Below are 67586 nucleotides of genomic sequence, written 5' to 3' on the forward strand. Positions count from 1 at the left end.
TCTTTTTGATACAGGTAAATTCCATAAATTATCAGCATTACCTCTCTAATGTGAACACATCTTTGATGTTTCTGTTGAAGAAACTCTTTAACACATGCTGATAATATAGAATCCTTGTGTACTATTCCTGATAATTTCTATAAAACCTCATTCTGTCACCAGCAATATATATATTACTGAAGACTGTGTGTCCTTGCCTTGTCAGAAACTGCAGCCTTCACTTTCTTCTTTCACCCATAGTTTTATGTGTGCTGCAACAGCTAAGAGTAATTTTTGTTTCCAGATTCAGATAACTGCTCCCCCACACACACACCTTTATGGGTCAAGCTATTATTTCCTCATATTATGCTGCAGTCCCCTTTTATTTCTGCACTATTCTCTGTCCTTTAAATCCCTTGCTTAAAATCTCCTTGGTGATTTATTTCTCTCCTAAGCAGCCTCTGATTTTCACCTGGGCTTCCCTCCAGGGTAGTCTATTATCTCACTTTCCCCTTACATTCCTTCATTCTATGATTAGTATTTTTAAGTCTTTCTGTACAGAATAACAGGTGGACTAAATTTCCCAGATCTAATGTGTGATTACTCTAGGTGATTCTGTCTTTCCATGCAAGTGTGCAGGAAAGTGAAGAGAATAACCATCCAGGAAAACACCTGAAAAAGGCAATGACAGCAGTCAGTCACGTGCATGACACCTGGCACTCAGCAGCCACAGAGGGTTCAGGGCTGTAGTGTTCAATTTGTGAAGGGAGAAACGTGTCCTTTATGTCTCAGGTGTGACACAGTGGGAAATGAATGGTAACTTTGGTTCTCACAACATGGTGACAGCACAGTGCTGGTACTTCCCCATCAGTGGGCAGAAGAAACATGTGGCAATCCCAAGGTCACAGCAAGGAGGAGCTGTTTGGGCTCTGTCAAGGCTCCTTCAGATCACACAGCTCAGTGCTCAGCGTTCTGGGGGCACACAGGGAGGCAGAAGGTGCCTCCTGCACCCCAGTCCAAAGCTTCGGCACTCTCAGTGGCATCCAGGTACCTGGCACTCAGCATTCAGTCTATTCTGGGCACAGCACGGCCAGCTTAGCCATGTCCCACTGGGCACCCTGAGCCCAGACTGCTGAGGCAGAGCTGTGAGAGTCAGCAGGACTCCAAAACAATCAAGGCACAGCCAAGGATAGGCCTGTTGACACAGGGGTGCTCAGGTGCTGGGGGATTCAGAAGGGAAAATGGCTGAGTATGAGCTCCTGAGGGGGAAAGCAGGGAGGCTGCTCAGGATCAACAGTAAAACCTGTGGTAGTGGGGTTGGTCAGGTCAGCTTGTGTCACACAGCAGGTGGGAAACAGCAACCCTGGGACATCCTGGCCCTTAACAGCCAGTAAAGGCTCCACAGGTGCTGTGCCAGGGAGCAGACCTCAGCCTGACAGCTCAGTAATTCCTACCTGTCCTGCACTAGCTCCTGAGTGGGGCTACAACTACCGTGTCTTCCAAGTGGTCAACAGGCCCTTTACTCCTCCAGATGATCCTTTGCTCTAAGACCGAGTTTTTTTGTTCATCCTCAGGAGCTCCATTTACCCAAACCATGATTTCACACGTGCAGACATGAGAAGCATAGAGCTTTATCAAGGATTTAATCTACTTGTGGCAATTCTGGAACATCATATCACACATCTATGGTTTCTTGTATCTCTGTAAAATTATTTACTTATTGTGTCTTTTATTAATGCACAATGGATGTGCATTAGTGAATCAACCAAAGCAGAATTAAACTGCTTTCCTGACTACTTTTGCTTTATTAATCTGTGACATTTATTGATCTGTGACAGTAGTGTGTTTTAAACACATTCACAGAAATGGTGGATTTTTATTTTTATTTTTTTTTATCTTCATTCCCATCTATTAACTTTGTTATTTTGCACAGACCAGTACACAGGGTCCATGTATTTCTCTAACATGTATAAAATTTTTCTGCAGCCCCATGTTAGCCAATTTACTTTACTCAAGAGTACGATCTATTCAAGTGGAAATGGGAAGTTTATGCAATACTCTCTCTAGACTTCTCTGAATGTATTATTCTCTAAGCCACACTGGCTGGAGTGCCCCTTTATTTTAGAAGCTCTGCAGTCTTGCAACACTTGCACAAGGACCACTGCCAACCCAAGGTCCTGTGTCTGTGCAAGGCAATGAATTGTAGATTCTGTGAAAATGAGATTATTGAAGAACTCTGTATACATGTTACAAGAGAGGGGAAAAAAGAATAAAAATGTTTGGAGGAATGCTTCACTGAGGATCCCATATAACACTGGAAAACTCCCTGAATTGGTGATAGCAAGTAAAATATCTCAAAACCCATCCTCTATCACACCATGATGGGATGTACCATTCAGAAAACTTGTTCCAGTTTTGCCTGGCTCCTCTAAAGCCCTCAGGTCTGGTCAGGCCCTCAGTGAGGCTTCAAACAGAAAGTGTGAAACAATCTTTAGTTCCTCACAAGCCTCCTTACAGTTTTATGATGGCCATAGGTTACTGAGAATGGGAAAAAAACATCTACACCTAGTTTACATGCTCATTTATAGTTGGGCCAACTTGAAGTGAGCTTATAAGATGCTCCAGAGCATGGTTTAAATTTAATTGCACGTATCTCAACTGAGATACCTTTACCAGCCGACTGTCAGATTCCATATTATCACTGTGTGCTACCATAGCCCTGCTCAGTGTCTGAAAGGGCTGTATTGTGTGGTAGGCTAGAGCAGAGAGAACAAGGCTCATCCACTCTGACAGTCTACTCCAGTCTTTTATTCCTGTCCCATTGTGTGTCCATCACTCTGGTTTTTAGCTCTACATAGCCACTTTCTTCCTGTGACAAATATTCTTACTCCCGCCCTTACTTGATTAATCTTTTCACCAGCTGTACTTGTGTTTGCAGAGTACACGTTGCTATGCATTCATTTCACCACCTCCACACCTCACAGCATTGGCAACAATCACATTTGTTACAAGAAAATGCTGTTAACTCCTTGCATCCAAAGTCAAGAAAATGAAATGTCAGTAATATGAATTGTGACTAGACAGTGATTTCGCTCTAAGAGTGAGTGAACTCTGTTAGGAAAAGGAGACACAGCACCACATGGGAAGGCACATAAGAATAGACAACACTTGGCTTGACAGAGTCGTGGTTCCCTCTGTTTGCTCCATAGTTTGTGGGATTACAATTAGCAGCAACAAATTAATACACTTGCCCAACACACGCTGGCACAAAACGGGGAGGAGAGTGGGTGGTAGCACAGCAAGATGTTTGTGTGGTTAAATAACAAGTAACTAAGGCTCTAGTAAGTGCTCAAGAGTACATGCTGTAGCTCCTGGGTTTTGAAGGAATGACACCATTTGTTGCGTGCAGACAATTTCCTGCTTTGTATCAGCTTTGTGTCAGAAAGACAATACCCACCCAAGGACTTGGGAGGCTGAGCCAGGGCCCAGGAAAGGTGTTTTCATTCTTCCAGGCTGCATTGCCATGGCTGAGCACCATATTTTGAGTCATTTAATTAAGATTTGTCTATCAGATTCAGCAGGTGCAGCTTGCAGTGTCAGTGCCCAACATCTGTATGTCCCTATCCTGCTAACTCCCAAATGAAAATGTGCAATAGACTTAAAGAGAGTTTGTTTCTGTCTTTACTTTTACTTGAAACTATTTGAACAATTTTTTGTTCAGGCTTTTTTCTTTGATTAGGTTTTGTTTGTTGTTTTATATTTATCTCAAAGAGGGCACTGTTATAAAAAAGCTCCAAGGACAGCCTGCACCATTTTCCCAACTCCATAATTTTCTCCTTACAATTTTTCTTCAAAGGGTGAATAATATACTATTTAATGCATTGAAACCGCACTTTGCTAATGGAAACACTGCCTGGAGCTGCTTTGAAATGATATCCAAAGAAGCCCAGAGCACCGAGCACTCTGTGTGATGGGCACTGCGAGTGCCCTACTGTTGCCATGTCCTGGCAAGTCATTTTGACATTCATGGGAGTTACTCCCACTAAGATGCGAACCTTCTGCACTGGGTGTTTTGGGTCTCAGCAGGATATGTCTTCAAAACTGATTTGACTGCTTAATGCATTGCTTCAGAACTGGCAAAGAGTCCTTACAGAGAATGACCTTGTTCTCTGATGTCAGGCCAACTCCTTCAGATAGTCTGTGTTTGTCTCTTCTGGTTCCTCCCCAGCTCACTTTTCAATTTGAGCCTCTGCTTTCCTGCCCAAGAGCTATGCAGGCAGGTGCTGCTCACTTCTTATTTCTGTGTGCACCCTCATTTCAGCTCCATGACAAAGGTGCCTCTGCCCATGCTTGCTCTTTGTCTCCCCAGAGCTCGATTTTCCCACAACAGCACAGTATTCAGCTCTGATAAACCTTCAGTTCAGACTACTCCATACTTTATTTTCATATTCTAGTTTATCACTAACACTGCCAAAGGAAAAGCACTGGCAAGAGAACTCAGTGAAGCTTCATACTGAAAATGAAATGGTCATTCATTTATTATGTATTTTTTGGCAACAGTCTTTTTTTTAATAGTCATTTATGCTGGCCAGAGGAAGTGCGCGTACAATCTGCCAAGACGGGCGAGCTCCTGAGATCTTCCAGTAAGTCTTGCGCAGAGGGTACGTCCCTTGACGTCTGAGCTCCAGCAGTTTTGGGATCACTTGAAAATCTGATTTTATCTTTCCCTGGAGTAAGCCGCGAGCTCCCAAGACTATGGAAAACAGCTCCTGGCGATGACTGAGCTGGACGCACGTACACGGCTGCACGGACGCTGCTCTGGGCCCCGTGCCAGGCTCCGGCACCCGGCGGGGCCGTGCGGTGACCGCAGCCCGGGCAGCGCGGGCAGCAGCGCCCGAGCCCCGGGGCGGGCGCGGCTCCGGGGCTGCCGCAGCAGCGCCGCCGCCCGCGGACTACAGCTCCCGGCGTGCCGAGCGGAGCCCGCCCGCCCCGGCACTGCCCGGCTGGGCTGGGCTGGGCTGGGCTGGGCCGGGCCGGGCCGGGCCGGGCCGCCCGGGGTCGCTGGGAGCGGCGCGGGCAGGGGCGCGGCCGGTGGCGGAGGCGGGCGGGAGGAAGGTGAGTGTGTCAGTGTGTCCGTGTGTCCGTGTGTCCGCGTGTCCGTGTGTGCGTGCGGGGCCGGCGCCGCGCCGGGCAGGTGAGAGCCCCGCGGGCAGGAGGAGGAGGAGCCGCGGGAGGAGGAGCAGCAGCGGGAGCAGGCGGAGCGCTCCTGCCCGCCGGGGATGCGTGTGTGCCCGTGCGTGTCTGCGCCGCTCACCTCGGATCGCTCGGGTCACTCGGTGGCGGGGGGATCCAGCTACTCCCGGCGCCGGCGGGAATCGCTTATCCCGGCGCGGCCGGTTCTCGCTGAGGTCCCGAGAAGAGCGTGAGTGAGCGGCGGCTGTGAGCGATCACGTATGTGCTATAGACGCACATGTGTTTCCTACGCATGCAACACATTTGTCGGGCTGCAGGCTTCACCCCGTGACACCGGGCGGCCTCGAGGGGGATGGGGCCCAGGCGAAAGGGGTAATAACGAATTAATTGCAGATGAGAAGTAATATCCGTCTTTGAGTCATCGGTCTTTGAGGCATAATTTCATTCCAAAAGCTCTTAGATGAATGGTTAGATCTTATATAGGAAAGCACTGCTTTTCCCATAGGATTATCAGATTTCCACCGGAGAATACAGATCCTGGATTATCGAGCTACATGGGATTTGCGTGTTTCTTTCTAATTAGTCTGTGAATCTGAGTGTAAAATTCTTTATTTGGAAGGGGGGGGGGGGTGGGAGTTATATGCTTCTAAAAGAACAGACATACCTTTTCTCTGACATTTTATACAGTTGTTCTGGTTTTCCTATGCTCTGTGCATACTTACTGCCTTAATTGGATAGTGGTGTCAAAGGTTGATTAGATTCCTTAATAGATTTTGGGTCTGCAAGAGGATTGCAGTTTTAAGTGCGTGGTTAAAACAATCGTGTTTGCTGTCTCCTCTCAAACAGTTGAGAGGAGGGCTGATGTATCACATTTGCGTTCTCTTCCCTTTGGTTTATTAATGTATCATCGTGAGGTTGTCGGGTTCGGTTTTGTTGTTGTTGTTTTTTCCCCCCTCTGCTATTTCATTTGCAGACCGAAAAGAAATGAAAGTCAGAGAGGATTTGTTTAATCATTTAACAGCTGACACAAGCCGTGTCCCTAACAAAACGTTGGTGAAAAAGTGGTGAAGAAGATTTCTGGGATACAGCAGCGCCAGCACTGTGAAGCCGCTTCTGCAGGTCAGGGGCAGCATTTGCTGGAGGATGCCGTAGCCCAGGAGGTGAGGCTCGTGGGGACAAGGTCGATGGCTTGCATGGAGCTTCTCTACCTGGCCGAGGAGAGCAGACAGGTGCCCCTGGGCACCACTACTGGCTGGAGCCTGCCCCCCCATCCCTACGAGCAGCAGCAGTGTGAGGGCGGTGAGGTGGACGCCAGAGCAGCCGCTGCCGTGGCAGCCCTGCACTGTGAGCGGCACTGCAAGCCCTTGCAGAGGGGCCCTGTGGCTGAGCCACCCCTGGCACCCCGGCCCTCCTCCCTGGGCACCTCGCCCCAGGAGCACCCTGCCCCCTCCAGCACGTCCCAGCCCTGCCAGCCAGCCGAGAGCTTGCCCAGGGATGAGGATGGAGGGAAGAAGAAAGCCTGCTGCTGTGCCCAGGAACTCGAGACATCCTTCACTTATGTGGATGAAAATGTAAATCTGGAGCATGCAAGAAGTCCCCCCACTCCTACAGGTGGCCAGGATGCCCCTCTGCAGCAGCATTCCTGCAGGGAGCTGCCACCTGAATGGGCACATGATTCTCCTTCCTTGGTCTCTGAGGAGGATGATGCTGCCTCGGAGGCAGCAGCTGGGAAATCCGTTGACTATGGATTCATTAGTGCCATTTTGTTCCTGGTTAGTGGCATTTTGCTGGTGATAATTTCCTACGTGGTGCCCAGAGACGTGACTGTGGATCCCAACACTGTGGCTGCCCGGGAGATGGAGAGGCTGGAGAACGAGAGCGCGAGGATCGGCGCTCACTTGGACCGCTGTGTTATCGCAGGGCTGTGTCTCTTAACCCTGGGGGGTGTGGTGCTCTCCAGCCTGCTCATGATGTCCATGTGGAAAGGGGAGCTGTACCGGAGGAGCAGGTTTGCATCCTCCAAGGAGTCTGCAAAGCTGTATGGATCTTTCAATTTTAGAATGAAGTCTGGAGCAAATGATAATATGCTTGAGCTGTCGTTAGTTGAGGAAGATGTGCTTGCCATAGATAATTAGTGTGGTCATGATTTTTAAGGCAGCATTTCTACAGGAAAATATGTTTCATTAAAGAAAGCAGATGCAGCTAAAGATAGCTGGTGATGCAGTTTATTTGTCTGACAAGAATGGTGTTATCTTAAGCTCTATAATCAAATGTTTGCAATATATGAGTACTTGTTGTAAAGGGGAACTGTGCCAGATGAAATGCAAATGATATAAAATAATGAAAACCACTGAATAAAAAGAGACTTGTGATAAGTAGGTTCCTCAGATACTTATTTATCATAATATAAAACATTCCACTGGTGTCTTGCCTATATAATTTTTTTATTACTCCCATATAGAACAAGAATGACCTTGACACTTTCAAAGCTGTTAATTTTTGAAGCCTGCAAGATTATTAACATTCTACTTGACAGAGTATTAAGAAGCAGGACCAATAATCAAATGGTAGGGCTAATATTTCATTAAGAGATGCTTTTTATTCTTTAATTTTAAGCAGATCCCTTCTCTTCAATTAAGTGACAGCTATGGGAAGAAAGAGCACCACTTGGTCATGGCTGGCCACAAACCTCCCATATTTTCAAACAATTGTACAATTAGTGATTATTATTTAAAATATGAAATAAGAGGCAAAGGGCAGGAAACCATATGGCTCTTGGTGCTGGTAGGAGACAAAAGGCTCTTTCAGCTTGAGGTCAGTGGCTCCATTTCAGTTCAGATTAGCAATGATTGATAGTCATTAACTTCTGATAGCTATAGTGACCCTATAGTGATATAAAAGAAGTTTAGTTCCTGGTGGACAGATGTCTTTGTATGAAAACTGCCATAACATGAATTAACAGACCTCTTGTTTGGAGTCTCAAAAGACCCAAAGACTGAAAAAGCATGGGGATGCTGAGACTGAACACTGTTCTTTCAGTACACATGCCAGGAGAAATTCAAGCTCAGCTACAGAGTTTTGCTTATACTGAGGCTGTCTGCATCTTATAAGTCCTTTTTGAAACTTCAGCTTTATGTCACTAGGCTCTCAACCTTCTCATAACCAGCAAGGAAAGGTCAGGAAGGAGCTCTCTGAGACTCGTTCAATAAACCCCAATTTATTTGTAAAGAATAAATCATCAGGAAATGCAGAGGTTAAGTATCAGGCAGTTTACTAGCTGACAAGAAACTCAGCATAGGGGATGATCAATGGTACATGTTGCTATTAATCTCAGTTGTGTGGCACTGTAGCCAATTGCTTTTATTACCAGCCATTTTCTAGGGAGCATTGATAACATTGATGTGTTCCTGCAGTGCTGGGAAAACCAGTTCTTACTGAGCAATGGTTAATACATACATATATATATATATATATACACACACACATATATATATATGTGCATATGTCTTGTTAATATGTATGTCTGCTATATGTGTATGTGTCCCTGGCAAAGCCAAACATGGGTGAAGAGCTCTGTCTGTGCAGTCTCTGACTGCAGACTTACAAGAAATGTGCTTCATTATGACAGCCTTCTCAGTTGTGAGTTAACTCTAAAATATCAGGAATATGAATTATTTTTAAAATAATTCATTTTTTAAAATAACACCATTTTTTCCCACTGTGACACACAGGAGAAGAGTTCCTGTGTGTCACAGTGGGAAAAAGAAGATGGGAGGAGATTTCCTTTATGCCCCCTTTACCCAGTAATATGTGGCAGCACAAAGTCCAGAATAACAAGTGGATGGCAGAAACATGGGTGCCTCACAGAGAGACCGAACACTATTTTGCCACTTGGTTCTTTGTTCTGCTTCTCTGGTTTTTGTCAGGAGGCAAGTGCAGCACGCAGGTCTGACTCCATTAGTTCAGTCCCTTGTGCTTGCTGGCTGCAGGTGACCAAGGTCCTAAGGAGCTGCCCTGCTCCAGGTTCATGACTTTGGTCAGCAAATTCCATAGTGTGGTACCCAGGCTGTAATGCTGGCCCTGCAAAAGAGATCCTGCTTCACATGTTCTCTGCTCCAACTGCAGCTTGAGGTCAGTGTTACTGCATAATTAAATGAGCTGCCTTATTAGAGGGTGCTGCTGCCCAGTAAATGACTCTCAGTTTATGTCATGACACACAGTGTGTTCTCAGGCAGTAACTCAGCAGTGACCAGCATCTCCACAGTCATCTTTGAAGAACTTACATCCTTCTGGCTGTGTCATCAGAGATTCCTAATTGAATCTCTAGGATAATTACATGAAATGTCTTATATCTGGAAGCTACCTCAGCCTGTTGTGATCAGTACTAGAGAGGAAGGAACTAGCCTGAGAATCTGGATGCAGAGCAGGAAGGTTCCTCTTTTGCTGGCCTTGGCCAGTGGGTGAGGTGTGTGGACACAGGCTGCAGAACTTGACACTTGTCAAGGTGGGGAAGTGGGAACAGCACTTCCCCTCATCCTGCCCCTGAGGATGGGAAGGGGCTGGCCTTCCCTGGGAAAGCCATGCCAAGCAAGAGGGCAAATGTTGCTGAGCTGGGGTCAGCAAGGTGGTGTAGGGCAGGGACAGACATCTCGGGGGATAAAAACCCTTTCGCCTGCCTGGGCCCCATGTTCTTACCTACATGACAGAAGCTGTAAAAATGAGGCTGGTGGTTTTGAGAGCTATTATTTTTATTTTTTATTATACATATGCATTAAATTGGAGTACATTCCATTATTGCAGAAAGATGTCAGCTTAAGCTGTAGGGATCACAGATTTCTTGCAGGAACCATGACATGCCTTAATGCTGATTATTAGCACTAGAAAAAGAAACTGTCAGTATGTTATTGTCAAGTGAGAAGTTTTCTGACACTTTGTAAAATGCCTGTCACAGATCATGAACCTGCAATACTTTAATGAACCCTGAAATTTTCCCTGAGCATCTTAAGGAAATATTAGTCAACCTAATAATCTAAATGTACACTGCAGAAGTGTGAGGAGTAATAAAATTTAAACAACAGGACTAACAGAGTTTCTTTATTTTGGTGTAAGTGTGTGCTACAAAAGAGGTGAAGGAAGGCCTTCAGAGCACAGGAATTTAGCAGATAAAAATGCTCGGGACATTTCTCTGATCACTTTAGAAATTGCAGCATGATGTGAGTTAGCGGTGCAATATAAAACCTCTGGACTCTTAGGTTCTCGTACTGTGAAACCAAACACAGACAGAAACCAAAGCTCTTGCTGTCTGGTGGCTGATGGTGGAAATGAATGTATGAGCCCACTGGCCAGGCCTTCACAGCATTCACCTCACATGAGATGGTACCAAAGAGCGAGGCCAAGGGACGTTTATTGCCCCCTCATGCACCCTCGCCATTTGACTTCCCTTGCTTGAAATTTAAATGCTTTAAAGGTACAAATAGGAGAAGAATTGTTGCTGGTTTTTTCACTGCCTGGGCTAAAGTTGTCACTTGATTCATCGGAGAGCTTTCTCCTTTTTTGGGAAACTAAATTTTGGCATATACTGAGTGGGTTTTAGGTGCCCTCTAAACATCTGATTCTGAATATGGATTTCTGAGTACCCTAGAAACAGAACAGGATTTGTGCCCTTAGTCAGTTTATTTCTGACCAGCCCCAGCTGCCAAATATGACACTTTCCCAATTTCTACCTCATGACATGTCAGCTGGCTGGGCCCAAACCTGGTCTCTACCTTCCCACTGGGGGTGTGCGTGCTTCCCTGAGCTGAGGGAAGGGAGGCTGCCAGTGTCCGGCTCCCTGCTGCTCAGACAGCTCCTCCTGCTCCCCGTGTTCTCAGTTTGCTTTTCTCGGTCAGACGCTGTGGCTGGGCATTGGGAGCTGCATGGCCTCTGCTGGGGGTGCTCACCAGGACAGAGGCTGTCACTGCACCGGCCCAGCCCGCACGCTGTGGGTGCCCCGTGTGTCTCTCCCCAGCCTCGCCTGATCCGGCCAGCCTGAAGCCGGCCCCGTGGTAGAAATGCCTGAGACTCTCCTAGGAAGCTACCCTGGGTTGTTGCTGGGTTTTTATGTGTTTACAATTTTTTAGTCTTTGTAATTCTTTTCAAAATCTGTCTGCAATGAGTATAGAGTTTACTGACTAAGAAAGCAACTGGTTTAATTTTGTAAGACTGACTCACAATGGGGTGGAACATCACAGTCCATCATGAGCTGTTCAGTAGTGCTTTTGATGCCTTATTACAATCACAGCCGTGTTCTGTACAGAGACAAAAATAAAAGTCTGTGAATTAGAGCACTGTCATTGTGGGCCTCTTTGCTCTTTGCTGATTCCAGTGATCGGCTCTTCTCTCTCTGTGCCATGGGTGCAGCCCCCAGCCCTCAGTGGCATGGAGCCCATGTAGACAGCAGGGCCACCTGGCAGAGGCAGTGCTAGATTGAGCTGTGCCAGCACACCAAGCCCATCCCCAGCTCACCCCTCCATCATGTCCCTGCTGCTTTTCCTTCCCAGACAAAAGTGCCAAGCAACGCAGCTTCAAACCCTGCTGCACTCATGTTCCACCCAACGCCACACAACCAGAACAAAAAAGAAAAAAAGTGGGTGGGAGCAGCCATGGCTGTGTGAGCAGGCAGCTGGTGAGGTGCTGTGTCAGGCGGTGGGTGTTGAGCCCCTGCTCACCATCACCACATGCATGACCACTTCAGTATCACATCCTCACCTTGGCCCAGCTTGGCCATGGCCAGGGAAGGAGGGTAGAGAGTGCTGGGCCCAGCACCAGCCATGGTGACTGATGATGGATGGGCATGCATCTGCCAGAAAGCCCTGGAGGTGATGGGCAATGCAGGGAGAAGCAGGAGCTGTGTTCCGGAGGTCTGTGGCCTGGGCATTGCCCCCTCAGTGTCAGCTTCACCTCTCCCTCCAGAGTGGGCAGCAACCAGAGGGTGCTGGTGCGGGGCCAGCAGCGACTGGCACCCGCAGCTAAGCAGGACCTCCAGGGAGCTACAGTTTTCTCCTGGCATTTTTTGCTTCTCTCAGATCCCCAGTGTATGTCATTAAGCACCTTAAGTATCTTTGACAACCTGTACTCCCTTCCAAACACAATTCAAAGGTATGCCACACAGGTTATGCCTCGTCAGGTCACTTTTCAATCTGGTGACAGAATCAGACCTTTCTCTGCCACTGTGTGTGAATCACCGTGTGAGTAGGAGCACTGTTGTGGGCGTGGATCCAGGCTGGAGCAGGGACTGTCTACTCCTGTTACCTGTTACCACAGAACAGAGTACAACAGGGTTCCAATTTGTCATCCAGGTTTCAGGCTGTTACTGCTACAGGAGAAATAAAGTTGGCCCAGAAGGCCAAATTGGCTGCAGCAACTGCACTGATCCCAAATGCAGACTATGGTGTGCAACTGATGATTAGCAAGAGGTTAAGAGAGTAGATGTATTTATAGATATGACAATCCATCATCTTAAAGAACTGGGAGGCTCTCTAACTGAAAGAAAACACAAATTCATTTTTACTCTTTTTACAGATTTTACCATTTTAAATTTTGAAGGATTCATATACTAAATTCACAGCATTTTTTTCCCTGTGTTTATGAGTCTTGGCAAGGTCAAGAGTCCTATAGGCTGCAAGAAGGTGAGACTTCTTTGATTTTCTTATCAGTTTAAATTAAATTGTGGATATTATAAATCTGCATAAAACCAAACAAGACAAGAATCTCTTATTTGAAATGAACGTGCTTAATATTTGTTTGCTGCACCTCATGGGCATTTGGCCATTGTTTTGAATGAGGGCATTACAACCTAACACCTGTGGTTTTTGTTCCCCTGCACCCAGTATATAACCCATAGACCGCTGAAAGTTTTTCCATCTGCATCAAGAAATGAGATGCTGAGCAGCATGAAACATAATGTTCTCAAAAAGTCTCCTGCACACAGACACCAAAGAGATCCACCTGGAGAGCTGGAGAACCAAGGCTTCTTTAAGTGCCAGTCCAGCCCTGCAGAAAAGGCTAAATTAGTACAGAACCGCTAGAATAAATTAATCTGAAAAGGATTGCAAATTTTTTTCCCCAGAGGATGACATTTACATTTAATTTAAAGTACAAAATAATCTTTAAAAAAATCTCAAAAACTCAAACTAAATTTGCTAATATTTGGAGGTATTTGGGTAAGGTTTTGCACATTTAAGGGATTTGTATTTGGTTTTTTTAAGGCATAAAAAAATCAATAGGCTTCTGTTGAAAGAATAAAACAGATATCTTTACATCAGCATAAAAAGCTCCTCTTTTCCAATGATTGTTTCTGTTTTGACAGATGTGTATGCAGGGAAATTTAGCTATTGTTGAATAAAACATTTCCAGAAGCAAAATTGATTAAGTCCCTTTTGCAGAGGAAAAAAATCAATTCTTCCCATTAGAAGGATCTAAAAGATGTTGATCAGCTAGAAATGTAAATAAAGTTCTTTAATCACTGTTCTCTAACTGCAGTGTATCCATCTACATGGGATTGTCTTGTCTCTTTATAGCTTAAAATAAATTTGGTTGAACTCTAACATGATGTAGCTTCTGACAAAGTAGCCAGAGTAACTGTGTTTGAATGTTAATAATATCAAGTAGCTATCCTGACATTTTGGTATAGCTTTTCTCAAGGATTAGCTGTTCATGAAATGAATGTATATGTGATAACACTATATCTAGGCTGGGAACAAAAATGTATTCACTGAAAGGCAGAGCAGCAGAAAGTATGTGACTGTTCAGTTCCTATGTGTTCTGATTTCACGTAATAAAGACAGCACTTTAGAGATCTCCTCATTAGTAATTGTTGAGGGCTATTAAAGGTCATGGAGGGCTATTAACAGAAGGATGCCAAGTCCAGCTCTGTAAGTCCCTAAGCTTCTGATTGCTAAGAGCTGAGAGAATGTGCTGGTCTATGCTTGCCCTTCCCTTGGTTTTACATAAAGCTGTTTCTGCTGCAGGCTACTTTCTGAGCCTATTTTGTGACAGATGGACCTTTGATTTGATCCAGACTGACCCTGTGTTCTCAAAACTTCATGCTCTTCCTATAGGGGCAATACCAAGTAGTTGTTTGCCAGTGTGGCTTCCTAAAGAAGGAATCAATAGATCACGGCCTTAACTTTGTTTTTCCCTCCTTACAGGAATGGTAACCATGGCTGGAAGAGCTCTTGAGAGGTCATTTTCCAGTCTTCTGGAACTTTCACCCTCCATCAGCCCTCAAAGATGATTACTCATGACTGTGAAATGGCTGCTCAATTCTCTGAGCACTCTGGTGTGAATTTTATAAGGCTCACATGATTTTCAGATACATTATGTATCTATGCAGCCTCTTCTGCTCTCTACCAGCCTAAGTTCTTAAGATCTGAAGTCGGTGGATAGTCTGAATACTTTTAGATTTTTTTAATGAGGCAAAAAAAGGTTGAAGCACTTCAGCCTTCTCAATGTCATTTTCAATTGCGTCCTCTCTCACTACCCACCAAGCAGAAAACCTGTTCTTTCTTTGTCTTTTTTCTTCTTTCTGGTATAAATATAGAGCACTTCCTCATGACATTTTTTTCTCTTTTATGAGGATCTCACTTGCTTACCCCCCCAAAATAAATGAAAATTATTATTTATGTTCTAATTTCCCCAGTGGGGAAATTTCTTAAATTTTAGGTCACTGTTATGGTTAGCCAAATCCATGTTTAAAATTGTTATTTTTCTTTCATGTTTTCACATATGGTGTTTTGTTTCCTTAATTTTGGTTAAGAATTTGCTAAATTTTCCTAAATGTCTTTTCCCTTTAAACTTCTGCTCTGTGGGAGCATACTAAAAAGTGCTTTGAATTTAGCTGAAGTTTCTTATTCCTTGGGACCACTTCCCTGGAGGCAGAAATACTCTGTTCTAACAGCCCTGCATTGTGAGGGGTTTTTTTGTACAACTGAGCTCAGTGAAGAGCCTGGTGACTACAATCCCCACTCCTGCCCACCTCCATTCGTTCCCCACTCAGCCTCTCTTCAGTGTGGGCAGCAGTGGTCCAAGGTGGAGATTTTGTGTTAGTCCTGCTCTTTGAGCCAAGCTGTGTTTTTAAGGAAAATACTCCACGCTTGTCTGTGGGATCAAATTACAATGTATGGCTATTGAGATGGGAAATGTCTTCACTTAAACTTCACAGGATATTGAAACCAGTCTTAGCAAAGAGGTGAGTTAGAAGCAAAAATCAATATTGGACACTGCTGAAATGCCTCTGTTCAGCTGCTGTTTTAAATGCCTTGTACAGACCTTTCAAATCATGTTGCCAACAAATGGAGGAAATACAGCTTTTAAAAAGTCAGAGAATTATTAATAGTGTGCTTGACCTCCAGCTCTACACAGTCTACAAAAAAAGCATCATTTTTCATATGCTGCTGCCTTATGCCTAATTCTGCAAGCCCTGTTGGAAAGCAGTCGCTCATAGGAGAAGTGCATTCAGAGAGTGAGGGTCAAAGCTTTAGATCTGTGATGGACTGTGGGAGGGAAAGAGAGCAGGAACAGCTCATGGTCAAACCCCTGAACAAAACGGGAGGGTTGCAGGGACCCTACACCTCATACATCATTCACACACTAATGGTATTTCTCGTCCTGGTGTGTGAGAGAAGAAAATTAACTGTGCTGAGGTTAAGCATGCAACTTTCCAGCAGGGATAGAGAAGTATGGAGAGAAGCAAATGTCAGATGTCTTCATGAGAAAATGAATGCTCTAGCCACTATCCTGGTGTCTGAGGAGTGATTGGGGAACCAGCACCTCCAATTGTGCTCCCCAGCAGGCTAATCTGTAGTGCAGCACTTGCAGCACAAAGAAGCAGTCTGAACCTTTATTAACTTTAACCACTGTCTGAGTAACCTAAAGTGACAATCCATCTCTCTTATTGCTGTTATTAAGTCAGTTTTGGACAATGCCTTATGATCTGCAGAAAAAATGAAGAGGAGATATAATGCGGGCAGCAAGTTTCTAGGCAAAATTAGGCTGTCTGAGAAGGGGAGAAGAATGCTGCACGCTGCACTGAACAAATCTTTGCATTGATTTCTGGAACCAGAGCCTTTCTAGGAGCACCACAAATGCATGTATTTATTTAGTGCTTGGATTCAAAGAGCTGTCAATCTTCCTCTATCCAGATAACTCCAATTTGTGTTCAGGTCTGGGGTGCTCTAAGGTCATACATTATTTCTGCTTGTGCTGTTCTTGCTTTTCACTTTGATGCCAACTCTGCAGTTCTTGGTCAGCCCCACGCAGCCACGTGGGCCAACAGAACCACTCCTGCTTGGTGGCTGTGGGCAGTGGCCAGGTGACACATGGCACTGCTGCAGCTCCAGGAGTGCACGTGTGAGCCTTGGAAATGGAATACTTGTTCTGATAGAGAGTCTTAAATAATCATTTAAATATGCGTGGAGATCTCATTGATACATTGTCATCTGAGAGCTCAAATCTGATCTGTCTGTGGGCATGCTGTGTGTGTGCTCTGTGGCCCAACAAAGAACTGGTTCCTCCTCTTTGACTGTCCTACTGATTATCTGGCTCTGTGTCCAGTGCATAGCAATAGAACACAATTCTTTTGTATCTCCCCTTCAATTCAGATGGGATTAAGCCTGCATTTCAGCTGGGTGGCTGAGGTAGCCTGAGATAAAATTTGAGGCCAGTAGTAAGTTACTACTCCTGCACAGAGCAAGATGAAAGAAAAGCAGTTGTGAATTGGAGAGATAAACAGCTCCTGGAGATGCTCCACAGCACAGCAGTAATAGCTCAAGTCTATGGTTTAAAATCACTGTCTTAACTACAGTAAACAGAGCTGGTTTTAGTGGCTTTTTTTCAAGGTGAAGGCTAGAAGGCATGCCATGGAGGACAGATGTGGAAAATTTGTACCCTATTAAAGAATCCTTCACTGAAACTATCCCACTTTCCATTAGAAGTTCCAGGATACATAACAATAAACTTACATAAATATCTACAGTCACTCACACACAGGATGAACCAATGCATTGCAAGGTCTGTATCCAAACACTGCAGGAGTTGAGTTTGTCACAAAAATACCATCTTTTTTTACCTTGATCTCTTGTGGAAATCTTAAGTTAATTTCTATGTCCACACAGGATCACATGATGTTTACTGTCATTAATACAGGCAATGTTTGGTTTTCTTTTTGAAATAAGGTAGTTTACCATACAGTTACCTGTGCCTCTTACTATTTTACCTCAGTGAACAGAAGGGGGAAAAATAAGAAAAGTTTTTGCTGTTGTTGTTTTTTGGGTTTTGTTGTTGTTGTTGTTGGTGGTTTTAGTTTGGTTTTTTTTGTCAGGGAAAGTACGTGGAACTAAAAAGAAGAAAATGAAAGGGAGATGAAGGTCTTGTCAGCAAGCAGGTAGGAATATGGATTTCATAAAGTTAATAGCTACAGTCAATAATTATTGTGGAAATAGATTTCACAATTCACATTGACTTGATTGTAGTCAGCTTGGTCGATGCTGTTGTAATACAGGAGGCTGATCAAGACTGGGAATCAAAGAAAAAGAACCAAAATTCAAAGGCAAGCCCTTACAGATATTCATTCTTTATGCTAGTAAGCCAATTTATCAGCAGTAATAAAAAGTCCTGATTTTAAAAGCAATGACTAATTTTCATAAAATATGTCCTCTAGTTCCATCCAGTGTTTTCAAAGGTTCCTATCTCTTGTCTGTTTTAATGGAAGGTATAGTCAGATGCCAGGAGTTTTTACACTACACTGTATAAGACCAATTATGTTTGCAGTTACTTTTTAAAATTTAGTTGCTTTGGACAGACCTTATATTCTCTCTCACATCATTCTGTTTTCTTTCAGAATAAAAGTTGATTTTGCATTTAATTTCAGAACACTCAATATTTTTCAAGTTTCCCTAAAGGTACAAATCACATGAAAACCTTAGGTAGTGTCTTCATGAACTGCTGAACAAATCCAGCCATCTTGTGATGTGCCAAAAGGAGATCTTGTTTTTCTCTTTTTATACTTTTACTCCCCTCACACCTCTCCTAGCCTTGCAGTCCCTCTCTGCCTTGTGCATCAGCCCCCTTATAGACCAATGGTAGGCCCAGACTATTTGATTATTGTTAGCATTATTTTTATCACTTACTTCCATTTTATATGACCCATTTACTTTACTTTACAATATATTTCCCTTTCTCATCTTGTTTCAGGAGTAGTTAGAGACTCATGAGCACCTTGGGGAGAAACTGAGATGCTTCTGGGCGCTTGCTCCTGGGGGCCAGCTGTGTGTGCAGGGACAGAGCTGAGCAGTGCAGGCTGTCCCAGAGAGCACAGAGCTGCTGCAGGAGGGCACAGGGCCTGAGCACTGGCTGTGCCTCTCAGCACATCACACAGATGTTGGGGTCATGGGGTGGAGGTGTCTCCTGCATGCTCCATCCAGGCCAGGACAAAGGTGGCTCGAGTGGAGTGCAACTGTCTCTGTGTCCTTATGTCCTTGATCATCACAGCAATTGTCCTCACTGCTCTGCCAGCTCTGCTTGGATCCTCACCCCTCTCCTTGTTCAGCACCTCCTCTCCTGTTAAATTTATCTCTCTTGTATTACTCACTGTCTCTTTGCTGTCGTGAGCTGCATGCAAAAGCTGGGTTTATTGTTTGAGATAATGCATTCCTGCTATCTCAATGAAATAAGTGTATCCCATTTGTTTATTAGCTAATTAAACTGATCTCTAGAAAACCTTCAGAATGTCTTCTGTTCTTCTGCAGTGAAGCTAATTTATTTTTATAGTGCTGGCAGTAGGAAAATGGTCTATATGCCCTGCAGAAAAGTTTGAGATTCATATGTTTTTATCCCAACTGTTTCAAATTATAATCTGAAAGTCAGATTTGGATATTCAGGAAACTTTGATGCTGAATGATCTGCAGCAAAAGAAACATATGAGAAGTACAGGCATAGTCTGATCTTATCTCTGAAGCTGACAGATAAATAATTTGACAAAACAGATACTGCTTAGAAGTTAAAAAATAATTATTTTGCTCAGAAACCTGTCCCAGTGACTATTTGTTTCCTTTCAGCTGATCACTGGATGGCACTCAGTGTGCCAGGCTGCTTTCAGAATTTCATAAAAAGTGCTGGTAGAGAATAAGCCATTTCACAGAATTGTGGTAGAGGCTGGTGGACCTCTCTGAGCTCATCTGGTCCAGCCTTCAAAGCTCTCAAAGTCAGTGAGAGAAGATTGCCCATAGCTCATCCAGTTCGCTTTTGAATATTTCCATTAAAGGAAACCCCACAGCCTCTCTGGGAAGCATTTTGCCGTGTTTGACCACCTGCACAGTAAAAAATAAAAGTATGATAATTGTCAGAATTGTCTGTATTTCAGAATTCATTGTGTCTTGCCCTGTCAGTGCACAGCACCAAGAAGTCTCTGGCTTTGTCTTTTTTCCCCTGGCCCCACCTCAGGTTTTTCTACACTTTGGTAAGATCTCCCTGAGCCTTCTGTTCTCCAGGCTGAGAAGTTGGCTGTGATAAAACCAGAGCACTGAACATTAAAGCCACCACATATGGAGGAGCTCAGACCTTCCAGCAATTACAACTTGTAGCACCTTCTGCTGGGTTTAGAGAGCTCTGCCTCTAGACAGATGAAAAGGAAAACACTACTTCAAGACAGATGTCTCCTAAAGAAGAAAGGTATTCATCCTTAACCCAATCCACACTACAAGATGCTTTACTTTAGTAGGAGTTTCAGGTTTTTGCCTCTTCCCAACTAAAACAAAACATTTAGCTTAGCTTATGTCAGTTTGAAATCAAAATATATGAAATTAGAAGCTGGAGCCTTTTGCAGAAGAATGTGAAAATGAAATTTTATTATTTTGTGGATTTCTTCCTGTCTGTAGTTCACACAAAACTATTGAACTGCAATCTTTGACAATTTTATTTCTCATCACACTATTAAGCATCCCTATCTCAGTTCCTCAGCTATCTGGTGCATTTTGATCGCCTAATTTTTGTGTGGGTTTGATTTATGAGCACCAGAAATAAAATGTGGACACGGAGCATTTTAACTTTTTTTTCAGCTGAAGGTAGCAACTTTTAAATTAACAGAGTCAGATATCTGAGGTATATATCAGTTCTCCTTCCTATCAGCAAAGGCATTTCATTATTTTGCCCCTGGTTTAGGTCATAAATGATGTCATCCACTTTCTTATTTATTTTTTACAGTGCAGGAGGTTACTACATGTTAAAATCTCTTTCTCCTCTGCAAATTTTTTTTCTTTCTTACTTTTTGCCAGAGGAGATGTTCAAACACTTCCATAGTAATATGTGTTTTCTTGACTTACAATTTTTAAAAAATCAGTAAATAATAATAAAAAATTTCCTTCAACTGGATTGTTAGCATGAGCTGAAAATGCAAACAGCTTGTAATAACCACAGCACGTGATGAGGTTTCTTCTCTGGCCATGAATCAATGAGAGCTTTGCCAACAGCTGTGGCCCACAGTCTGTAAAATTCACCAAAAGGAAGAAGTATTTTTTCCATAGCTGTGAGAACAAATATAGCACTAATGAAATTGGAGGTTACAAGTGCAGTTGATCTTACTGATATGGAGGCCCAGCTTGTAGGACAGCGTCTCCACTGCAGTGGGAGCACTTTGTGTTTCCTGCCCCTCCAGCAAAGCCCCGAGGGATGCACTGTGCTAAGCAGCCCTTGAACACCAGCATGGAGCAAATGCTGCTTCCAGCAGATTTATGTCTCATTGTTAATTGAAGCTTTTCCAAAGATGTGGCTGCTGATTCTGCTTCTTTGTATTGTCTGGTGTCTAATAAGGTGTGAGCTGTCGCTGTGCTGTTCTCTCAGCTGGAGAACTTAGGAGGTTTCTGTCTCCAGTTGCTAGTGTTCATTGAATGTAAGGATATACACAGCATTTATCTGCTCCCCACCCTCCACCCCAGAAAAATTAGATTGGCTAGACTGGTTAATAGGATCAAAATGTATGGAAGGAAAGTTGCTAACAGAAAAGTACATTTGAACATATAGAGTAAGTGAAGGATCCTCATTTCCTTTTGTGGAAGGAGCCCTCTGAAAAGTCACTATCTATCACTAGAACAAACCTTTTTTTGAATTTTTTTATGGTTTTGTGCTTTGGTTATAGTCACAATTCTAACAATTCTGGGTTTTCAAAATATTTTAGTAACTATTCTTGGTTATGAATGTAATTGTAATATACAAGAACATAGTTTTTTATGTGCATTCCCCATTCTGATAGAATATTTGATTTGTTAATAAAACTTGTACAGAGAGAAAGTCTGTATTCCTATAGTAATTACTCATGAAAATTATATCAGTGCAGCCAGGAAGAAAGTAGAGATTAAACAAGGTCTAAAACAAAGGCACTTTGAAGACCAGGTTTCTTACATTAGTCCCTCCTGGGAAATTTATAGGCACATTAATTAATGCCTTTTGCTTCTAAGTTCTTTTCCACTGTAATTGTATATAGCCATGTACAAAGATGCAGAGAGGATCTCTGTATTATCTGTGCAGAACTAGGAAAGCAGGGTATACTGTTAACTGCAATTCAACAGAAAATGATACACTGGCCCTTACCAAGCAAAGGACAAAAGGAGGGTCATGACCTGGCATTTTCAAGCAGCACCAGGAAAGCAAAACCTTATCAGCAGAGCTCTATCAACTCAAGCCCTTTGTCATGACAGAGTGAAGACCTTTCCTCTGCATTGTTTAACCACAGGCAGACATACACAAACATACAGGATGTTCTTGTCCAGGTCTATCAATACTTACTGCAGACAGAAATTGATAGTAGAAGGTTACCAAATTTAGCTGATGAATTTACACCTGGACTGGCACTGGTAATTAAGCAAGCTGGAGTAAGTACCAAGTGAATACTTTACCAAGGCTTTTGCATCCCTGGAAGTTTTGAAATTAAGATAGATGGTTTTTTCTAAAATAATAGCATTAACAACTATAATAATTATTATAATCATAACAGATGGTCTGTGCACTGTATAATACAGGAGATCAGAGAGGTAATTACAGTCTCTTGTGACCTTAGATGCAGTAATTGATTGTAATTACTCTTCTTTGAAGCCTTAGCATGCCTTACTGGCCTGTTTCAGAGCCATGGGATTATCTCACTTAGGTCATGTACCATAACCACTTTGCTTCATATCCAGGTTTAGAGCAAATTTGGGGAAGAATCCCCCAAAGGAGCTCCGGTGGGAAAAGCAGATCCAATCAGCCCCTCCCCCCAACTGGTCTGGGAGGAAAAAATACCTCCTTGGAGAAAGGTGGAAAACCCAGTTTATTAAACAATAAAACCAAAACAATATCAAACAATGAGACCCCTTGCCACTCTAAAAGAGATGACAAACTGAGAAAACCCTGGGTTGAAGCTCAGCTCACTCAGTCTCTGATCAGTCCCTCAGTGCTGGAATTGTCGCAGGCCAGGCCCGGCCCGGTGGGCCTCAGCTGCAGCTGCCGGTGCTCTCCCGGGTGTTCAGTCCAGAGCAGTTTCAAGAGGTCCAAAGAAAAGGAAAAAAAAAACAGTCCAGGGAACTTCTTTGCCTCAGCTAGCTAACACTAACTAAAAAGCAAAAGAAGAGCTCTGTCCCACTGTCTGTTCGTCCACAGACAACACAGTCCAGGAGCAGGAATGTGGAGGAGGAGTGCAGCGTCTGAAAACAAACTGCGCGCTTCTTCCCTCCCCCCCTTCACTCTCTGGAACACTCTTAAAGGTGCAAAACTTATTATTCAACATAAACAGAATGAGACGATTGGGGATAAAAGCATCATATAGTCAGCCCAGGACACTTCAATCCTCAACACATACTGTTTTCCTTCCCTTTATAACCCTGCCTCACAGAGCAGCCTGTGGAAGGAGCCGCCTGTGCATCTTAGGTCCTGTGCACCAGCCAGATGAGCTACTGGGCACAAGGAGTGGAGTAAGGCCGTCCCTCTGCAGGGAGAAGCACAACACACATGCCCTTGTTCTGCAGAGGAACAGGGGCAGAGAGGCCATTCCCCGAGAAGCTGCCTCTGGATAACAGTTTCCCTGGGCTAACTTGGAGCCAGGACTCTGATGTATCACACTTTCTTGGACTGATGGCTAATGCGGCAAATCAGCCCTACATGAATAAAATGTCTGTCAGGCGAAACAGAGCCGTGTACATTCCCTCTGGAACGCCTGTGTGCCAAGAAAGGCAATCTGCTGGCACCCAGCATGCACACAGGGCTGTACAAAAGGCCAATTCTCTGCATGAGCAAGGCAGGAGAGATGCCATGTCCCATAAAACAAATTGCTTCTGTTCAAACCCCTGAGAACAGGCAGAAGCAGAGGTTGCTGTTGAGTGCTCTGTCTTGCACTCTTTTAGGTTAAATGATTGTTACAGAAAAGGCTGCCTCAGTATTTCTGTAAAGCAGCACCATGGAACATCAGTTTAGTAGGAACAGCTAGTCTACTTATTTACTTATATCAGAAACCTATTTACTTATATCAGAACCTAATTTGCTAATATCAGAACCTTATTTACTTATATCAGAAAGACCCTGCATTGTTAGATTTTGTTTTCTTCAAATGGGTGATCCAATTTTTACAAGGTCAAGTGGCCTTTGCCTCCTAGCATTCAATCTATTAGGAATGGACAGGAGGGAATTAGCCTAATGTCAGCTCAGAAAAATGTGCTTTTATACAGACATCTTTGTCAACAGAAGCATGACTTCTGTAGTGCCTCTGCTGCAGTTTCATACTAGTTATTTCTTAACTTCTTGGGGAGTGCAGAACTTGAACTGACAGATGCCTTTCATTTTATTAAGCATAACTAAAATATAACATTACTTACTTTCTTTCTCAGTTCACTTCAGTGATTAGCAATTTCTGCACCTCTTGAAGCAATGCAATAGAAATGAGAGCCACAGGAAGCAGAGAACTCCTTCCAACCTTCTTAATTCTTCTGCACAAGCATTAGCTTGCAAATGCCAAACACAAACTGGATGTTTTTTCCCTGTGCCTAGTGTGAAATGCAGAAAGGATGAACAGAAGCTCCTTGGATTAATCGCTTACTTGACAAAGAGATGATCCAGTCTCAATGCTACATTCCTCCAAGGACGTGCAGAGAGGCAGATGCTTATGCTGAACATCTCACAACTTTTTATGTGACTTGTCCTGCTGTAGCTCCTTTCTCCCATGTTGCAAGTGCTCCACACCTAAGCTGACACCCACAGCACAGCCCAAGCACTGCTGCAAGTAACAGTGATTTCTCAGCAAAAGATCATGAAGAGACACCAAAAGTGGCCTCTGAGACACCTTACTCTGAGCAGTAGGCTGATTCCTATGATTCCTACCCTTGTGCTTGAGTACCTTTGATTAATTTCCTTGGAGAAATGAAAAGTTGAAAGATACTGCTTAGAGTAGCCTGAGAGATAAATTAGGAGCTGGGGATGGAAATTAGTGCAAAGGAATTCTCAGTAGACTGCTAGTGAGTCATGGGTTGCAGATGTCTCTTAGATGAGGAGCAGTCCTGCAAGGCAATTACCAGGAGCCTCAGCACTTAAGCCATATGATATTAGATAAAAGACTTAAGGGAACTGTTTTTCACAGGCAGGAGGGAGAAACATAATCAAATTCTTTATTTGCACTCAAGTGCATCTAATGCTATACAACATCTATTTGTCCAGGGAATTAGTTTTACTTATTTACAATACCATACTGGCCAATTATATGACAAAGCCCTTCTAACCCTGCTATATTGTTTGTGAGATGCAAGTAGACAGAGAACCACAGAGAGCCAGAAGATCAACACTGCTAAAAGAAAAACAAAAATGCACACTCTTACTCCTGTGTGATGGAAGGAGGTGATGGTGGTAAGTAGAGAGTTAGATGTCAGAGTGTCTCCTATTAATTTTAATCAATTTAACTGGACTAACTCATACTGGATTGTTGGAGTTTGGATTTTTTACTGTCCCTAGTTAATTATAATCCAATCCTAGCACTATCACTGCAACAGAACTGACAAAAAAAAAAGTGCCAATAAAGTGTAAACAGACATGAAAAATTGAACTATATCTGTATTCATTACTCTTGCCTTTGTATGAGGTTAGGAAGAAATCAGGGAAGTAATGAACTGCAGTCTTGCACTTCACGTTGAACATTAAGAATGCAGCAAAATAGTGTTCTTGAAGTGCTACAAAAGGAAATCAGCTAATTATTATTAAGAAAACAGCGGTCCTGGCAGTGTGAGGGACAAAAAGAAAAAAAAAAAAGTAGTAAAAAGCAAAAAATGAATATCCCATGTGAGCAGTGTAATTTTCCCAACTTTTTTGTTTTCTGCACAGCTTATATTAAGGCACAGAATGCAGTTCATAATTTATGTGATGCACATATGTGCTCACACATTTCTGAAGGCTGCTCTTCAGCTTTTACAAATTACTTCTTACTTTAATAATACAGCAAACGTCTTGGATTTTTCACTAATCTCCTCAAAAATGTAGGATGGATCTCTTCAATACTTTTGCTGATGTTAGGTCCAGTCCCTTTTTAGTGATGTTCTCAGTTGTCTCACAAACCTTCTGTTGGAGGGGGTTTCCTGGTCCTTCCTATGATCCAAGCCAAAACAACTCATTTCATCAACTACTTTCATCAACACACTCAGGCAGTATCCTGTGTTTGAATCATATGAATGGATATCACACAAGAGTTTATGGTCCTTATCTTCAGGTTTTACTTTGGATATATTCTCCTCTGAGATACATTTCACTTCAGAAGCACATCTTTCTTCTGTCCCTACACTAATGCTGCTGTGAGAGAAAACAGCCTAATATTTGAAGTCATCCTTTGTCATAATTCATTATTACAAGGTCACTAAATATTTGCACTGCTGTAGAATGTGTTATCCTGAAATCAATTCCCAATTTCTTCTGAAAAGTCGGTGAAAAATATGTCAGAACCAAAGTTGTGTCGGTGTTGCTCCCTTCATCTTATACTTCAATCTGATCTCTTTCCTCCTTACTATTACTTGCGATTGATAGATCAGGTAGAGGTGTTCAGGGTGGATGCCTGGGTTATGTAGGATATATATATATAAATATTTCTCTGCAGCTCTGTTCTTGTGCTTCCTTTGCATTATTTTTCATTTTGATGTGTTTTAGTTGCGGCAAACGAAACAGGAAAAAGCTCAGACTGAGTGGCATTGATGTCATATTAAAAGGTATCAGCCAAACATATATTTCTCCTTGAAGATATTTTGAATAATTTTATTTAACAATGAGGTTTGAACATTTTACTTGATGCCTTATTTTTCAAAATTGATTAAATCTGCAATTAATCTACTGTAAAAATATTCATTAAATTACAAGTGAAAAAAAGAAGAAAAAGCAGACAACCCCTTCTTGTCTATATTCTGTTTGAGCCAATTCTCAATTCTATTTGAGTCAATCAGTAATCACTTTACCTTTTACCAATAAAAAGGTGCTGCTGCACCTTAAGAAAGAAAGATGTAAAAAATGCTCAAATATTGCACTGAGGGGTGTTACATTAAAGACAAAACCCCAAATAAAACCAGACAGAGACATTAGATACATAAGAAATTGCTTTCCAGATGCAGAAATTTATCTATTTCACAGACATTGCTCCCTCTAACGGAAAATTAATGTTAAAGTTGCAGGTAGAGCCTCCCTAATATAATCCATTTGTGGATATGGTTCGTACCATTTTCTGGAGAATTTCTGGTTCCACGTGGAAAAGTTACCAGGAGTTACACAGGGAATGAGAAGATGAATACTATAGCAGGGGAAAGAGCTTAGGTAGAGCAGGACTGGCTGGGCAATGGTTGAGAGAACAGAAATTATAGAAGTGGCATGAATAAGAAAGACAACTACAAATAGCACCCATGAGGAATGGCAGCCTAGTGAAGAGGGCAGAGAGGACATGAATGCCCACAGAAGGGTTTAAGAGCTAAGTTTCAGAGAGAACCAGGAGATTTAGGTGAAAGACAAAAGGAGTGCCACATGCTCAGTGCCAGTATTTTTTAGTTTCAGGGTACAGTAGCTCAACGATGCACCTACAGCCCTTTATTTTTTCTCCTGGGCTTTTCTTGGGCTTCAGGAAAGAACATTAACTGAGCAGATTTGGTTTTGCTTGTTACTCTAAATCTGTTTTTGCTGGGAAAGCTCTTAATGCATCACTGGATCTCACCTCTGATTCATCATTTCCAAACTGACCTCAGAGGAACCAGGGACAGAGACCCAGCTCAGGAGCTGAACTCTGGCATGAAACTAACAACAATTACCATTTGCTTCCCACAAAACTGGAAAAACAGAACCTCAGCTTTCTTCCATATTGCCTTGGCTGCCTTCCCTTCAATGGGGTATGTCTTCTCCAGGTTTTGTTGTGGGAACTGACAAGACAAAGCTCACAGCTGGGAAGATATTGGCTTTCAAGCTGATATTCCACCATTAATAAAAGGGTTAAGAAATGAAACTAGTATTTTAATTCACAGAGAAAGTGTGTTCCAAAGTCCTCTGAAATCAGTGGACTGAATCCCACCAACATCACCAAGTACTGGCTTAAGGCCTTAGTAAATACAGTATTTATAAAGGAATCTTTGTACATTTGTGGTGCAAGGAAAGATGTCTCAATAATTTAGAAACCACAACTGAGGAAGGGGTAGAGGCAAAGATTGAGGCAATGATTGCTAGTGGTGAAGGCTGAAAATATATGGATGTTAGATCAAAGTAGGTGTTGAAAGGAAGTTGAAAGATGTAAAAGTTAGATTGAAGTTGGTCTGGTATCACCTTCTGCTCATGTGTGGTGTTGTACTCTGATGTGCTTCTTACTCCTTGAAACACTATTGCCTTTGCAAATTTCTTTACCCGTAGCTGATATTGACTACTTCTTTTCTTGACTGCAGCTGCACTGTACACCCTGCTAAATTAACACCTTAGTTCATACAATCTGCTCAAGAGGAGCTCTCCCAGTCTTTTCAGTTCTTCGGTTCGGATGTACAAACACATCCAAACAAACTGGCACCACAGCCCCTGTGCAGAGAAGCAACAGAAGTGGAGAGGTGAGCTGAGAGTACAGTGAGTGATGGGCTGTAACATCTCCCAGACCTGAGAGCTCTTAGATTCAGGTTAATAAGGATGTCTCTGCTCGTTGTGGAAGTGTCTTGGTACACTGGCCCTTTCCATGAGGGACCAGACACTGCTGCTCCCAGCACCTTATGCGAAGCTTAGTCAAGAGGGTTGGAAGAGATGTTCAGAATTTGGCCTAATCCACTACAGCATTTGAGTATATTTTCTACTTAAATTAACCTGCATAAAATGGGTTTGCATGACAGCTTGTCAAACTAGCTCACCTCTTGCAAATCAGATCTGTTATTTTCCTATGGCCTGGTCTCCTCTCAGTGAGATCTACCACATGGCGTCCACAGACATGGATGGGTGTGCTTTGAATAGTTTAGGGACCAGGATCATAATTGATATCAAGGTCTATCAGTCCCAGAAGAAACAGTCCCTCTTGGCCTGCTTCTCTGCACTTATGTGCCTGGTACAAGATAGGCAGTGCAGAGCTCCTCCCTTCATGGGTGAAGTGGCTCCCTGAGCACCAAGGCACCGCCAACAGATCTGCCTTTGTAGGTGTGCAGGCACGCTGGATTTCACCCGAGGTACAGGAGCAGCTGCCAGGTGCTCTCTGTGTGGCTTCTCTCACTCCTGCCTTGTGATGCCAGGTCCTTGGTAGCCAGGGTGCCCCAGTGCCTGAGGCTCTGACTCCAGCGCTGCAGAGGAGCAGCCCAGGAGGGACACGAAGAGATCCTGCAGCACTGCACTAACATTAACCCTTGGAGAGCTTGCCCTCTGAAGGGCTGGGTTTTAATAACTCTGAGTTTTCCACCAGCTTCTTTTCTTTTATTTTTCTTATTCCAGAGGGAAAATGTCAGCAGACTGCAGTGGACTGAGAGTTTCCAGCAGGGAGCAGCATTTATTCATTTGTGAAGGAAAGCTCTAGCCTCAAAAGGAGCCGGCAGCTGAAATACAGACTCAGAAATCCTTTGCTTAAGAAACAATGTTTGCAGATGGATGGGCAACCAGCAGTGTGAGGGTGAGACAGGAAGGGCAGGTTAAACAGTTGGCACAAGGCCTTGCTCATCCTCCTCATCTGTCTGATGCCTCTGCAAGCACGGCTTGGTATCTGGAGGCTCAAAGGCAGTGCCAGCAGATGAGCTGGATCAAAATATTCCCATTTAAGGAAAAATTTTCATCAAAAATTTCAGTGTTATCCCTGGCTCAGAATTCTTACTTCACATACTGGAAAGTCAGATTAAGGTCTCACTAATTATGCTTGCATAATATTATCACGATCCTAAAAATATAGCATATTGTTATATGTCTAGCACCTAGGCTACTGTCTGTTTTGAAAGCCTTCAGTTTTAAAATTTCTCTTCTAAAGATGTTTCTTACCATGACACATTAACAGTTTCAAATTCACAGTCTCAGAATGTCACAGCTTTGAGATCAGCTTTCCACAGAGATAGGCTGTGAACAAGTACAAAGGAGAATATTTCAGTACTTGATAACTAGTAAAAATCCTGTTCACTACCTAAGCAAATTTCTATTAAAAAATAATTTTATAAGAACCATATACATCATTGACAGCACTTGTGTTATTGGTGGAATTCTTCCTGCCTATGCTTGTGCACCGGCTCAGCTCAGCAGCCTCCTGCTGTGTCCCCTGGGATCAGCTGTGTGCCAGTGCTGCAGTCTCACAGCGGGTGAATCAGTCCATGCAGAGTTAGGTAACTGCTGCAGGCTGTGGCCAATACCCAGACTGCCTTTAAACCTCAGGCTACATTACAAGAGAGCTAGAACACCATGTGCCTGTGTTATTGTCTTCAGGATCCTGGGACTCTCAGGGTGTGCCACTGGCACCTCAGGCTTTCAATCCCTGAGTTAAGATGACAGCAAGTATCATCCTACCTCTAGCTAAAATGTTATGTAACTCTCTAGTACCTTGGCCTGGAATGCACATAGTCACAAATTAAATTAAATTAATTTTTGTAGACACACTCACTTTTTTTTAATCACTCTTTTTTTCTTCAAACTGGGGATAAAGGTTTGTTTTAGTAAGATTGTTATGAACATTCAGTTTTCTTAAGTATGTGTTCGCTTGTCTTTATTTGCCTAGATTAATTTTTTAAGTAGAAGATTACTTTGTCTAAATTTAACTTTACATGTCCTAGATTCATAAGGTTTGGTTATAAGATAATAGCAACATTCCTGTAACATTTTTTTACTCCTCAAAGTGCTTTATCCTTTTAGGAGTAACTCCAGATTAATGTAGCTTTGTTCACTAGCATCACTTATAATATTTAGAATAATTAAGCTGTATATATGTTCTCTGTATGAGAAGCTCAAAGCCAGTACCAACAGAGTATCTTGACTAGTTTGAAAACTGGTAGACTTAGTATTAAATTCCTTTTATTAGTTCAACTTTGAGAAGTAGATCTGTTGGTACAGAAGATTCTCCAAAAAGCATTAGCCAATACTTCTTAAATGGCAGAAACTCTGCAACGCTGGTATTATGAAGTGAGCCATGTACCTTGGTAAATCTCTCTCTTAATTTGTAATGTGGAAAACATGTACAAATACCTGAATTAACTGAGAGGCCTGTCAACAGTAGGCTAGCATGTGGCTTGAAAGTGGGTGGGAGTAAGCTGCACCTCTGTGACAAATGGGGGAATAATCCTTCTGGGGGGATGCCAAGTCCAGCCCAGTGCCTTGTCTCCATCAGTCACAGATGGAGATGTCGCAGATTTCTGAGGAAGAGCATTGGAACAGCACAAAGATCTGGTTTTACATGCTCAAACATTCTCACAGTCATCAGCATCTGATAGCTGGGGACCTTTCTGAGGACGAGTCACTGTCTCTGTATTTTCAAAATTTTTTTCTCAAAGAATAGATCCAGCTTCTCCTTGAACTCAGGGGAGCTACATTCTTAGTCTCTGGTGGCAAGGACTTCCCCAGCTCTCTCACACTCTGAGCAGTGAGCTGGCACCCTTTGGCCTGGACCCATCACATGCTAGCTTCATTTGATAGCTGCTGTTATTGCACCAGGAGAGGAGTCAAAATGAATCCACCTACTGCTCTTGATAGCTCCACCACCCTGTGGTCTCCTACTATGCTGGAGACACTCAGCTGATCCTTCATAGGATCCCTCCTGGCTGTGACCAGACCCTAAGGAAAGGACAGCCAAGGGCACTGACTGCCCTCAGGGCTACCAAAGCCATCAGGCCTATGAGCATGGCCAGCCCCTGTGCCTGCAGATCTCTCTCCAAGCAGAGCCAAGCCAGCAGCCTTGAGCAGCCCTGGGAGCCCCACTGCCCAAGCTGCACAAAACCTTTCCCCAATTGTGGTGTGGTAATGGCTGAACTCGACTGAAATAAACCACAGCCCAGCCACAGCAGCACAGAGCTCAGCAGAGGGTAATTTACTCTGCCTCTTAGCAGGGATCCTTAAAGAGTCATGACAGGTCCAAGTAATCCGTCAAAGAGCAGCCTGAGCAGCCAGCAGTGTCTGGATGCTAATCCCCCATGAACAATAGATTCATTATATGCAAATTAACAGGAGAAGTGGTGATTGGTCACTGTATCTGCCCAGACAACTGCTCCATTTCAAAGGAACTTTAAGTACCCCAAAATCTATAAGCTGAAAAAATTAAATGACTGCATTCTGCATCTTTTTTTTTTAAACAACCTGATTTCCTCAGACAGCCTGTGCAGGGATCCAGTGAATGCTGTCAACATGGCAAGCTGGACATAGTGCTCAGTGACTAAAATCCATGGGGAAAACAATAATAACAAATCAGTGCAGACACTGCATTTCTTGAACAGCTCTGTTTTTGATTAATTTTAATTCCCTATTCCAATACAGATTTACTTGTTTAATATCAGAAAATCCATCTGAATCCAGGGAGTGAGTTGAATATTTGTGGAAAAGATACATGGGTGGTTTTCTACATTACTGTTTTCTTACTGGGGAGTCAAAGCTGAACCTGAGGAGCAGGACAGCAGCTAGACACTGTCTGACAAACCAGAGCAGGTTCCCACCTTGGTTTGAAGTTAAACATTTCTGTGGTCAACTGCTTACTGCTTTCTCCAGCTGATATTTGATTGTGGAAAGGTTATGAGTTTTCTGATGCCAGCAAAGCTGATCTTAATTAAAATATTCCATTGGAAATGTTTCATAAGATAGGAATACAAGACTGACGCCAGTCTGTCACAATTCACTAGACTGCTTGAAATCTGGAATCGGCCTGGCAGGTAGCCTCACTGAAGCCAACAGAGTCCTGCACAGAAAGCTTGGCTTCTAAATGGGTGGTTTTCTCTATTTTTTTTTTATTTTTTAAAGTACACCATGTCAAATGTGTTTATGGCGCTTTAATGTAGATAAGAAATGAGTTGGGTTTTTACACCCCTGTTTAGCTCATGATAACAACATTTAGGCTAAGTAAATGCAAACCACCATAGATGCAGAAATTGATACAGCATTTTTTAAAATCAGGCTTATAGGTATCATAGAATCACAGAGCTCTTAATGTTGGAAAAGACCCATAAGATCATTGGGTACAACTGCTAACCCCTGATGTTCTATGCTAAAGTGTGCCCCCAAGTACTACATCAACATCTTTTTAACACTCCTCTGGGCAACCTTTTCAAATGCCTCCCATTCCTTTCAGTGAGTAATTCTTTTCTGATATCCAGTCTGAATCTCCCTTGGCACAGTTTGAGGCCATTTCCTCTGATCTTGTTGCTCATTACATGGGAGAAGAGACAGACCTGCACCTTGCTACAACATCCTTCCAAGTAGTTGTGGAGAGTGAGAAGCTCAATCCTGAGCCTTCTTTTCTCCAGGCTAAAAACCCCCAACTCCCTCTGCTGCTTGTGCTCCAGACCCTTCCCCAGCTCTGTTGCTCTTCTCTGGACATGCTCCCACACCTCAATATCTCTCTTGTAGTGAGGTGCCCAGAACTGTCTGCAGGACTTGACATGCAGCCAAGATGGCAGAGATGGATTTAGTTCCCCAAATATACACTCCTACTGATGAAATTTTCAGCGAGAGTTTGACAGAAGTTGATTTCCTAACTCACCTCTCCCCTTAACGGCTCAAAATCCCATTCCCATTTTCAGCTTTACTTTGAGGAGACAATCCCTCTGACACACTGGAGCCCACTAAAGCACAGGCCATTTCCTATGCCAGTCCATGGATAATGCTCAAAGAGATGAAGCTTAAGTGGTGCTGTGGCTGTTGCAATTATAGTATTCAGGAGTTACAGTGAGAAGTGATCTGGCTGCTTCTTTAAGCTCTCTGTCCTACATCAGATGCTTTCCTAATTGGTGCCTTTTGATAATATAAATCATTGATATAAGCAAACAAACAAACAGACAAACATATTTCACATTCCTCCTCCCTGTGAGAAAAATCTACATAATTCATGTTCGATATACCTGTAGCAGATGTACACATTCATAATAAAGCTGTCAGCTGTGTTCGTGTTCTGTTCCCATTTTTGAGGATTTTTTCCTATGAAGCACTCAGCACATGGCACCTCAAGCAGCAGTGCTGTTACATTGGTGATGCTCATACCATACTGCACACACAACATTTTGCAGGCCTTTTCTAATTAAGACGGATATTAACAACTATTTCATCTGTACACATAAGATAGAGGAATGTGACTCAGCCCATATAAAAAAGTACTCACATTATGCTCTCCTTCCAAGGATTTTAGTGTGCTTTCCAAAAGAACTAATTTAGCTTTACAGTATCACTGGGTGTTTACTGAAGAAACAATTTCACCACATTCCCAGTAGAAATATTGGCAAAGCTGTTCATAGGCGAAATTTTCAGATGTTTTCAGTGCAGAAATGTGCATGCACAATGCAGGCATGTTGCTGGAAACAATTCTTAATTTTACTAACTACATGTGGAGATGACCAAATTCATGAATGGTTGCTTTAATCTACATCCAGCTGTTATTTGGCCAAAACATGCATTAAAAAATATATTTGTAACCCCTAACTTCATGAACTTCAGGCTTCAAGGTCATGAAGGAAATCTGTACATTCATTTGATGCAGCCTTGCAGAGATCTTCAGTGACTCTTCCTGTTTTACTACCAAAATATGCTTATTTTTCACCAAATCTGTATGTGTTTGGTGAACTACTGAAGCAAGCCTTTAACATGGATTTTTGGTGACACTGCTACTGTCAATGCAGTGAGGATCTTTGTGACAAGCAGGAAGCACATGCATTTAGATCTGCCACACTCTGGCAGAGACACCTGAAATTCAGGAAAGAATGAGCTAAAAAGACAGATATTTAATTTTTTTTTTTATTTTACAAAGTCTCACAGTAGAAAATATTTTTCCATAATACAAAAAGTTATCGCTTTTTCTCTTTTTGCTTTGCTCATTTTTATGTTCTTCTGAGTAATTTCCCATTTAAAATTCCTTTTCTTCCCTCCACAGGCCACCATCCCCAAAAGTATCATATTCATCCTTCTTCTGACTGGATTTTTGAATGATTGTTTTGGAGTCTGGCTTTGTCTCCCTGGAGTCTCATATCTAGGGATCAGCAAACTGGCTCATATAACTTACAAACTGGCCTAAACCATAATTCAACACTGAGAAAGTGTTTTGAGGATAAAAAAAATCAGTGTGCTTTTCACATTCATATACTTCTCTATTTCCACCTCCTAGAATCAGCTGGAATGCCAAATGATACCAGGTTGTTTGCTGCCTCAGGAGTTTGGATACAGTTTTGAAAACCCCATGGGTTTAAAAAATCTGTTTTCTTAAGTCCTTGTTTCTTCAGCAAATTGACAGTTGTTGCTGACTGTAATTCATAGGTTTTTCTCCTTTTTATTTCTTTCATTCATTTGTGCAATAATACCTGTGTTTGAAATCATAGGGGGGGACAATTAGAAGAGGACATCCATAAAGGAATAGGAAACCCAAAGAAATTAATTTAAAAAGAACTCTGTTATGACTCCCAAGTCCATCCCCCATGTCCAAAACAAACTCAACAAAAAAAAATTGGTTTTTATTTTCTAAATTTTAATATTAAATGAACACTTATTCTTGAAGTGTTCACTGTCTTTCATGTCTCATCTTTATTAGTTGAGAAATTCTGTGTGGTTTTTTGCTCTGCCCTCCTTTTGCAGACATGTAAAAGTGTGCAATCCACTACGTTTTTTGGGAGAGTGCCTACAGTAAATGCCCTCTATTTTCACCTTCACATCAGATGAATCTAAGCTGACGCAGCTCCACACTTCTGGGAAGACAAGGATGCCTCACAGAATAAATGTGGGCTTTGCCACAATGCCATGGCCTTTGTTTGATTTAACATGCATCTAACCTACTTTGCTCAGTCCTTTAGAGGAAGACTGTGTAAACACACAGGCTCCTTTTCTGAAGCTGAATAGAGGTAGTGGAGAATCAGCAGAGTACTTTTGTGGGACATAGAGGTTCAGACAACTTCTGAGGTTCATGAGATGACCCTTCATTTGTATTAGGTATATTCCAATTAGCAATGACACTACTAAAATTTTCTCATTATTCTGTGTATACATCCTTTTCATGATGCAGTGTTGTTTCATTAACAAAGAACATTTGTAGACAATGTTTCATCAAAACAAAAAGAAATTACTGTAAGTTATTAGCCTTCACTTAAAGGGACAAGAATTTTGCCTTTGATTTTAATGGTCATCGGTCCTCAGCTAACAGAGCACTTTTAATGTCTGCTAGCACAGCTTTTTTTTCCTTTTAACAGAAGTGTGTCTGTTTTCTTCTCAGATTGTGTACACCAAGTTGACAAGGCTTATTTAGAATGCACAGCTGGGTGAAGTGGTGTTGAAATAACAGATGTTCCAGTAGTTGAATGAGGCATCCAAAGGGAGAAAATCAAAACTCATTTGTCAAATGGAACTCGCTTCAAACATGGTAGCTGGACAAAATGTAACCCTGCTGCCTTTCTCTGGCCCTGGCTTTACAATCTTATTAAAGCCTGAGGAAAAAAAAATCAGTTGATGCCCAATGTCCACAAATGATTAAGACATCCCTCCTGCTGAAACTGTTGATCTAACTTAACACTTCTGTTGCCATGCTCATCAGCTCTGTGCTTTCCTTTCTGTCCTGTCTGCCCCCAGAGCACTTGCTCAGAGAAGGCACTTGGCAAAGCTTTCACATTTATAGAAATTGGTCAAAACTATTGGGGATGACCTTGCCAGCAGATACTAATAAGGCTAATAAGAACAAGGCTGTGCACCTAAATGGCTGCACTAATATTGGCAGCCTTTTTCCACCAGGATTGGGAGGGACCTACTGAATACTCATTTGCTGTGACAATTTTAGAATTATTGCTTCACCATTTGTAAGTGAAGCATCTTTTTCATATAATAAAATGCACTGTTTTGTTTTTGGCTTTGATACTTGAGGAAAAATAGAGAAATTCACATATTTAATATAAAAAGTTCAAGGGAACTCAGATATTTCTACATTTCAGCAGTGTTAATTCAATTAGCCTGAAACTAACTCAAATAAAGCACTACTGTCCACAATGGTAGAAGTTCCAGGATCTTCCTTTTAAAGCATTTTTATCTCCATGAAGACTTAATGTGAAAAGCTAACTTAAATATTCCTCCAGCAGTTTACAGACCCTCATCCAATTCCCACTGAAGTTAACAGAGCCATTTCAATTACTCCTCCAGTAGGAACAATTTACTATGACAGTGTGTCAGTCTTCATTGACCCCTGTTTAATTTATCTTCAGTAACTACCCCCCAACTCCCCCTCTGTGAAACTACCGCCGAACCAATTTCTCTCTCCTCACCTATTTTACCTATTTAATTATTTATTCTTTTAAAACTGCTTCATATTAGCCTTTTCTGCATCCCAACAGTTGATTCCATCTCAGTTTGCCAAGACATAATCCTAAAGTTGATAGGATTTTCAGTCCTCCCAGATCTCCTTCACCCACAATTTGAAGTCTGCTATGGTCTGCAAAGCAAATATTAAGAATTTAAGTTGCTGGGAAATGAAGTAGAAATATGCACACAGTTAGGGAACAGTACTGGAACACTGGGAGCTTTTTCTCTTGCATCTTTGCTTTATGGATGGCAGAAATAATGTAAAAACCAAAGGTGTAATTCACACCTTGAAAAGCAGCTGCCTCTGCCAAACATTTTTATTGACAGGATTACTAGGAGAATTACTGGAGGAGCAGGATGTGAGGAAAGAAGAGGTACTGTGTTTCTTGACTGACAAATGGTATTGTTCAATTTGAAATCAACTAAGGACTACCAAAGAAAATGCTTTGGCCTGATGACTTAGAAATCACCTAAACACTCTGGTGAATTAGGTGTAACAAATGACACTCAGCTCTAACTCAGCTACAAACTGGAGGGAGTTATAGTGACTAGAAACCTATTATGAACAATATTTACTAAGAATTTTAGATCCTCAAACTCCTTAGTAAACAACTGATAGTCTTGGATTTGCCCATAAATCTGTTTCAATAATTTCATGGATATGACTCTCAGTGTAATGATCTGCTGTGCACAATACTGTGCTTACTTTGAGAACTCTGCAGGTTCACACTCATAATTAGAGTGTTCCTGCTGAAGACTTTTACAGAGGCCACAATGATAGGTATAACAGTACTGCCAGTCTCTGTGTGGTGGTTTAAGAACAGCTGTCACAAGTCAAACAAAAGATCTGGTGGCCAAACTCTGTCAACAGCCAGTAACAGAGGCCAAGAGAAGAGTCCAATGGCAGGTCAAGCACATAGTGATGATTCCCCAGCCTCCCCTTCCAGCATACAGCAGTCTGCAGCTCAGCAACCTCCTTTCCAGAAGAGGGATCTATGTGTTAAACAGCCCTTGTGGGATTTCTTTCCTTTCCCCACAAGTTTGTCTACTCAAGTTAGAGGCTACGTAAACCTTTTGGCATCCACCACTGACACAGAACTGTGTGTTCCACAGATTTCCTAGCAAAGGATAAAAAAAATCTCATCTTCTTAATTGAAACTATCACTCAGTCATTTTACTTGGTGGTTTCTACTTTTAATGAGGAGAGGCAGTGAGCAGCCAACTCCTGCTTGCTTAAAGTCACTGCTTCACAGACATACATCCTATCTATGCTCATTGATCTCTTTTCCAAGCTGATGAGTCCTAGACTATTTGTTCTTCAAGTTAAAGCTTTTCCACACATTTGATCATGATTGCTGCCTCCTGCGAGTCTTTATTTTTAATATCACATCCTCTTGAGATGGGACATCTGAACTACATGAACTCCTCTGTAGATGTATTGTGCACTTAAACAGTACAAAAATTTTGGGTTCTTTTGTTCCTCATTTCCTTACATTTCATTTGGTTTTGACAGCACTTAGGCTATGGAACTCTTGCCTTTAGTTGGAGCCTTGCTATTTTTACAGCAACACTAAACAATGATGAATTTTTAATAATCTTATGTATTTTGACTAATGGGCATTAAAATAACAGAAAATAACTTCATTTCCTATTGACTGCTTGACTTTGTCCTCTGACCTCCTTGCTGTCCCCAGTCTCTGACCTAAATTGTCCTGTATTGATTCTCATCTTGACCTCAAGTAGCCAAGAGATTGCCACTCCAAATAAAGAATGTGTGATTTTCACTTTGTGGCTCAAACATTTTTGTTTTGTCATTTCATAAGTTCACAATAGCAATAGTTAGTCAACAATCTTTTCAAAATACATTTTAAGTCAACATTTGAAATAATACATTGGAGACATAAAGATGTGGAAATAACAAGCAGTTGATATACCTTATTAGTATTATTATTATTATTATTATCTCATTATTTTGTGCTTCACAAGGTAAATTGTGTTGTAGATCCACAAGATTTTAGCTAGGAGGAACTTTTTTGTTCAGCAGGGTTTGGCTGATACTCTGCCCATAGACTGTATGAATCTATTCAGTCTTTGAATAAATTATTCAAACCATTTCAAGGCAGGATTAAATTATAGCAAAGTAATTTAGAGCCATATCCATTTATATTCTTGTACATTTGTATTCCTGTCCAAATGTATTCTTGTACATTTGCACTCTGAAGGGCCCTTTGCTTCAAAACCATACTTATCTCTCAGATCAAGAACAAACACAAATTCTATGGATCAAAGAGCCTCAGTACAATGCCCTCTGACGTGTCACTAACCAAATGAAAGCATCTGACAACAGCTGTGGAGTTCGAATGATGCTCAGGTGAGCCCCACTAGAGTTCAAACGTGGATATCATCTGTAGGTTAAAGACAACACAGCCTGATTGCCTCGCTGTGTTTCTCAACACTGAGCATCAGAAGGGACTGAGGGAACAAAGTGCTGATGCATGGCAGCAAGCCTTTAAAGCTGGTGATGAATTTTACAATAGTACCATCTGGTCCTCAGCTGAGAAAGGTTCTGTCCCACTCACAAAGAACTCAAACTTTGGTTTAAAAATGGCTGATGACAGGTGAGGAGGTGCTTAACCATCCGTTCTTCTTGGTTCACTCTGAAAGGGGAATTTGAGTATTCAGACTATGACATTTCTAAGTTCAGTTTCATTAGTGAGATGATGCATTTCCATTTTCAGACAGTGGTATGAAGCTTTTGAAGCATGCAGTACAGCACAGGCCCATCTTATATAGAACATTTCACCTTCTTTACCCAAAAATGACTTAGCCAGTGCTCTGAATTTGAAAGACACTCACATCAATTGAAAATTTATACTTGCTTCTGCCAACAAATATTCAACACTCCTTTCAAATATTGAAGCATTATAAATACCTTTGGTAAAGATAACAAAAAAAGTAGAAAAATCCTTTAAAATAGATGATTAAATTTAAATATTTGAATGTAAATCCAGAGTCACACTACTTCAACTTCGATTTCCTTGTCTGCTATCAGGCATCCCTGAGCAGCTCTCCTATTGAAGCAGCTATGTTCACTGGTCAACCAAATGGCCATTGTTTTTTGCAGAAGCAGGAAGAATAAATCAATATCTTTCCAGCTGGGGAAAAGAACTTTCCTTCAGGGAAAGTTCCATCTTTCCCAGAAGTGGATCTTTTCTTGCACAGACTTGGCATTGGTTTTCCATTCCTCTACAAGCATTACAAGAGTGAAATAGAGTGGAAAACATCAGATCACCAAGGTCATGTGATGAATGAGGCTATTAGAGCAATTAGATGAGTTTTATCTGTTTTGCTTGGTAAAATAAAATTTTAAGTAGGCTCATCTATCTCACCACACCTGATTACTCTGGAGGTCAAACTTGCAGAAAACATTTAGTATGGTTACAGCAGAAAAATTGCACATATGGGCATCAGATTACTTATAAACACATTTTGCCTAGCCTGTACAAGGGAAGACTGCAAAACCCTGCAGTAAGGGTAGGATTTGCTTGACCTAAGAAAATCTATGAAATATTTAGGAGTTTAGTTTAAGCCAATCCTTCAGGCGTATTCTGTAACCAAGGAAAGGAGCCAGACCCTTCCAAAAAGAATAATTTCCTCATAAAACAAGGGTCTAAAATAGGTGAGAAGAATCAGTCTCTGCAGATTTTTCCCTCTCCTCGTTGCCCATAGAGCAAGCACAGATGTTGAGCTCAGACACAACACCTAACATTTGTTGGATGAAATTATCCCACTCCCAGTGACTGAGGCACTTAGCATCTCATGCTGATGGTGTCAAGTGATTCACACTGGAGGACACAACTGGAATTACATCCAATGAGTTCTGCAGTAACTGCGCCCACCCTGAAAAGGACCCACCCAGGCAGGCTTCAGATCCCTCAGCTCTAGGAATGCACAGCAACCTCTTGCAGTCTAGAAAGCCAAGCTCGTATGGGGCTGCATTAGCAAAAGCAGAGCCAGCAGGTTGAGGGAAGTGTTTATTCCCTTTGGTTTAAGAGGGGAAGCTCATCTCAAGTGCTGTGTCCCGCTCTGGACTCTTCTGTGCAAGCAACACCAACAAACTGGAGGAAGTCCAACAGAGGGCTATGGAGGCGATTAAGGAGCAAGAGCAAGGAGGGACGTTCAAGAAGAGGCCGAGGAAAGCAGGATTTTTCAGTCTTAGGGAGGATAAGAGAAAATGTTATTGCTGTTTACAACTACTTAATGAAAGGCTATAGAGAAACTGAGCCAGACTCTTCTCAGTGGTGCACAGTGGATGAATGAGACACAGGAGACATAAATAACAGCAAGGGAAATATAAAATAGTTATAAGGAAAAAATCTTCATAATGACTCTGGAAAGGGCTGTCTAGAGGGGCTGAAGGTTATCCATCCTTGGAGATAGTCAACATTCAACTGAGACAGGCTCTGAGCACTCTAACCTAAGCTGGGTCTGCTTTGAGTAGAAGGTTGTGCTAGATGATCTCCAGACATCTCAACTAATCCAAATCATTCTGTGACTCTATGGAATGGTTATAGGGGGGAAAAAAAGAAAAAAAAAAAAAAGAAAGTGAATTGTATGGGTTTTTAAAAAGTGGTATGGTATATGATACCAAAAATATTGGGTGATACACAAATCTATAGCAGTGATTCAGGTATGATTATGTGTGCAGGATTGATCTCACCTAGCTTTAGCTGTCCAAAATGTCAGTGTGCAGTCTCATCATGGAGGCTACACTTTCCTTTGTAATTAAAAGATTAATCTTAAGGATGGGAATTGTCTGAGTTATTTCAAACACTCATCTTTCAATACAGTGAGATTCTCCCTGGATTTCAGTCCTCTTTTTGAAAGATTCTGAATAACTATCTCTGGCTAGGCACTATCTTTTAGGTAGCTATAGGAGAGGATAAAACCCATTCTTGTGTTGAACAACAGAAATACAGATACATTCAAAGAAATATAAAAATTAGTGACAAGAGTTGTTAAAAGGAAAAGTCATTTTAGGAGAGATGAGAGTCAGAATAATAAACACAAAGTTACAAAAATATTCCATGTCCTTTAGCAACTTATGTTGGACTTTCAGCAAAGGCAAAGAGCAAGATTGAAGATATTAAGAGATATGTTTTCTTCCTACAGAGTGGAGTTCATTGCCAACAGGTATCATCAAGCCAAAGAGAAAATAGCAATTCAACGACACATTTTTCTGAGATTTTATGTTCTTAAATAATCCCAGAAAAATTTACTCTATCAAAGCTGAAATTAAGACAAAACCAGCAATCAAACACATATTTATATGATAAAATGTACCAAGTTACTTTACCAGATAGCAGTACCAAATTATCAGTTTAAGATCATGTACTTTGGTTAATACATCAGACTAGAAAAGGTCCCAGACTCAGTGCAGGAACATAACTCAGCCCCTTCTCAAAAGCTATATCAAAGAGACAGCAGACTGGTAGTTATATTAAATTACAAGCAAAAATCAACAGCACAGTACAAGCTACTTATTCATATGAGCTAGGAAATTCCTCACCTATTATCTCATAGATGGTCTGCTCTCCAGCATATCTGCTTCTGGTCACTCTGTTGTTAAAGCTAAATAATAAATTAAATAGATTAACATTTAAAGACATGATCTACTATAGAAATTGTTGTGTTTCTGTGTTTAAATCCTGACCCTGACTGGATGCCCAGTGTCCACCAAAGCTGCTCTATCACTCCCCTCCTCAGCTGAGCAAGGGAGAGAAAATATAGGCTCATGAGTCAAGGTGAGGACAAAGAGAGATTACTCACCAGTTACCATCATGGGGAAAACTGTCGGAACTTGGGAAAATTAATTTTATTTATTGCCAATATAAAACTGACTTGTGTAATGAGGAGGGGGATGCACTCAAAGGAGTCTGTGACCCCATGGGAAGCCTGTGCTGGAGGCTCACGAGGCTTCTGGGAGGGCCTATGGCCCCACAGAAGGGGGAGCCCACACTGGAGCAGGTTTGCTGGCAGGACTTGTGATGCCAGGGAGGACCCACACTGTTCCTGAAGGACTGCACCCCATGGAAAGGGACCATGCTGAATCAGCTCATGATGAACTGCAGCCTGTGGGAAGGTCTCATGCTGGAGTAGTCCATAGAGGACTCTCTCCAGTGGGAGGGATCCCATGCTGGAACATGGGAATAGTGCAAGGAGTCCTCCCCCTGAGGAAGAAGCAACAGCAGAGACCATGTGTGAGAAGTGGTGGTGGGAGGAGGCAGAGGATTCAGGAGTGAAGTTAAGCCCAGGAAGAAGGAAGGAGATGGGAGAAGGCGTTCTCAGAGTTAGTTTTTATATCTCATCACTCTACCATGATTTAATTGGTAATAAAATAAATTAATTTCTCCATGTCAGGTCTGTTTTGCCTGTGGCAGTAATGGTAGAGTTATCTCTGTTGTTGTCCTTACCTCGGCCCACGAGACTCACATCATGTTCTCTCTCCCCTGGCCAGCTGCAGAGGAGGAGTGATGCAGTGGCTCCAGAGGGGTGACCCCGTGGCATGAGCCATGGCCAAGCCCTCCCTTTAGGTAAGTAGCGGCCTGTATGTCCTACACAGCCTGTCGAGAAAGCTGAGCAGCTCTACAGGCGAGCAGGAGGGAGATGGCATGATGACCCCTCAAAAGTGAACAAAATAAGATGCAAAAGAGGCTTCTGCACCACTCACTTCTGCTTGATTTCAGTCTCTTCTCCCAGGGTCTCCTAGGCACTTGATATGAAGTTCAGGGCTGCTCAATAACATGGTGCATTAGAACTTTTTCACTGTAAGAAATTATTTTAAAGTTCAAAAAACACCATAAAGTTTCAATAGGAACAATCTATTGGATAAATCAAGTTTAAGGAAGTGGAAGAAAAATTTACTCATAAACTTTTACCATAAACACTGTGACAAGCCTTTCTTGGATATGAGATTATTCCTATCAATTACTGCATGTCTAGGTAGCACTAATAACTTTTCACTCATCACAAACTTGAATACCCTCTGTAACTTTTTCTTTATAGTCTATTATATCCTCCTGTTTTATGCCAAAATTTGAAGAGGCAGCAAAGACCAAGAAATAAAATATGTCTGGGATAATACTAGTCTGATATGATATTTATTGAACTGTGCTTTTTATTTTAATAAAAATGGCAGTATATCATATGTGGTGTCTGCTAAGCATCAGAGACGATACAGGAGTTGCCTATATAGAACCCAAATGTTCCCTTGGTGCAATTCACACAACAGGTTGATGTCTCTGTGATCTCTGGATAATTTTAAAATATGTTTGTGGGGATTTTAAGTCTGATATGCATGCCATGGGAATTCTGCAAAGTCAAATTAACAGGCTGGAATACTTCTGAATATATTTTATCTGACATATAATTCACAGGTCCATGCAATATTTTTCCTCTTCCTCAGCCAACAAGTATGTAAAAAATTGTATTTTACAACTTATTTGACTAATAAACATCCATATTCTGTGGAATCTTAGAGATAAAACCCGGACTAGTGTTACTTTGGTGCAGTTTTTTAAATGTCCTGCACCAATTGAAGCATTCACATATTGCTGAGCTCCCTCACAGAAAATGCTGTACAAAAATATTATCCACACACCTCATATCTGTCAACATTTAACTACTTCAAGTAGTGTTATTTGCCTGAGGTTTAAAAAAAATAAAATTATTAGAACTAACTGAAAAAAGGGTTGAAAATTCCTTAAAACTTCCTGTATTTGACTTCTCATCCAATTAATTGAAAGGGTTTCAGTAACAAAATCTAGTATTTTAAATTTTGAGCATTTGAGTGGATTTTTTAGAAATTTGGAAAAAAAAAAACCAATCCAGAAATGAAAGCAGGACTTTTTGTAGTGATAACTGACAGTGGATCCCTAAGACCATTAACATTTTGCAACCCAGAAAAGAACAGGTATGTCTGCAGGATGTATTTACTCATGCAAGATCAATCCAACCCATAGCACATAATGAGTCTCTCTAGAACATACAGGTTAATGAGGGAAAAGGTGTATCAACTTGCCAAGAAAACAGTGCAAATTTGTTGTAGCAGAATAAATTAAATAATAATGTGCCGTATTTCAAACTTGTCATGAATGCACTCTGAACGAAATTAAAAGAAGGCTTTTGATGATCAGAAGAAAAAAATCTGCCTGAATTCCTAGTAGGAAGTCTGGAAGAAAACCTACCTCCTTTTAGGCTGCAAATTCAGCAGTTCAGAATACACGCTGTCTTTGACATTAAAGAATTGTGCAAAATGTTCTGAGGATTTACAATCTTCTGTAGTCCTATGAAATTGTACTCAGAAAACCGCATGGCTTAACTGCAGTAAATTGAAAACTAAAACTTTCAACCATTTCTTAGTGCTTTTGCTACAGAAGAAGTCATTTAATGGAAAAAATATGGTACCTAAATAGGACTACCATGAAAGCAGAGTCAGTCTTGAAGAAAATAGGATTACTAAAGCCATTTGCATTGCGACCATTCACCCAGTGCTACCAGAAAAGTCACATCTCCAAGACATTTGCTAGAGATTGTTCATCCATGTCAGTTTATTTGCCTGTAGAGGAACATTCCCATGGTCTTTGCATCATTGCAGCAGAGATTATAGTTAGATATAATTGTAGCTCAGAGAAAAATCAGTCCATAAGATACTGATGCTGTTATTAATAATTCTTATCTGTAAATGTATTGATCTATTGCTCTGCAATTCCATGTTAGTGCAATGTGAGCATAATTTTTCCTGGAACCAACATTATAAAATTCCTTACAAGAAGTACATTTTTAACACATAGAAGTAAGAAACTGTCACCAGGGAATTAATAAAGTTATTCTGAAAAACGCAAGTGTTTCAAATTATATGCAGGTATATCCATTAGGTGCAATTAAAAGGTCCAGCCAGTTTTCCTGGGATCTCTGGAACACCAGGAAAAACACATTCAACTGAAGTTATCTGTGAAAACTTTGTGGGCAGCCTCATATGGGATTGTTGTGTCTGCAAACACAAGTGCCACAGCTGCAGATGTTGCTGCATAGTTTCCCACCGGGGATGAGGGGCACTTTTGAGAAGACAGCTCTGGACACTTGAGGCAAAAAGGTAAAAGAAGAGATCCAGAAGACAATGCTATGATTACAGCAAGCACAGGAAAAAAAACAGGAATCTCCTCCCATGATTATTTGAAAAATTATAAAAACCTTTTGATAGAGCCGGGGAAAGATGACATCTGTGGGCAGAGAAAATACTCCTTCTGGGCCACAAGATACATCTGGACAAAATGGAGAGGCTTCACCAGATCTGAAACAGAAGAACAAAGTTCAAGTTCAGTATTGGCTGAGGACCTGACAGGACAAGCAGACTCATGTCCACTAATAGAAAGACTTCAAAAACAAAGCACATGCATATAGTCATATTTCTGGCAAACAAACAAAGGGACCAGCCTTTCAACAGCAGTATCTACTGAAGGCTGGGCCGTTGGGGAATATGGTTTCAAATAATTTATTTAAACAAGACAAGATTCTGATCTTGTTAGACTGGTGAAAATCCAAAGTAATTCCAAAACTTTCTAGCCTGGGGTTCAAAACCTTAAAATCAGGGGAAAAAAAAAAAAAAAAGGAAGATCTCCTTTTTCAATAATATTGACATAAGAATTCTGTTTGATCTTTGATCTTTGTGGGATATGCTTCAAACATTGTTTAATTTTATTAAATAGGAAGAGTTCTACTTTTTAAAGGACCATCTTTATTACTTCTTCACATTTGCTGTCTCCCTATTCCAAATAACTTGGAGTTTTCTATTTTCTGGTTACACCCTTCTCAATGGATTTATAACAAACTTCATTGTATATGAAGATCAAAGCAATCAGCATTAATCTATCACAATTATCAGATGTGAAAAACAATGTAGAAAAAACAAATATAAAGGTTTCTTAAAAAGCAGGGTGTGTGGGAAAGATGGAGACCGATTTGGCAGCTTGCCGTGACACAGACTGGCAGCAGCCTTTGCACTGGGGAACACCAGTTACATAAGCACATACTCTTCCAGAACCTCTGAAGATGTCATGAGCAGTTCCCAGACCCCCTTCCAGCCCTCCTTAGACATACCAGCCATCCCTGTGTGCCTGGAAGCCATGGCCCTGACCTCACTGACACACTCCATGTGCGTGTCCATGGGTGCCCTGCAAAGTGTTCCTGCAAGGCTGGACCCAACCCTGTGTGCCTGGAAGCCATGGCCCTCACCTCACTGACACACTCCATGTGTGTGTCCATGGGTGCCCTGCAAAGTGTTCCTGCAAGGCTGGGCCCAACCTCCGCTTGCCTGAGACTCATGGAAATGTCAGTACCTGCACTGGAGCAGAGTGTCTGCCGCCAGGCCACATGCCCCAAGGCAAGGCCAGCAGTTCCCCCAGCACTGGCCAGGCAGCACTGACCAGCAAATGTGCTGCTGCAGCCCGTGGCTCTCCTCCCCGCAGTGCCTGTGCAAGGCCAGCAGCTCCCCCAGCACTGGCCTGGCAGCACTGACCAGCAAATGTGCTGCTGCAGCCCGTGGCTCTCCTCCCCGCAGTGCCTGTGCAAGGCCAGCAGCTCCCCCAGCACTGGCCTGGCAGCACTGACCAGCAAATGTGCTGCTGCAGCCCGTGGCTCTCCTCCCCGCAGTGCCTGTGCAAGGCCAGCAGCTCCCCCAGCACTGGCCTGGCAGCACTGACCAGCAAATGTGCTGCTGCAGCCCGTGGCTCTCCTCCCCGCAGTGCCTGTGCCCAGCCCCAGCGCCGGAGCCCAGCCTGCGGCTCCCGGCGGCTCTGCAGGCACCAATCCCTCTGGTGTCCCTGAACGAGCTACTTGAAAATGAGACAGCCGCCTCTACAAACTCGTCCTCAATTTCCATTGAATGATTGATTGCTTTTAAGCTAGTGCATTGTATATTTTGGGAAAGAATTTATGATTTACCAAAAAATTTCCTGCTGAAAAAAAGCCAAATGGAGATTGGTTTGGGTCAAGTTGCTCAACGTCCATGAACAAGAACATGTTTTTCTTTTTCTTCCTTTCTTGTTTTATGCATGCTTCTGGACTCATTTCATCAGCTGTCAGTAGTTAAATACTATTTCAGAAAAGGGTTTATTATTGTAATTTCCTCAATTATTCTGGTTTTTTTTTTTCTGCTATAGTCTCCTGAAACAAAATCAGTCAGCTAAAGTACTAACAAAATATTTTCCCCTGCTGTTTCTTGCAAAGGGCCTAAGCCTTCAAGGTGCTGCACTTCTCCCCTTTTTGTACCTTGACTACCATGACCTTAACTGAGGGCTTTTCCCTGCGAGCTCCACTTCTGCTTTGCAAGGGACATCACTGACTTCTGCTCACAGCCAGCTCATGTCCCCAGACCATACACAATGGCACAGCAGTGCATGACTACTAGGAAAGGAAACCAAAAAATAAATAACATTTAGAGAAATAAAATTGAAAGAAAGAGCCCTTTTTCATTGCATAAAAAATACCCAACAACCAAAACCAGAACAGATATAGTAAGAAGTGAAAGCAATCCAGCTTAAATACATAATAGACAATGGATTCGTTTAAGCAAATGTAGGTATTCCTCTGGGAGTATGTGTTTTTTGAAATATTAAATTAAATATACATTAAAATATTTGGAAAATTCTGGTTTTAAAGTTATATTCCTTGGAGGAAAGGAAAGGAATTGTTTTTCATGAAAAGCTAATCGGAGCAGAACCTACCCTCTGGCAGAAGGGACACACTGGGCAAGCAGGGGCTGCTCAGACACCATGGAGATCAGGAGAAGGCTCTTGCTGGACCTCATAGGGCTTTGGATGAGGATCCTGACCATAAATGATGGTTGAACATGACAATACACAACGACATGAGGCAGCCCTGGTGCTCCCTCGCCGCTCCCCTCAAAGCAAGACGGGAACACAATGCGTGACAAAGGCACAGAATGAGGCGGCCAAAAAATCATGAGCCTCAGATGTTTAGAGTGTGACATCTGCTTCTGGCTCAAGAGACTCTTATATTGAATTCAATTGCCTTTCCTCCAAGACACCCAACAAGAGATAACCTCAATTTATGAGTTCCAATACATTTGTCTTAAGCACAAGCAGAGATTATTTGGCGCTCAATGAAAATGCAACTATCTAAAAATCAAAACTAAGCAAAATCTATTTGCAGCTTTGTAACAGCCCTGTGAATCACAAATAACTAGGCCAATGTTTTCAGCGTTGAGACGTTCAAAATCATGATTCAAGCCTTGAAAACAAGCATTTGGCTATAAGAACTCAGTCTTTAAAAATAATGAAAACTGGGGGTTTTTAAATTAATTTCTCCTATTTTGGCATTCATACTTCTTCAGTCATTAGAACTGGAAATTTACATCTTTAAAATGCAGCTGAGAGTCTCCCTTGTTCACTTGGCACCAGGGATGAGGGCTTGTAAAGGGACAACCAGCAATTCTGAGTCCAGCAATAAATTTCCAATATTAGATTGTCTTTTCACTACTCCACATGGTTAAGCAGGTACCAAGCATAGAGACTCATACTGGAAACAGGTTGCACAGAAACAGCTCAGTGTTTTGGTGTTTCAGCATATGCATTACACACGCATAGCTTTGCTGTCATCCAGACAGGGGGTAATGAAGAGTCTGTTGAAAACACCAGGAATCTTTCACTGTGTCTCAGGACATTGCCTCATTCATAACTTCTGCTTGAATTTAATATTTAAAATTATATAATAAATAAAATTATATAATAAATAAATGTTACACTTTGCTGCAAAACCAAAGAACAGCAGAATTCACAGAACTTTTGTAAATCAGCCCTTCTCCACTCTGTGCAGTTCTGAATTTCCTCATTTCCTTTTTAGAAAGTAAATTCACTGAGGCAGGCAAAGCTGCCAGTGCCTTTATGTTTGTACAGCATCCAGCACAGAGGAGATCTGGTGGGGCTGTGTTTGGTCAACTACTTTCAATTTGCTCTCACCTCTTCAAGTGCTGCAGCAGGCAATAAAAGCACAAGTGCTAAAATACTGCAAGTGTGCATAGTCTCACTCCATTTCTAGCCTACCTGAAAGCAGAGGTACCAGGGACTTTGTGAGCTTCCAACAGCCCTAGGCCACCCAGATTAGATAAACTGCAGATAAACATCAGAACACTGTGATGTTTATCTATATGCAGTCCAATCTTTTGAAGTTCATCTATCCCTTTCTCTAACTGCCATTATCTGTTGCTTTGAGATGCTGCATCCATCCCTATCAAAGTTATGTAAGCTCCCTGTGATGCTCATAAACAGTCCCTCTATCATTTGTAAAAATGCAGCCTTTCATTAAATGCATTTATGACTTCAGCTCTGGATGCATACAATATTTTATCAGCTTTTTTTCAGAAAGGCATATTTATTTTATCATCTGATACTTAAAATAAGTATTGCAAATAAATAAAGAAAAAAATATCTGTGTACTACATAGGAAAAAACCCCTCCAAATATATAAAAGCTTTTGCTATGCCAAGATTGCTTAATTCTGATTAGCAATGACCATTAAGCAATCATTTATGGATTTACTGTGAGTGTTCATAGATACTAATGGGTTTTAGAATTCCTTGGGAATCCTCAAAGGTCAAAGGAAGAAAATGAACTATGAAGTGATAAAAAATGTATTAGGTGACTAATGGACAGGTTGTATATAGAATGGTTCCAGCAGAAAACGTTAAATTTTACCCTCAGATTTATGTAAAAGCGAATCTTGTGAGCAGTGGCCCTTCCGCACTGATGAAACTAAGGAAAATTCAAACGCTTCATGGGGAGGCATTACATGGTGTGCTTTTCCCTGTCACTAAGAATACATAGGAGATGGCAAGGTCACTGATACTAAGTGAAAATGTATTTGATTTTTCTTTAGGTGGGTATCTGTTTGCTCTTTATTTAGCTTCAATTTTGTAACCACACATTTACATTTTCGCCTATTTTTGCACGATTGCATTCTACGCAATTCAAGACTCAAAGCTCTTCCAGATTCAATGAATGTATCTTTGTACCACTTAGGTTGATGCTGTGGCCCTCCCAGAAGAGAAGGGAGCTGTAGAAGCTGGCAGAGGCTGACACAGTGGCACGGTGTGAGCCCAGCCCCGCACCTCACCGCGCCCGGGGCTCCGCAGCCTCCTCCGCGCCCCAGACCGCGGGGGCGGTCGGTCCGAGCTCCGCCAGCGCAGGCTCCTGCTGCTGTCAGCGCTCCGGCCTCCCTGAGGGGCTGAGCCGGGGCCGACGGGGCGCGCAACGCTGCGGGGCCGCTGCCAGCCCCGCCGGGCCCCGCTCGGGGCGGGCGGAGCGGGCGCGGCCCAGGCGAGCAGCGAGCCCTGCCCGGGAGGGGCCGCTCGGGGCGCGGCCGGGGAGGCAGCCCCACACGGACACCTCGGGAATCACTGCGGGAATCACCGCGGGAATCACCGCGGAGCCCGGTGCGGTGCCAGCACACAGCGTGCGAGCGGCCCACAGAGCTCCCTCAGTGCAGGCACCTCGGCCGTGGAGTAATCTTCCCGCTACCATCGCTCAAAGAGTGATGACAAATCCAAAGGGGGTTTTGAAGGCAATTTTCGCGTATATTTGCGTTATGAATGGCAATTTCACTGAGCGGGGAAATGCATTTGGATTCTTGTTAGAAATACTTTCATTCAGAGCAGCAGAAAGTAATCAGAAGTCAATACAACCTGCAATGTGTTATATGCCTGTTACCTACATGAATTCTCAGGGTTGAGACCACACTACATACCTTTAAAATTATGTTATGAAGATGAAGTAATTCCAATTCCAATTTTTGAATAATGTTCCAGACAGGCAAAACTTTTAACTTGCCAGGAAAGTTACTAATTTAAATGAAATTGTCCACATATAAGAAAAATGAGTCATGGGGTTTGGTTCATAATTGGTAATTTTCTGCAGAAATTAGAGCTTTCTCAGATTTACATATTTTTTAAATTAAAATTATATACATATATATAGAGGAAGAAAAGCAAGGCAAGTGAAGAAGGGAAGGGAAGGGAAGGGAAGGGAAGGGAAGGGAAGGGAAGGGAAGGGAAGGGAAGGGAAGGGAAGGGAAGGGAAGGGAAGGGAAGGGAAGGGAAGGGAAGGGAAGGGAAGGGAAGGGAAGGGAAGGGAAGGGAAGGGAAGGGAAGGGAAGGGAAGGGAAGGGAAGGGAAGGGAAGGGAAGGGAAGGGAAGGGAAGGGAAGGGAAGGGAAGGGAAGGGAAGGGAAGGGAAGGGAAGGGAAGGGAAGGGAAGGGAAGGGAAGGGAAGGGAAAAAAGATGAGAGGAGAGTTGACAGCAACCTTTCTAAACAAGCTATATTTCAGGGGCTGAATGCACAGGAACAGATGAAACCTGCAATTCTGCCAGCTTCCTTCCTTCCTAGAGGAAGACAGTGATGGGTAGATACTGAAGGGTAGATAGTGAAGAAGAAGCTGAGAGAGTCAACACACTGAACAACTACAAAAATGCTGAATTATTTATGCAAAGGACATTATCTTCATCTTAAAGAGTTAAGACAGCCTGTAAAACCTTGTGATGCAGTATCAAGTCCTTATCCTAGGAAACAGAGGAGAGACTCTTAGACAAGCACCATAAATACTAAGCCATCTCTCACTAGCATAATGAATGCAATGTTTTGAGTTTATTAAATGTGCTTAGAAGTTAATTGAAAGTATTCATTTAGTGAGCAAAATTAAGTGGTTTTAATACTATGGAAAAAACTGAGTGAATAGTGATTGATTTGATTTGATTTTTCAACTATAATTTATATCAGGAAGGAGGAAAAGGGAAGAAAAACTAGCAAAGTGAGTGGATCCAATGGACCAAAGCAATTTGGGATTTACCATGGCTAATATTATATGCATAAGTATTTCTTTCGCAGAAGAAAGATTGTGCTGGAGAAGGCAGTTTATTAGACTTCAGTGTATGTAGGATAGGGGAAATCTTTGGTCTGTTCAGGAAGAAGGCAAGGTGTTTATTTTCTTTAATCTCAGTCAATAGCAACAGATAAAGTAAGACTGATAATAGCCCAAGGAGTCTACTGGATGCTCGTATCTGGAAGGAGAACAGAGTGTAAATGATCAATGGTTGTCTCGATCAAGCTGCATTTAGTTGGGATTTTTCCTTTCCAGATTGTCATGACTGAAGCTAGTAAAAGTTGAAAGGAGGATGGATATCTGCAAGGATAATCGTTAAGGTGTGTGTACTGCTTTCACAGCTATTAGATCAAAGCCCTTTACTGAACTATTTTATTATCAGACTTATAAATCAGTCTCAGTTCATTTTACAAACATTAGTACTCCCATCAATTACATGCATTTAGGACTAATGGTTTTACAGGAATGTTAATAGTACAACTTTATTTCCTGAAAACCATCACTGAAGACTATTAAAAGGTTATTAATTGCTGTATAGAACATGCAGAATTATTTGTTTCTGGTTTTAGACTATCAGTAAATTGGCATGTGAATACATTTGCTAACCAGTTAAACTTAGTAAATGCAAAAGCATTTATAAGCCATCCCTGTCCAGCTTTTCTTCACAGACATGGTCTGAGTACACCAGGGCCATTCTAGTGGTGCCCTTCAAAACCCTGGTGGACGTGGCACAGCACTCGAGACACTGCCACCGTCCCTGCAGGGATCCTGGGGGTTGGGACAGACTGTCCCCAGGCAGAAGCTGTTTTACCAGGCAGGGACAAGGGTCAGGTCACAGCCTGTTGGCTCAGGTAGAAGTGATGGGTGCTGCACTGAGACCTGAACAAAACAGAAATAGCACAAGAAGGTGATTAAGGAGTGAGGGTTTCACGTGGAACCTGTTGTAAGAATGCTTTGGGCTCTGGCTCATTCCATACTTCAGAAATTTTGAAGCACCCCCTAGATTTATTCAGGCATCTCCCATTTTACTGTCCAGCCCCCTGATAATGTAGATACCTCTTCAGATGCACAGATTTAGCTGAAGGGTACATAATAGAAATTGCTAGATATGATGTTCCTCTTAGTGTGTGAAATCAACTGCCTGTCCCATCCAAAGCTGCCCTTAGCCCATACTAAGTGCTGAAGTTATGTTTCTGATTACTAAATAATAAAACAACAGAGACTCAAGATGGGAATGTTGCATGAGTTCATCTTATCTGCTTTCCCTTGCTAGCTGTGTCATGAACCTGAGATCTCGGTTCATTAGTTTAAGAGGCTGTTTACACATAAGAAGAGAAAGGACAGACAGATCCTTTGAAGCCTGTGGAGCTACCCTGATTTCCACCAGCTGAGGAGACAGTTCCAGGAGACCTGTCAGGTAATCTTTAATGAACTATGTGGTGTGCAAAGCAAACTTCAGATCTCAGAGACTGCACACTATTTAGGTTCCATTAGGTCAGGTAATTATGATTACCTCAAAGGTTTGTAAAGTAGGAGTAGAAAATATCAAAATAAAAATCATAGTTACCTTTCATAACCCCTCCCTAGGATCCAGCTTTTAGCCATGTCAGGCCATGGATACACTCTGTTCACAGGTCTTAGTAAACCATGCTGCCTAAAGGAATTAAAGTGAGTTGGAGGTGCCATTTTACAGCTGAACATTTATGTCAATCCTTCATTCCAGAGTGCTTCAGCATTGCCTTGACCTTCACATCCCACTTCAGATTGAATCTGTTACCCTCAGTGAGTATAAAGGCTATAAAGAAGCACCTGATCATAAAATCCACTTGGAATGCTTTCTTAAACCTCCACCAATTATCCATTAAAAATTCTGGTTTTTACAGGCTTGTTCTCCTAATGAAAACCCAAAAATAGTGCATCTGCTTTAAACTATTTCTAGACATCTGGAGAAAAGTCTTGACAACTTGAAATAATCATTGATTGATGTGACTAAATAAAATCATCTGAGTGCTTTAATGGATAAGAGACATTATCACTTTCTTTATAAGCAAGAATCTGATCTAAAAGAAAAGGTATGGATGGCCTGACAAACACCTTCCTAGATCAGCCACCATCAGCCATGGAAAAGAAATATCATTTATATGATATTAATAATATAGAAAAAAAATAATTTAATTCAGTGGAGACTGAGATGCAATGAGCTTATATCTTCACCAGAAAGCCTTTTAATCTGCAAGGAGCTCTTACACTCTAAAGGAAAAACACAGCAGAAGTAACTGCAGCAGGGTTCCCAGTGAGTCACCCTGAGAAAGCCGAGCATAACCAGGAGCTGCTTTGGCTTTGGCAGGCTTAAATCAGCCCAAGGCAGGAAGCTGGACCATGAAGACAAAATAGCAGCTCAGGGGGAGACTTTAATGTAGTTCTGTAGTATTCCCTGAAGATAGAAAAAAAATATTATTTCTTTTTCTTTGTCATTTTCACTTTCTTCTCTCCCCTCAAAGTAAAGCGGAGTTAATCTCTCTGCTTTTAAAGAACAGCTCGTTGATTTCACTTGATTCTGCATTCATTGTCACAGTCCCTCCCGAGGTGCACTGGCATCCCTGTTTGCAGCCACAGCCTGGATATTTTTTCAAATTCTGTGCTAACTGCTCCGAGTGTAACATCTGCCCTGGTGCCCCTGATGCCACATTAACAACTGCCTGTGATGACCTGCCTTGGTGACACCTCTGACCTCATGCTCTTCATCATCTTCAGCTTCACTGAACTCTCCCTTAGCAGACCATGACCCTTGTCTCCTAATGCTGGCCTGTTCCACCTGCCCCTTTGGGCTCTGTCATCATGCAGAGATGGAGCTTCCAAGGCAGTTTTCTCCCCTGCCACCAGCTCTCAAGGGAAGGAGCACTGTCTGTCTGACTGTGAGTCATCTCCCCTTGTTCATACCTCATCTGTGGAGATTCTCCTCAAAGCTTATTCTCAAACAGCTTCAAACAGGCAGCTAAAGTGTTTGTGGCTGACTAAATATATGAGGAGCTACAAAACAAATCACACAACCCTTGGCTTCAACCTTTCCCTCAGTCCTCTAACACAATTAGCTGTTTCCACTTAATGCATTAGTTTATCTACTAATAACTTAATCTGTGTCATGGAAACTCATGTCTTGTTTTGTACAAGAGATCCCAGTGTGAAAATTACATAATTTTGTAGTATGTCAGACTTTTGCACCTCACCCTTTACAATTGCTAATCAAAAAAGGGCAACCTTTGTGTAAAGCATTTCTATTACTGTAGACATAATGTCACACTCACATTTTGTGGAGTATGAAGTTCCTGCAGACAAGAAACTGAAGGATTACTTATGGCTACTGGTTTCAGACAAGAAAAAAACAAGAAAAGCCAACCTGAATGGTTAAAATTAATCTTAGAGAGCAGCACCACACAGAGAAGAGGGACAAATTCTGCTTCAATCCAAGACTAAATACCAAAGGCCAAAGCTGAAATTCAGCTACTACATGTCCCAGGAGGCACTAACATTTTATATGTGCTGCAGTTTCACATGGCTAAAGGTTTGATGAGAGTGGCTGCATGGTCCTGATTTTCTGAGGTTTCTGAGGAGCAGTGAGGCCACTTGCTCAGTCCACAGTGCTCCAAGACCAGCACAGCAGGACTGTAGTGCCTGTAGCCTCCCCCTCATTGTTTCACTGTCAGCAGGAGAAGGCACTCCCTCTGCCAGGATGCAGGAGAGTGGAGCCCAACATCTTTGAAACAGCAACTGGAGCCAGCCAAAGGAGCAGCCATGTTTTGAAAGCAGAGAATGACCACAGGCTGATTTCCAGATGACTTGTAGGCACTGATTTTCAGAGGGGAGCTGGAAGCCCTCTGCAGGAGGGAGAATGGTTTTCACACGGCAGGGTGAAGTGAGTGATCTGGGATGTATCCTTGCCTTGAGCATATTCCACTTGCAGGGAGAGGGGTCTGCCCAAGTCAGTGCTGTTCACTTTGGGGATGCCTATCCTCATTGCATGCTTTGGAGGAGAACCTAAGATTTGATTTGGGGGTGTTAGTATGATTTGGAGATGCTATTACATTCCTGTAGCTATGGGGTCTTTAGTGGAGATTAGTGCAAAAATAATTAGATTCAAAAATATTGAATCCATACAGAGCCAAATACATTTTTTAGCCAGGGGCACCCAAACTGCACTTAGAGTTTGCACGTCCAAGCCACTATTAGAGCTAACAAAAATAGATATAATTTTGGTCTAGGAGCTTTAAAAGGAAAGTTGACAGCTGAGAGACAAAATATATTAATTCTGAGACTAGTTTTTGGCAGGATTGGGAAGACTACTGAGATTGTCTGAAAAGTCTCTGGAAGTTCAGCACTGACCTAGCAACCATGAGAATGACATTAAAGAGAGCACATACAGACCCTGTCCAGACCACAAACCCCACATGGACCGATCCCCAGGTCCACTGGGCTCTTTTAAAACGGCTGACATTATTTTCCAGCTTTTTAAATTTCCAGATTTTTAAATTATTCCAGCTTCTCTGAACTGACATAAATCCAGACAGTGAGTTAAGCTTGGAGACAGGAGAAACATATCCAGTTCTTCAATTCCCCATTGAATGCTGAGATGGGACTTGAACTGGCAAGAGGTTTGAATTGAAGCTGCTCCAGACTTTCTGTGAAGCCAGCATGCCAGAAGACCTCCAATCCCTAAAACATTTTTTTTTTATTACAGAATGAAATAACAAGCCAAACATTAAAATCAGTAAATAGGAGAAAACTCAGAATGTCTGGATGAGACTGCTCAAGCAAAAGGCTTTAAAGCAAAGCTCCTTGGTGTCTTTGCAGGATGGGATTGGTTCTCCAGCCCTGTGCTCCAGAGGTTTCCTGAGCCATGCTAGCTTATGTCATCCCCACTGATGTTCACAGCTCCTTTCCTTCAGGAGCCTCTGGGACCTTACTTAGCTGCAGATGCTCTGGTGATCCTCAATGAACCTCTAGACCCCAGCTACAGGCATCCTGTTACCCCCCTTCCAGCACTGCCTGGGAGCAGTTGGTAGCCAGAATCTGTACCCCTGGCCCTGGTGACATGGCAAAACAGTGGCTCACATCTGCTCTCATGTTAGGAGAACTCTCACTTTACTTCTCTGTGATTCAACACTGCTGGGCCAAGGAAGAAGCTTTAGCTTTCTGTTTCACCAGTTTCTGTTTCTCCCCTGAGCAGAATGCATGCCTGTAAAATAGCTTGGGAGGGGGGAAAGAGAACATAAGCCCTTGCTGCCTCTGTTACAGACCCTCTGGCAACCAGATGACTTTGCACGTATGTAATTCTGATGGGGCAGAACATGGTCCCTGGTATTGTTGATAATTGCAGCCCCGGTCACTGTCACTTTTGCTCCTGGTGGTCTGTGCCCATTGTCACAGCAGGCAGAGAGCCAGGGCCAACAGGCATGAATGTGTTGTTGGTGGCTCCTGCCTGGCGCTGATGTCCCTTCTCTGAGCTGTCATCCATCCTGCCTTCAGCAGCAAATGGAGACAATTCAGATGTCTTGGCATTAACCTTCAAATCCCAGGTCCAATATGCTTAATATAACAGAAAAAGTAGAACAGAAGGGTGTAGACTAATTTTCATCCCTCCAAAATCGAGGAGAACCCTGAAATCAAGGAGAACACCAAATCCATCTTCTAATTTTATTTGTATTAGTCATAGTGTGGTGAAGCTGGAGGAGGCAAAGAAGAAAAAAAGTAAGACCGGCTTTCATCTCATCAGAGAAACTGTTAGTGGAATAAAAAAGTCATCAGTGTCCAGGCTTCATGCTAATGACTATTTAGCAAACTGATAGAAAGTGGAACAGTGGAAACATAGAGAAAGCAGTTCTGAGGTAGGAAACTTTGGGCTATGTCCAGTTGAGCAGACACAGATGTGCAAACCAGAGCCCCATGTTCCAGAAGATGGAAGGTCCCAGCTGCAGTGGATGGGACAAAAGGGAAAAATTTCAAGGGTGGAAGAGACTTAGGTGCTCTCAGCAGCACAGGATCAAGCAATAGGGAATCGTGGAGAGGAAAGGAAATGTCCAGTTTGGGGCATGAGAGGTGTCACACAGCCTGACACAGCACATACTGGTGCAAAACATCAGACATCTGCCAGGCACTGCTGGTAGGGCGAGTTCAAACAACCCCCAGGGCAGAATTTTAAGCAAGTGTATTTTGGGCTTTGGGTTTGAAGCAGCCACTGTGAACTACACTCTGGCTGTGAGGGTGCAGAAAGGTACAGTCCCCAGTCACAGTTTCAGTTCATCTCAGAAGAGTTTCTGTGAAAAGATGCACAAGACAAAACCACCCCCATTGGCCCAGCTGAGTGCTAGTGGAGGCTTCCATCTCAGGTCCAATATTACATCTCTGTACTCCTCTGTCAGACAGTGATGACAGAAATGTAAATACAATGTGTATTCCTCTGGCCTCCAAGAGCCTGCGTACTGCTTCAAGCAACATTTGTTCAGTTCCTGAGAAGTTTTTTTATTATAGACAGTGTAAAAGCAAGAACTAGATTAAATGCACCATAATGAGTAAAAAATCTTCAGGAATTTGGTCTGATGATCTTAATGAATGGCTGAAGAGTATGTGTCTTGGAAGACATCTCAGGATTACCTGAAGAAGGATTAGTTCTTTACACAGCTCACACACATCAATCATTTAGCTTCTTATGCATCTCTTGGCAAAGTATTCTTCATTACTTGATTTCTACTTTCTGTAAGGATTTATTATCAAAACAGAATAATTAATACCAGGCATTATCCAATGTAACCCCTAACACAGGAATTCACATGTTTGCATCCCTTTCAGTATTTAAAAAATCTTTGAAAGCTTCGTATTGTTATTATATAGAAAGAGTTCAGGAAAAATATACAGCAAGTATTCTCTGTATCATCTGGATTCAGTTTGGTATACTTGGCCTTCACAGTGCAGCTCAGAGCTGTCTGAGGCCATCATGCTTCCTAATGCTTGAAGAGAAATGAGGCTGGGCTGCTTCACAGGGAAATTCAGTGTTGGCCAAGGAATCCAGTGTCTTTTGGGAAAAGAAAACCTGTAGGTATCATCACAGCACAGAAACAGATTCATTTTATCCTTACCTCTTACTAATTCAACATTAAAATCAGATGGGTTTACATGTTGTTCCATGGACTTATTCCAGGACTATGGAAAAGTGAGGATGTGAGGACCACAATCAAACCCTTCAGCTCCGAGAGCTGTATGAATTATTTCTTCCTTAAGGAGGGTTGGTTCTAGATTTAATGATTTAAGTGGGAGAGTCTAGCTTATGGACTGCAACTTCATCTGCTGAATAGGTCATCATTCACAATGCCTTACATGTGCTACAAGTTAAATATCATAGAAACACACACTGTTTAGACCAGAATGGAGAGCAGAGGCTGAATCTCAGATTTGTTTCTGCTTTTTCCTTGGTTATGTCGATATGAAGCAAATAAGAACATTCATTACGATGTTTGTAGTTTATGTACTGCTAGCACACTGCCATTGCTGTCACATCAAAGCTACAGTTCTGCTGAAATTCAGTTCAGTGATGAATTAATTAAATTATTCTATGTGAGAAACTGGAAATCACATCTGTGCAGAACATTTATGATACAAAGAAGGATTTGAGGAGTTTGTGATGAATTACCCCATCATAATGATGGTTTCAGAGAGTGGCAACCATGTCCTTTTCCACAGGCTCAGCTGTTCACTCCCTTACTGCACCTGCACTGGGCAGTGAGTGCACTGGGCACCACAGGCAAAGAGAGCAGCAAAGGCTGAAGCAAAGGAGTAAGATGTAGCAGAACTTTGACTGAGCATCCTCAAAGCTTCAGCCAATGCAGCTGAGACGGTGGGAGCAGACAGTAAACTGACCCCCCAAACAAAGGTGATGGCAACCTTCTTCCTGCCCCAGCAGCAAGAGGGAGCAGGAACAGAATTGTGACTTTCATTGGCAATTTGATCTTTGCTATGCTGCCAAAGCAGCGAGCCCATGCCCTGCCCCTCACCTTAGTGTGGATTGCAGAGTCAGTGCTAAAGGAGATAACCAGCTGTAGGTCTTTCAGAGAGCCTGAATTTAATCCCCCCAGTGAGAGCATTCAGTTATGTATTTAGAAAGGAAAAAGATTTCTACAAGGTATAAATCCTTGCTTGATAATCCCCGAGCTAATGGGGAAGGCATTCAGTAGTAAACTACAGTCCTTGGACAAAGACATCTGTAACCAGACCGGAGCTCTATGATTAAACTCAAATTCACAGATTGGTTACATGCAGCTAATTTTATTCATTGAGAATACATGACCCCCCTAAGCGGATGTTTAAATTAAGTAAGAATATTGATGACAAATGTTCAAAATGTAAGACAGATGCCTGCAACTTTTGGCATGAAATTTGGAACTGCCAAGAGGTTTGGGAATACTACTCTGGGGTCATTAGGAATTTGGATATCCAAAATGCTCCCCAGCTGCTGATCTCTTCAGAGGCTGCTATACTTGGTCCTGGAAAATGAGAAAATCAGTACAGTAAGTGATGCCATATACATTGCTGGATTGGTAGAACGCATAAGCAATTGGAGAAACTTTCCCCTTTTTCTAGGAAAAATGCAGTGAAGAGAGGGCTGTTGATTTAAGTCTGGGTTTAAACAGACTGTGTAAAAAAATAATCCCTGTTTCTTTAAAAAATTGATGTTTGAATTGTCTGGATCTGGCTTTCACACTGTTTCTGAGCCCAGGCGTGACCACTGGAGTTCAGCTGCGTGTTGTGTTGTTTCCCATGAGTACACAGAGATCTTCTGTGCTACAGACAAGGCCACCACTGCACCCCTGCCTCCAACTGCTCTGCTGGTACCTATGGAAAAGGTTCTTTCTCAGGTAAATAAACAGAATGAAATAATCAAGAAAATAGGGCAAAGGCTTGGGGTGTACTCCACAACAAACACAAGGTAGAAATCCCCAGAGTATCTGTGGGGGTTGGATCTGACACCCAGGAAGTTAAGGGAAAGAATTGCATATTTATTATTTTAATTAGCTCCACACTAGATCTATAATTGCAACAGAGACACTTTGCATGGATCAGATGTCAGACCAAAATGGGGAATAGAATCTGTGTTTCCTGGCTGTACTCTGAACCTCCAGACAATCCTGTTTTTGCCGTGCTGAGTCCCATGGCTCCTTACCTAGGGACTTGATGGGAACTCCAGATTTTCCTCAACCATGCCAAGCTGCCATAGGTGGGGCCTTCAATCACAACCCAACATACACCACCGCTTGCCTAGCTGACCTGGGAAAATCTTGCTTCAATTTATGGAGTTATGTGATCCGGCTACACTAGAACTAGGAATTCTAGAAGAACATTGAGGTGTTTGATGTCTTATTTTCCTGCCAACACCAAGAACAATTTATCCACTCATAGTTGTTTCATAGCTATGCTGATAACTGGGGAAAAAAGGTGTGTGTTACTAATACTGTGTTTTTCCTAAGCTTGTATGAATGTAGGCCAGAATTACAGAAAAAATAATTCAACTTAACTTTGAAAATAAAAAAATTTAAAAGGGCAAAATACCTCTTTTTAAAACTACTATGAAGTTTAGTTTTCCACAATGTCCACTGGCATCTTTCTCAGTAATTCATTTTAATAGTACACACTTTCTGGCAGTAAAAAGGGAGATAGCAGCTAATATAATTAAGACTGCAAAACAACCTCTAAACTGAAATGTGTCTCTCGGCAGAACAAGCATAGGATTGTTCATTACAGTGCTCTCCAGGAATAACAAAAACAATTCCCAAAAATGCATTATTAATGGACATTCCCAGAATTAATGATAAAACAAACCAGATGTTCTCTTACATTTGCCTCATAAATGCAAAGTCAATATGCCAAACCAAAAACCCATCTTTGGAAAGCTGTAGGCTATTTATGAAGGTACTTTAACTGTATTTCTCATTATTATAAGAGACAGAATTCCTTATCTATTGTCTAAAATGACCTAGTTATGATTCTATATCTGTTAATGAAGAAAGGTCTCATGCCCAAGAGAAAAGTAGGTGAAATGTATAATTTTACATAGCTTGCATTTACTATGGAGCCGTCCATTTCAAATTAGACATTTTTTATAAAAGAAAAAAACCACAATATTCTTACACAAAGAATACTCCACAATCAGAGTCACAACATTCTCCTATAACAAATATTTTCAAAATACAGCTTAAGACTAAAAAATCCTTCACCAAAAGAGTTTTGTCTATATTTGTAGGTAGCAGATTGATATTTATCCATCACAGAACATGTTTGCTCACATGGAATGTATTTCATCCCCCCGAATAAAGTTTGCAAAAGTCAACTGAAGCTGACAGAAAGAAAATACTACTGATAAAGAAAAGTACAAAGAAAATTATACATATGCTAATACCTTAATGTAATAATATCAAACATGGTGGGCCATCTGGTGTCAATCATCTGCTGAAGTCAATGGACCTGGAAAAATTTGCATCAGATTAAGTTCTTGGACTGGTGTACAATATTTCTGTGCACAATATTTCTTCAGAGAATTTTTAAAGAAAAACATTATTAAGAAAATTGTGTTTGAAAAGTTACTAGGAGTAACTTTTGCAACTTTTACATCAGGAGTAAAGAGTGAACAGTAATCAAGTGCAAGGGCTGATATCAGAAATTTGGTATCTTTGGTTTGCAAATAAAATTAGAAGAACATATAAGATTTTCAATCAAATATTAGGTACCTGTTTTATATAAATATTTGAGTCTAACCACTGTTCTTTTTAATTATTGAACGGTGTGTAGGTTTTGGTTTTAGTAGCATTTTTAGTTACCAAGTGACATACAGTAAGAAATGGCAGCATTTATGCTGAAGGATGCTGTAATGACAACACTCCTGCAATACTGTGTGCAGGGAGACATGGAGCTGCAGGTATTCAGGAAAAGGAAGGCAGAGGTAATTTTTTACTTTGTGAACTTCACTAACATACCATAGGTTGCTGGGAATTTTTTCAGCATTGTCAGCAATGTAGTCTCTGTCATGATCACGAGATATGGCCAAGGTCTCATCCAAAGACCCAGAGACTTTTAAAGTCCTTTGGATCTCTTGCAAAGCTGCCCTGCAGGGAAGTGTCATGTGCTCTGCTGCTCCACCTGGCTGAGGCACAGTGTCCCCTCTGTGCTGATACCCAGATCAGTCTAACTCGCTCTGCACACTGACCCTCCCACTAACACTCCTCCACTTGTCAGGGCCGTGGAATGAGCCACCAGCTAAAGCCTTTCCTCACTCCTGGGCTGCCCTATTGCATCTCAGCAGAGGAGCAGTCTTCAGACCTTGCAGGGCCATAAATTACCATCTCCATTACCTCTGCTTTGCAGGCCTTGGAGACCTAAACAGTTCTGTGCTACAGGGCAGCTCAAACAACATGCTTTTCACTGGGGGCTGAGCACCACACAGCCCACTTTGGGGGTCTCACTGCAATAGGGTCTAGCTAGACCATATCTTCTTTCCAGGCCACAGTCAGCCTTCCTTCTAGCAGAGTTGGTGCAGGAGAGACACAGGTACGTTCTTGAGTCTGACCCTGACAAGGGGCTGACCTGCTGCCAGATGCCATGCCTGGGCATGGTCAGGCAGCTTTCCCATGGTCTATTGCTCCTCAGACACCCAGTCTCTTCACTGCAGGCTGAGATGGGCTGCAGGGCACATGGGGACTTCAGGAATAGCAGATCCTGCTGAGGGGCTCTGACCTGAGGCCAAGGTCAGCTGTGTGTGGATTCCTGCTGGAAAGGAGCAACATGCTGTGTTTCTGCCCTGCTGCTATGGCCACGAGGCCACACCAAGCACCAAGCCTGCTCAATTTCCCAAAGTATTGGCAAGGTGAGGCTGAGAAACATCTGGGACTCCCTGAATCCTTTGCAATTCCACTTCTCAATATAAAACAACTGCAACACTAATTTTTAGCTGTGCAGATGATGAGGTCCTTTTGAATGCCATTTTTTTCTAAGCCTTCTTGAGGCGCTGGACCCTGCAACTCCCATGAATCTTAAGCAGCAGCTTTCCTAACAGGTCATTTTCAACCTTCCTCTCCCAAACGCTACAGAGTACTGTAGATACTCATAACAAATACACACATGGCCTTTATTCTTATGAATGGCAACATGGATGAGAAGATGTTAGTCCCTGTGTCTCCAGCAGGAGATATGGCTGAAATGAGAAACATGGGAAAAGCTGCTAAACAGCAGAGCAATTAAAAGTATGTCCCACCTTGGCACATACTTCTTCACTGCTTTGCATCAGTCAAGAAAAACAGGAAAAAAAGGTGCATGTGTTTCTCAGAAGGTATGTATAGAGATTTTAAATGAAAATACTGAATATTAAACAAAATCACTTTATCTAAAAGAAATAAGTAATAAAATCCTTTTTCTCCATTTCACAACTACTGATTACTGCTCAGCCCTAACAAAGTTTTGAAGGACCTATGACAGTCACGTTGTCCAAACTCTTGCCCAGACCAGGAATTATACACTGGGGGATGTGAATTGAAAGTCAGTCTCTTCTCCCAGGTAATTATTGACAGGAAAAGAGGAAATGGCCTCAAGTTGCACCAGAGGAAGTTTACATTGGATATTAGGAAACATTTCTTCACTGAAAGAGTGGTCAAGCTCTGAAACAGGCTGCCCATGGAAATAGTGGAATCATCATTACTGAAAGCATTCAAAAAGTATGGAGATGTGGTGTTAGGGACATGGTTTAGTGGTGGACCTGTCTGTGTTAGGTTAATGGTTGGACTCAATGATTTTGTAGGTCTTTCCCAGCCTTAATGACTCTATGATTTTGTGTTGATGTATTTTGCATGCTGTAATCACCTAATTCTCATTCTCCCAGCTGCATGATCAGTTCTCTCACAGGTGACATTATTCTGGTGCTTTACTTGAATCCCCCAGGCCTAGGGATAATTAATAACAAATTATTTGGCAGAAGCCCAACCTTTGTGATTAAAACTTATAATGTCTCAATTATTCTGTATTGAAAAATATGCAGTCAAAACACTTTTGAAAAAAATATGTATAATTCTCCTCAAAAATCTTTGTGAAATATTTATGTTAATGTCCAGAGGCACATTGAAGCCTTCCACAAAAACTTCAATAAAGAAGAAGATTTCCTCCTGAGACAGAAAGGATCAGCAAATAAACTTCATAGGAGAAGAAAATCCACCATAGCTGTTGTGGTGGCTGCCACAGAAACCTGGTCTGATACACAATCAGAACTCCTCAGCCTGGGTGAGAACGCGCAGCACGCACTCTAACCCACATGGGGACTGAACCTCCATGCACCACTGCCGTGCCCCTCCCAGCCTCTCTTCAGCTGAAAACCAAGTAATGAAAGCAATACTTGTGTTTCCTTGTGTTGCTGCTATCTGTAGTTTGCAGCCATAGGGAACTGCAGGAGTAGCTAGGTGTTATTTGTGCTACAGTGATTCCCAGCACTGGGCAGATGTCGGGGTCTCTAGCTGGTCAGAGTGAGCCTGAGAAAAGTTTGAAAGTCTCTTTTCCCAGCCTGGCGCTTGAAGAGGGAGTCAGAGCTCTTCATTTCTCGGTCTCAAGGTTGTTTATTGTATCTTATCTATAAAGTTCTTTCTCCTGTCCTGCTGAGGTCTGCTTAGCAAGACAGTCCAGGCACTCTGCCTACTCCCGGGGCAGTATTATGTCTTTATACTAAAAACTACATATACAATGTTTACAATTACTTTCCAATACCTATTATCTATGTTAGACAGTGAGCTTCTACTCTAAACCAATCCAAAAGTGCCAACATCACAGCAGAAGATGGAGGTCAAGAAGAAGTAGGAGAAAGGCAGGACACACCCAGATCCCTCCACCTTGCCTCCTGAACCTCCATTCTAGAAAACCCCAAAATCTACTTTTTCACCCCATGATAAATTTACTATCATTCTACTTAATCTTTCGTGGCTTGCAGATCTTCATCTAAGGTTGGTTGGGCTCTGTGTCAGGGTCTCTGAGACCCTGTCACGTCCACAGACAGACCTGCTCTGCCACCCACCCAGGATCCGCCACGATCCCGGCTGGCAGCGGAGCCCCAGGAGAAGGGGTAAAGCCGCCTGGGCACCGTGCACCCCAACTCTGCTTCCAGAACACAGCCAGCTCTTGGCAGAGCAGCTGGGGTGGGAAGGGCCCCAGCTGGGCCCTGAGTCAGCTCCTGCTCTAGCACAGCCACCTGGAACTGGCTGCTACCTGGGCATCCCGGCAGCACACTCAGGTGAGGGAATAAGCCCTAGTGCCAATGTTTGCTTCCCTGTTTTGGGTTACTCTCTAGCAACCAGAGAAATCAAAGGTACTAGTTTGCACATGGTTGGTTTTGAGGCACAGTTTTCATGGTCAGACTTTACACTTTCTGATTGTGGCCTGATGGCATATGTTTGATAAGCACAGAAGTTGGGAACATTATGGTTCCAAGGTCAAGTGTCCCT

At 42.2% G+C, this 67586-nt stretch overlaps 1 protein-coding gene across 1 annotated transcript; it reads left to right on the forward strand.

Moving 5' to 3' along the window:
* Positions 1 to 5362: 5362 nt before the first annotated feature.
* TMEM74 (transmembrane protein 74) lies at positions 5363 to 7740 on the forward strand. Its single transcript, XM_058817423.1, has 2 exons — positions 5363 to 5430; positions 6194 to 7740. Exon 2 carries the CDS (start codon positions 6357 to 6359, stop codon positions 7305 to 7307), a length of 951 nt encoding a protein of 316 aa, XP_058673406.1. The 5' UTR covers positions 5363 to 5430; positions 6194 to 6356; the 3' UTR covers positions 7308 to 7740.
* The last annotated feature ends 59846 nt before the right edge of the window (positions 7741 to 67586 follow it).

The sequence above is a fragment of the Ammospiza caudacuta genome, chromosome 1 (genome assembly GCF_027887145.1).
Source record: "Ammospiza caudacuta isolate bAmmCau1 chromosome 1, bAmmCau1.pri, whole genome shotgun sequence".
Lineage (NCBI taxonomy): Eukaryota > Metazoa > Chordata > Aves > Passeriformes > Passerellidae > Ammospiza > Ammospiza caudacuta.

Coding starts and splice junctions, on each gene's coding strand:
- TMEM74 (XM_058817423.1), top strand. CDS start 6,357: ATGGCTTGCATGGAGCTTCTCTACCTGGCCGAGGAGAGCAGACAGGTG.